Genomic DNA, 72,089 nt, shown 5'->3' on the forward strand with positions numbered 1-72,089 from the left:
TTGGCTTAAGGAACTTTATCTGTGCTCATTTCAATCTCTGGTTTTATGCAGCACCCCAACTCACCTTTACCCTTAAGCAAGCATAAGTTGGTTTTCTAAATTTGAGACCCTGTTCTGTTCTGTAATTCAGTTCCTGTGGAGCCAAGATTACATTCCGTGTATTACTGATATCTTATGATGTTTCTTTTTCTGTGTGACTTATTTCAGTTAGAATCATCATACCTGAATCCACTCATTGTGCTGCTAAGGGCCTGATGACATAGATTTCATTGCTGAGTGATATTGCTTTGTAAGTAAATACCACAACTTCTTTATCCATTTTTCACTTTCTGCGATGTTGAACTTGTACGGTAAACGAGGTTCTTGTAAACAGAGGTGTCCCAAACTTTGGGGTGGCTGTGTCTTTTTGATTTTAATTTCCCTAATCTATAGGACCATAAGTGGAAGTGCCCTAGGCTCTGTTGCTTTGTTTTTTAGATGTTTCAGGAAACACCATACACTTCTCCCGAGTGTCTGTTGGCAATTTACATCCCTCCCATCAGCATAACAAGGCTCCCAGTTCTCCATGGCCTGTCCTGCCTTTCTGGATTTTACACTTTTTTCAGATGGCCCTTTTGACCGGGGGGAAGTGAGACTTCATTGTAGTGCAGATTTCCTTTGCAAGTTTGCTTAGTTGGCCAAAAAGGACGTATGCGTTTTTTCCTGAATATATTCAGGAAAAAATGCATACGTCCTTTTTGGCCAAGTGCATCATTGTGGATGTTCTGCCTCTTTTCCTATGCTTTCAATGCAATTCCAGTCTGCCTCCTGATATCGGTTTCCTGCAATTCTGCCCCGCTTTCAAGTCCTCTTGGCAGCCTTACTTTAGTATATTTTTGGACGATAGCTGTCATTTATAACTCTGCAGGTTTGTGAATTACAGTGCCCCTGAGCTCCTTTCTTCAACTCGCTTTCTTTTGAGCTGGCCGCAACACCGCAGGATGGCTTCAGGCCCTAATCTGGTTCCGGCACGGCACGCTGAGCCTTTGGTTAATTCCTCTTCCTGGTGGGAAATGAGAGTTAAATTTGCCCATCCAGACACCTCCAGCTAGTCTCTCATTGGTTCTCGCTATTCCTGTTCATCTTCCACAGAAATTGCAAACTGGGCCAAACAGGAGGTTAAAGGGACTGACTCTCCAAGTCGGGAGAGTGTTAGTAAAGCGTCTGGAATGTTGCACCCGAGTACCAGGGTACGAAAACTGAGACATATTTGAACACGTCTCCCGATCACATGGTTGATCATACTCTAGGTTCCACATGCATGTTTTAGCTGAAGGAAGAATACCTTAAACCTGGGTAGTTGAAACCCGTGGAATGGGTACCATGCAATATGACTTCAAAGGGTCTTCATTTGTTCACCGAACCTCTCCAATCCTATCACTGCTGCGTTTATGCCCCTGTACACATGCTTGATTCTCTTTCGGAGACATAGCAATCCATAGGTTTTAAGATACTTACTAGTCAGGTACATTCTTAGGCGTTTAATATGCGGTGTTGAGTCCATTTCGTTGAGCAAGGAGTAGCTCTTGTCTATTCCATATTTGGCTTAAGGAACTTTATCTGTGCTCATTTCAATCTCTGGTTTTATGCAGCACCCCAACTCACCTTTCCCCTTAAGCAAGCATAAGATGGTTTTCTAAATTTGAGACACTGTTCTGTTCTGTAATTGAGTTCCTGTGTAGCCAAGTTTACATTCTGTGTATTACTGATATCTTATGATGTTTCTTTTTCTGTGTGACTTATTTCAGTTAGAATCATCATACCTGAATCCACTCATTGTGCTGCTAAGGGCCTGATGACATAGATTTCATTGCTGAGTGATATTGCTTTGTAAGTAAATACCACAACTTCTTTATCCATTTTTCACTTTCTGCGATGTTGAACTTGTACTGTAAACGAGGTTCTTGTAAACAGAGGCGTCCCAAACTTTGGGGTGGCTGTGTCTTTTTGATTTTAATTTCCCTAAGCTATAGGACCATAAGTGGAAGTGCCCTAGGCTCTGTTGCTTTGTTTTTTAGATGTTTCAGGAAACACCATACACTTCTCCCGAGTGTCTGTTGGCAATTTACATCCCGCCCATCAGCATAACAAGGCTCCCAGTTCTCCATGGCCTGTCCTGCCTTTCTGGATTTTACACTTTTTTCAGATGGCCCTTTTGACCGGGGGGAAGTGAGACTTCATTGTAGTGCAGATTTCCTTTGCAAGCTTGCTTGGTTGGCCAAAAAGGGCGTATGCGTTTTTTCCTGAATATATTCAGGAAAAAACGCATACGCCCTTTTCGGCCAAGTGCATCATGTTGGACGTTCTGCCTCTTTTCCTGTGCTTTAAATGCAATTCCAGTCTACCTCCTGAAATCGGTTTCCTGCAATTCTGTCCCGCTTTCAAGTCCTCTTGGCAGCCTTACTTCAGTATATTTTTGGACGATAGCTGTCATTGATAACTCTGCAGGTTTGTGAATTACAGTGCCCCTGAGCTCCTTTCTTCAACTCGCTTTCTTGTGACCTGGCCGCAACACCGCAGGATGGCTTCAGGCCCTAATCTGGTTCCGGCACGGCACGCTGAGCCTTTGGTTAATTCCTCTTCCTGGTGGGAAATGAGAGTTAAATTTGCCCGTCCAGACACCTCCAGCTAGTCTCTCATTGGTTCTCGCTATTCCTGTTCATCTTCCACAGAAATTGCAAACTGGGCCAAACAGGAGGTTAAAGGGACTGACTCTCCAAGTCGGGAGAGTGTTAGTAAAGCGTCTGGAATGTTGCACCCGAGTACCAGGGTACGAAAACTGAGACATATTTGAACACGTCTCCCGATCACATGGTTGATCATACTCTAGGTTCCACATGCATGTTTTAGCTGAAGGTAGAATACCTTAAACCTGGGTAGTTGAAACCCGTGGAATGGGTACCATGCAATATGACTTCAAAGGGTCTTCATTTGCTCACCGAACCTCTCCAATCCTATCACTGCTGCGTTTATGCCCCTGTACACATGCTTGATTCTCTTTCGGAGACATAGCAATCCATAGGTTTTAAGATACTTACTAGTCAGGTACATTCTTAGGCGTTTAATATGCGGTGTTGAGTCCATTTCGTTGAGCAAGGAGTAGCTCTTGTCTATTCCATATTTGGCTTAAGGAACTTTATCTGTGCTCATTTCAATCTCTGGTTTTATGCAGCACCCCAACTCACCTTTCCCCTTAAGCAAGCATAAGTTGGTTTTCTAAATTTGAGACCCTGTTCTGTTCTGTAATTGAGTTCCTGTGTAGCCAAGTTTACATTCTGTGTATTACTGATATCTTATGATGTTTCTTTTTCTGTGTGACTTATTTCAGTTAGAATCATCATACCTGAATCCACTCATTGTGCTGCTAAGGGCCTGATGACATAGATTTCATTGCTGAGTGATATTGCTTTGTAAGTAAATACCACAACTTCTTTATCCATTTTTCACTTTCTGCGATGTTGAACTTGTACTGTAAACGAGGTTCTTGTAAACAGAGGCGTCCCAAACTTTGGGGTGGCTGTGTCTTTTTGATTTTAATTTCCCTAAGCTATAGGACCATAAGTGGAAGTGCCCTAGGCTCTGTTGCTTTGTTTTTTAGATGTTTCAGGAAACACCATACACTTCTCCCGAGTGTCTGTTGGCAATTTACATCCCGCCCATCAGCATAACAAGGCTCCCAGTTCTCCATGGCCTGTCCTGCCTTTCTGGATTTTACACTTTTTTCAGATGGCCCTTTTGACCGGGGGGAAGTGAGACTTCATTGTAGTGCAGATTTCCTTTGCAAGCTTGCTTGGTTGGCCAAAAAGGGCGTATGCGTTTTTTCCTGAATATATTCAGGAAAAAACGCATACGCCCTTTTCGGCCAAGTGCATCATGGTGGACGTTCTGCCTCTTTTCCTGTGCTTTAAATGCAATTCCAGTCTACCTCCTGAAATCGGTTTCCTGCAATTCTGCCCCGCTTTCAAGTCCTCTTGGCAGCCTTACTTCAGTATATTTTTGGACGATAGCTGTCATTGATAACTCTGCAGGTTTGTGAATTACAGTGCCCCTGAGCTCCTTTCTTCAACTCGCTTTCTTGTGACCTGGCCGCAACACCGCAGGATGGCTTCAGGCCCTAATCTGGTTCCGGCACGGCACGCTGAGCCTTTGGTTAATTCCTCTTCCTGGTGGGAAATGAGAGTTAAATTTGCCCGTCCAGACACCTCCAGCTAGTCTCTCATTGGTTCTAGCTATTCCTGTTCATCTTCCACAGAAATTGCAAACTGGGCCAAACAGGAGGTTAAAGGGACTGACTCTCCAAGTCGGGAGGGTGTTAGTAAAGCGTCTGGAATGTTGCACCCGAGTCCCAGGGTACGAAAACTGAGACATATTTAAACACGTCTCCCGATCACATGGTTGATCATACTCTAGGTTCCACATGCATGTTTTAGCTGAAGGAAGAATACCTTAAACCTGGGTAGTTGAAACCCGTGGAATGGGTACCATGCAATATGACTTCAAAGGGTCTTCATTGGCTCACCGAACCTCTCCAATCCTATCACTGCTGTGTTTATGTCCCTGTACACATGCTTGATTCTCTTTCGGAGAAATAGCAATCCATAGGTTTTAAGATACTTACTAGTCAGGTACATTCTTAGGCGTTTAATATGGGGTGTTGAGTCCATTTCGTTGAGCAAGGAGTAGCTCTTGTCTATTCCATATTTGGCTTAAGGAACTTTATCTGTGCTCATTTCAATCTCTGGTTTTATGCAGCACCCCAACTCACCTTTACCCTTAAGCAAGCATAAGTTGGTTTTCTAAATTTGAGACCCTGTTCTGTTCTGTAATTCAGTTCCTGTGGAGCCAAGATTACATTCCGTGTATTACTGATATCTTATGATGTTTCTTTTTCTGTGTGACTTATTTCAGTTAGAATCATCATACCTGAATCCACTCATTGTGCTTCTAAGGGCCTGATGACATAGATTTCATTGCTGAGTGATATTGCTTTGTAAGTAAATACCACAACTTCTTTATCCATTTTTCACTTTCTGCGATGTTGAACTTGTACTGTAAACGAGGTTCTTGTAAACAGAGGTGTCCCAAACTTTGGGGTGGCTGTGTCTTTTTGATTTTAATTTCCCTAATCTATAGGACCATAAGTGGAAGTGCCCTAGGCTCTGTTGCTTTGTTTTTTAGATGTTTCAGGAAACACCATACACTTCTCCCGAGTGTCTGTTGGCAATTTACATCCCTCCCATCAGCATAACAAGGCTCCCAGTTCTCCATGGCCTGTCCTGCCTTTCTGGATTTTACACTTTTTTCAGATGGCCCTTTTGACCGGGGGGAAGTGAGACTTCATTGTAGTGCAGATTTCCTTTGCAAGTTTGCTTAGTTGGCCAAAAAGGACGTATGCGTTTTTTCCTGAATATATTCAGGAAAAAATGCATATGACCTTTTTGGCCAAGTGCATCATTGTGGATGTTCTGCCTCTTTTCCTATGCTTTCAATGCAATTCCAGTCTACCTCCTGAAATCGGTTTCCTGCAATTCTGCCCCGCTTTCAAGTCCTCTTGGCAGCCTTACTTTAGTATATTTTTGGACGATAGCTGTCATTTATAACTCTGCAGGTTTGTGAATTACAGTGCCCCTGAGCTCCTTTCTTCAACTCGCTTTCTTTTGAGCTGGCCGCAACACCGCAGGATGGCTTCAGGCCCTAATCTGGTTCCGTCACGGCACGATGAGCCTTTGGTTATTTCCTCTTCCTGGTGGGAAATGAGAGTTAAATTTGCCCGTCCAGACACCTCCAGCTAGTCTCTCATTGGTTCTCGCTATTCCTGTTCATCTTCCGCAGAAATTGCAAACTGGGCCAAACAGGAGGTTAAAGGCGCTGACTCTCCAAGTGGGGAGAGTGTTAGTAAAGCGTCTGGAATGTTGCACCCGAGTACCAGGGGAGGAAAACTGAGACATATTTGAACACGTCTCCCGTTCACACGGTTGATCATACTCTGGGTTCCACATGCATGTTTTAGCTGAAGGAAGAATACCTTAAACCTGGAGAGTTGAGACCCGTGTAATGGGTACCATGCAATATGACTTCAAAGGGTCTTCATTTGCTCACCGAACCTCTCCAATCCTATCACTGCTGCGTTTATGCCCCTGTACACATGCTTGATTCTCTTTCGGAGACATAAGAATCCATAGGTTTTAAGATACTTACTAGTCAGGTACATTCTTAGGCGTTTAATATGGGGTGTTGGGTCCATTTCGTTGAGCAAGGAGTAGCTCTTGTCTATTCCATATTTGGCTTAAGGAACTTTATCTGTGCTCATTTCAATCTCTGGTTTTATGCAGCACCCCAACTCACCTTTCCCCTTAAGCAAGCATAAGTTGGTTTTCTAAATTTGAGACCCTGTTCTGTTTTGGAATTCAGTTCCTGTGTAGCCAAGTTTACATTCTGTGTATTAGTGATATCTTATGATGTTTCTTTTTCTGTGTGACTTATTTCAGTTAGAATCATCGTACCTGAATCCACTCATTATGCTGCTACGGGCCCGATGACATAGATTTCATTGTTGAGTGATACTGCATTGTACGTAAGTACCACAACTTCTTTATCCATTTTTCACTTTCTGTGATATTGAACTTGTACGGTAAACGAGGTTCTTGTAAACAGAGGCGTCCCAAACTTTGGGGTGGCTGTGTCTTTTTGATTTTAATTTCCCTAAGCTATAGGACCATAAGTGGAAGTGCCCTAGGCTCTGTTGCTTTGTTTTTTAGATGTTTCAGGAAACACCATACACTTCTCCCGAGTGTCTGTTGGCAATTTACATCCCGCCCATCAGCATAACAAGGCTCCCAGTTCTCCATGGCCTGTCCTGCCTTTCTGGATTTTACACTTTTTTCAGATGGCCCTTTTGACCGGGGGGCAGTGAGACTTCATTGTAGTGCAGATTTCCTTTGCAAGCTTGCTTGGTTGGCCAAAAAGGGCGTATGCGTTTTTTCCTGAATATATTCAGGAAAAAACGCATACGCCCTTTTTGGCCAAGTGCATCATTGTGGACGTTCTGCCTCTTTTCCTATGCTTTCAATGCAATTCCAGTCTACCTCCTGAAATCGGTTTCCTGCAATTCTGCCCCGCTTTCAAGTCCTCTTGGCAGCCTTACTTCAGTATATTTTTGGACGATAGCTGTCATTTATAACTCTGCAGGTTTGTGAATTACAGTGCCCCTGAGCTCCTTTCTTCAACTCGCTTTCTTTTGAGCTGGCCGCAACACCGCAGGATGGCTTCAGGCCCTAATCTGGTTCCGGCACGGCAAGCTGAGCCTTTGGTTAATTCCTCTTCCTGGTGGGAAATGAGAGTTAAATTTGCCCGTCCAGACACCTCCAGCTAGTCTCTCATTGGTTCTCGCTATTCCTGTTCATCTTCCACAGAAATTGCAAACTGGGCCAAACAGGAGGTTAAAGGGACTGACTCTCCAAGTCGGGAGGGTGTTAGTAAAGCGTCTGGAATGTTGCACCCGAGTACCAGGGTACGAAAACTGAGACATATTTGAACACGTTTCCCGATCACATGGTTCATCGTACTCTAGTTTCCACATGCATGTTTTAGCTGAAGGTAGAATACCTTAAACCTGGGTAGTTGAAACCCGTGGAATGGGTACCATGCAATATGACTTCAAAGGGTCTTCATTTGCTCACCGAACCTCTCCAATCCTATCACTGCTGCGTTTATGTCCCTGTACACATGCTTGATTCTCTTTCGGAGACATAGCAATCCATAGGTTTTAAGATACTTACTAGTCAGGTACATTCTTAGGCGTTTAATATGCGGTGTTGAGTCCATTTCGTTGAGCAAGGAGTAGCTCTTGTCTATTCCATATTTGGCTTAAGGAACTTTATCTGTGCTCATTTCAATCTCTGGTTTTATGCAGCACCCCAACTCACCTTTACCCTTAAGCAAGCATAAGTTGGTTTTCTAAATTTGAGACCCTGTTCTGTTCTGTAATTGAGTTCCTGTGTAGCCAAGTTTACATTCCGTGTATTACTGATATCTTATGATGTTTCTTTTTCTGTGTGACTTATTTCAGTTAGAATCATCATACCTGAATCCACTCATTGTGCTGCTAAGGGCCTGATGACATAGATTTCATTGCTGAGTGATATTGCTTTGTAAGTAAATACCACAACTTCTTTATCCATTTTTCACTTTCTGCGATGTTGAACTTGTACTGTAAACGAGGTTCTTGTAAACAGAGGCGTTCCAAACTTTGGGGTGGCTGTGTCTTTTTGATTTTAATTTCCCTAATCTATAGGACCATAAGTGGAAGTGCCCTAGGCTCTGTTGCTTTGTTTTTTAGATGTTTCAGGAAACACCATACACTTCTCCCGAGTGTCTCTTGGCAATTTACATCCCTCCCATCAGCATAACAAGGCTCCCAGTTCTCCATGGCCTGTCCTGCCTTTCTGGATTTTACACTTTTTTCAGATGGCCCTTTTGACCGGGGGGAAGTGAGACTTCATTTTAGTGCAGATTTCCTTTGCAAGCTTGCTTGGTTGGCCAAAAAGGGCGTATGCGTTTTTTCCTGAATATATTCAGGAAAAAACGCATACGCCCTTTTTGGCCAAGTGCATCATTGTGGACGTTCTGCCTCTTTTCCTATGCTTTCAATGCAATTCCAGTCTACCTCCTGAAATCGGTTTCCTGCAATTCTGCCCCGCTTTCAAGTCCTCTTGGCAGCCTTACTTCAGTATATTTTTGGACGATAGCTGTCATTTATAAGTCTGCAGGTTTGTGAATTACAGTGTCCCTGAGCTCCTTTCTTCAACTCGCTTTCTTGTGAGCTGGCCGCAACACCGCAGTATTGCTTCAGGCCCTAATCTGGTTCCGGCATGGCACGCTGAGCCTTTGGTTAATTCCTCTTCCTGGTGGGAAATGAGAGTTAAATTTGCCCGTTCAGACACCTCCAGCTAGTCTCTCACTTTTTCTCCCTATTCCTGTTCATCTTCCGCAGAAATTGCAAACTGGGCCAAACAGGAGGTTAAAGGCACTGACTCTCCAAGTCGAGAGTGTGTTAGTAAAGCGTCTGGAATGTTGCACCCGAGTACCAGGGGACGAAAACTGAGACATATTTGAACACGTCTCCCGATCACACGGTGGATCATACTCTGGGTTCCACATGCATGTTTTAGCTGAAGGAAGAATCCCTTAAACCTGGAGAGTTGAGACCCGTGGAATGGGTACCATGCAATATGACTTCAAAGGGTCTTCATTTGCTCACTGAACCTCTCCAATCCTATCACTGCTGCGTTTATGTCCCTGTACACATGCTTTATTCTCTTTTGGAGACATAGCAATCCATAGGTTTTAAGATACTTACTAGTCAGGTACATTCTTAGGCGTTTAATATGGGGTGTTGAGTCCATTTTGTTGAGCAAGGAGTAGCTCTTGTCTATTCCATATTTGGCTTAAGGAACTTTATCTGTGCTCATTTCAATCTCTGGTTTTATGCAGCACCCCAACTCACCTTTACCCTTAAGCAAGCATAAGTTGGTTTTCTAAATTTGAGACCCTGTTCTGTTCTGTAATTCAGTTCCTGTGGAGCCAAGATTACATTCCGTGTATTACTGATATCTTATGATGTTTCTTTTTCTGTGTGACTTATTTCAGTTAGAATCATCATACCTGAATCCACTCATTGTGCTGCTAAGGGCCTGATGACATAGATTTCATTGCTGAGTGATATTGCTTTGTAAGTAAATACCACAACTTCTTTATCCATTTTTCACTTTCTGCGATGTTGAACTTGTACTGTAAACGAGGTTCTTGTAAACAGAGGCGTCCCAAACTTTGGGGTGGCTGTGTCTTTTTAATTTTAATTTCCCTAAGCTATAGGACCATAAGTGGAAGTGCCCTAGGCTCTGTTGCTTTGTTTTTTAGATGTTTCAGGAAACACCATACACTTCTCCCGAGTGTCTGTTGGCAATTTACATCCCTCCCATCAGCATAACAAGGCTCCCAGTTCTCCATGGCCTGTCCTGCCTTTCTGGATTTTACACTTTTTTCAGATGGCCCTTTTGACCGGGGGGAAGTGAGACTTCATTGTAGTGCAGATTTCCTTTGCAAGTTTGCTTAGTTGGCCAAAAAGGACGTATGCGTTTTTTCCTGAATATATTCAGGAAAAAATGCATACGTCCTTTTTGGCCAAGTGCATCATTGTGGATGTTCTGCCTCTTTTCCTATGCTTTCAATGCAATTCCAGTCTACCTCCTGAAATCGGTTTCCTGCAATTCTGCCCCGCTTTCAAGTCCTCTTGGCAGCCTTACTTTAGTATATTTTTGGACGATAGCTGTCATTTATAACTCTGCAGGTTTGTGAATTACAGTGCCCCTGAGCTCCTTTCTTCAACTCGCTTTCTTTTGAGCTGGCCGCAACACCGCAGGATGGCTTCAGGCCCTAATCTGGTTCCGGCACGGCACGCTGAGCCTTTGGTTAATTCCTCTTCCTGGTGGGAAATGAGAGTTAAATTTGCCCGTCCAGACACCTCCAGCTAGTCTCTCATTGGTTCTCGCTATTCCTGTTCATCTTCCACAGAAATTGCAAACTGGGCCAAACAGGAGGTTAAAGGGACTGACTCTCCAAGTCGGGAGAGTGTTAGTAAAGCGTCTGGAATGTTGCACCCGAGTACCAGGGTACGAAAACTGAGACATATTTGAACACGTCTCCCGATCACATGGTTGATCATACTCTAGGTTCCACATGCATGTTTTAGCTGAAGGAAGAATACCTTAAACCTGGGTAGTTGAAACCCGTGGAATGGGTACCATGCAATATGACTTCAAAGGGTCTTCATTTGTTCACCGAACCTCTCCAATCCTATCACTGCTGCGTTTATGCCCCTGTACACATGCTTGATTCTCTTTCGGAGACATAGCAATCCATAGGTTTTAAGATACTTACTAGTCAGGTACATTCTTAGGCGTTTAATATGCGGTGTTGAGTCCATTTCGTTGAGCAAGGAGTAGCTCTTGTCTATTCCATATTTGGCTTAAGGAACTTTATCTGTGCTCATTTCAATCTCTGGTTTTATGCAGCACCCCAACTCACCTTTCCCCTTAAGCAAGCATAAGATGGTTTTCTAAATTTGACACACTGTTCTGTTCTGTAATTGAGTTCCTGTGTAGCCAAGTTTACATTCTGTGTATTACTGATATCTTATGATGTTTCTTTTTCTGTGTGACTTATTTCAGTTAGAATCATCATACCTGAATCCACTCATTGTGCTGCTAAGGGCCTGATGACATAGATTTCATTGCTGAGTGATATTGCTTTGTAAGTAAATACCACAACTTCTTTATCCATTTTTCACTTTCTGCGATGTTGAACTTGTACTGTAAACGAGGTTCTTGTAAACAGAGGCGTCCCAAACTTTGGGGTGGCTGTGTCTTTTTGATTTTAATTTCCCTAAGCTATAGGACCATAAGTGGAAGTGCCCTAGGCTCTGTTGCTTTGTTTTTTAGATGTTTCAGGAAACACCATACACTTCTCCCGAGTGTCTGTTGGCAATTTACATCCCGCCCATCAGCATAACAAGGCTCCCAGTTCTCCATGGCCTGTCCTGCCTTTCTGGATTTTACACTTTTTTCAGATGGCCCTTTTGACCGGGGGGAAGTGAGACTTCATTGTAGTGCAGATTTCCTTTGCAAGCTTGCTTGGTTGGCCAAAAAGGGCGTATGCGTTTTTTCCTGAATATATTCAGGAAAAAACGCATACGCCCTTTTCGGCCAAGTGCATCATGTTGGACGTTCTGCCTCTTTTCCTGTGCTTTAAATGCAATTCCAGTCTACCTCCTGAAATCGGTTTCCTGCAATTCTGTCCCGCTTTCAAGTCCTCTTGGCAGCCTTACTTCAGTATATTTTTGGACGATAGCTGTCATTGATAACTCTGCAGGTTTGTGAATTACAGTGCCCCTGAGCTCCTTTCTTCAACTCGCTTTCTTGTGACCTGGCCGCAACACCGCAGGATGGCTTCAGGCCCTAATCTGGTTCCGGCACGGCACGCTGAGCCTTTGGTTAATTCCTCTTCCTGGTGGGAAATGAGAGTTAAATTTGCCCGTCCAGACACCTCCAGCTAGTCTCTCATTGGTTCTCGCTATTCCTGTTCATCTTCCACAGAAATTGCAAACTGGGCCAAACAGGAGGTTAAAGGGACTGACTCTCCAAGTCGGGAGAGTGTTAGTAAAGCATCTGGAATGTTGCACCCGAGTACCAGGGTACGAAAACTGAGACATATTTGAACACGTCTCCCGATCACATGGTTGATCATACTCTAGGTTCCACATGCATGTTTTAGCTGAAGGTAGAATACCTTAAACCTGGGTAGTTGAAACCCGTGGAATGGGTACCATGCAATATGACTTCAAAGGGTCTTCATTTGCTCACCGAACCTCTCCAATCCTATCACTGCTGCGTTTATGCCCCTGTACACATGCTTGATTCTCTTTCGGAGACATAGCAATCCATAGGTTTTAAGATACTTACTAGTCAGGTACATTCTTAGGCGTTTAATATGCGGTGTTGAGTCCATTTCGTTGAGCAAGGAGTAGCTCTTGTCTATTCCATATTTGGCTTAAGGAACTTTATCTGTGCTCATTTCAATCTCTGGTTTTATGCAGCACCCCAACTCACCTTTCCCCTTAAGCAAGCATAAGTTGGTTTTCTAAATTTGAGACCCTGTTCTGTTCTGTAATTGAGATCCTGTGTAGCCAAGTTTACATTCTGTGTATTACTGATATCTTATGATGTTTCTTTTTCTGTGTGACTTATTTCAGTTAGAATCATCATACCTGAATCCACTCATTGTGCTGCTAAGGGCCTGATGACATAGATTTCATTGCTGAGTGATATTGCTTTGTAAGTAAATACCACAACTTCTTTATCCATTTTTCACTTTCTGCGATGTTGAACTTGTACTGTAAACGAGGTTCTTGTAAACAGAGGCGTCCCAAACTTTGGGGTGGCTGTGTCTTTTTGATTTTAATTTCCCTAAGCTATAGGACCATAAGTGGAAGTGCCCTAGGCTCTGTTGCTTTGTTTTTTAGATGTTTCAGGAAACACCATACACTTCTCCCGAGTGTCTGTTGGCAATTTACATCCCGCCCATCAGCATAACAAGGCTCCCAGTTCTCCATGGCCTGTCCTGCCTTTCTGGATTTTACACTTTTTTCAGATGGCCCTTTTGACCGGGGGGAAGTGAGACTTCATTGTAGTGCAGATTTCCTTTGCAAGCTTGCTTGGTTGGCCAAAAAGGGCGTATGCGTTTTTTCCTGAATATATTCAGGAAAAAACGCATACGCCCTTTTCGGCCAAGTGCATCATGGTGGACGTTCTGCCTCTTTTCCTGTGCTTTAAATGCAATTCCAGTCTACCTCCTGAAATCGGTTTCCTGCAATTCTGCCCCGCTTTCAAGTCCTCTTGGCAGCCTTACTTCAGTATATTTTTGGACGATAGCTGTCATTGATAACTCTGCAGGTTTGTGAATTACAGTGCCCCTGAGCTCCTTTCTTCAACTCGCTTTCTTGTGACCTGGCCGCAACACCGCAGGATGGCTTCAGGCCCTAATCTGGTTCCGGCACGGCACGCTGAGCCTTTGGTTAATTCCTCTTCCTGGTGGGAAATGAGAGTTAAATTTGCCCGTCCAGACACCTCCAGCTAGTCTCTCATTGGTTCTAGCTATTCCTGTTCATCTTCCACAGAAATTGCAAACTGGGCCAAACAGGAGGTTAAAGGGACTGACTCTCCAAGTCGGGAGGGTGTTAGTAAAGCGTCTGGAATGTTGCACCCGAGTCCCAGGGTACGAAAACTGAGACATATTTAAACACGTCTCCCGATCACATGGTTGATCATACTCTAGGTTCCACATGCATGTTTTAGCTGAAGGAAGAATACCTTAAACCTGGGTAGTTGAAACCCGTGGAATGGGTACCATGCAATATGACTTCAAAGGGTCTTCATTGGCTCACCGAACCTCTCCAATCCTATCACTGCTGCGTTTATGTCCCTGTACACATGCTTGATTCTCTTTCGGAGAAATAGCAATCCATAGGTTTTAAGATACTTACTAGTCAGGTACATTCTTAGGCGTTTAATATGGGGTGTTGAGTCCATTTCGTTGAGCAAGGAGTAGCTCTTGTCTATTCCATATTTGGCTTAAGGAACTTTATCTGTGCTCATTTCAATCTCTGGTTTTATGCAGCACCCCAACTCACCTTTACCCTTAAGCAAGCATAAGTTGGTTTTCTAAATTTGAGACCCTGTTCTGTTCTGTAATTCAGTTCCTGTGGAGCCAAGATTACATTCCGTGTATTACTGATATCTTATGATGTTTCTTTTTCTGTGTGACTTATTTCAGTTAGAATCATCATACCTGAATCCACTCATTGTGCTTCTAAGGGCCTGATGACATAGATTTCATTGCTGAGTGATATTGCTTTGTAAGTAAATACCACAACTTCTTTATCCATTTTTCACTTTCTGCGATGTTGAACTTGTACTGTAAACGAGGTTCTTGTAAACAGAGGTGTCCCAAACTTTGGGGTGGCTGTGTCTTTTTGATTTTAATTTCCCTAATCTATAGGACCATAAGTGGAAGTGCCCTAGGCTCTGTTGCTTTGTTTTTTAGATGTTTCAGGAAACACCATACACTTCTCCCGAGTGTCTGTTGGCAATTTACATCCCTCCCATCAGCATAACAAGGCTCCCAGTTCTCCATGGCCTGTCCTGCCTTTCTGGATTTTACACTTTTTTCAGATGGCCCTTTTGACCGGGGGGAAGTGAGACTTCATTGTAGTGCAGATTTCCTTTGCAAGTTTGCTTAGTTGGCCAAAAAGGACGTATGCGTTTTTTCCTGAATATATTCAGGAAAAAATGCATATGACCTTTTTGGCCAAGTGCATCATTGTGGATGTTCTGCCTCTTTTCCTATGCTTTCAATGCAATTCCAGTCTACCTCCTGAAATCGGTTTCCTGCAATTCTGCCCCGCTTTCAAGTCCTCTTGGCAGCCTTACTTTAGTATATTTTTGGACGATAGCTGTCATTTATAACTCTGCAGGTTTGTGAATTACAGTGCCCCTGAGCTCCTTTCTTCAACTCGCTTTCTTTTGAGCTGGCCGCAACACCGCAGGATGGCTTCAGGCCCTAATCTGGTTCCGTCACGGCACGATGAGCCTTTGGTTATTTCCTCTTCCTGGTGGGAAATGAGAGTTAAATTTGCCCGTCCAGACACCTCCAGCTAGTCTCTCATTGGTTCTCGCTATTCCTGTTCATCTTCCGCAGAAATTGCAAACTGGGCCAAACAGGAGGTTAAAGGCGCTGACTCTCCAAGTGGGGAGAGTGTTAGTAAAGCGTCTGGAATGTTGCACCCGAGTACCAGGGGAGGAAAACTGAGACATATTTGAACACGTCTCCCGTTCACACGGTTGATCATACTCTGGGTTCCACATGCATGTTTTAGCTGAAGGAAGAATACCTTAAACCTGGAGAGTTGAGACCCGTGTAATGGGTACCATGCAATATGACTTCAAAGGGTCTTCATTTGCTCACCGAACCTCTCCAATCCTATCACTGCTGCGTTTATGCCCCTGTACACATGCTTGATTCTCTTTCGGAGACATAAGAATCCATAGGTTTTAAGATACTTACTAGTCAGGTACATTCTTAGGCGTTTAATATGGGGTGTTGGGTCCATTTCGTTGAGCAAGGAGTAGCTCTTGTCTATTCCATATTTGGCTTAAGGAACTTTATCTGTGCTCATTTCAATCTCTGGTTTTATGCAGCACCCCAACTCACCTTTCCCCTTAAGCAAGCATAAGTTGGTTTTCTAAATTTGAGACCCTGTTCTGTTTTGGAATTCAGTTCCTGTGTAGCCAAGTTTACATTCTGTGTATTAGTGATATCTTATGATGTTTCTTTTTCTGTGTGACTTATTTCAGTTAGAATCATCGTACCTGAATCCACTCATTATGCTGCTACGGGCCCGATGACATAGATTTCATTGTTGAGTGATACTGCATTGTACGTAAGTACCACAACTTCTTTATCCATTTTTCACTTTCTGTGATATTGAACTTGTACGGTAAACGAGGTTCTTGTAAACAGAGGCGTCCCAAACTTTGGGGTGGCTGTGTCTTTTTGATTTTAATTTCCCTAAGCTATAGGACCATAAGTGGAAGTGCCCTAGGCTCTGTTGCTTTGTTTTTTAGATGTTTCAGGAAACACCATACACTTCTCCCGAGTGTCTGTTGGCAATTTACATCCCGCCCATCAGCATAACAAGGCTCCCAGTTCTCCATGGCCTGTCCTGCCTTTCTGGATTTTACACTTTTTTCAGATGGCCCTTTTGACCGGGGGGCAGTGAGACTTCATTGTAGTGCAGATTTCCTTTGCAAGCTTGCTTGGTTGGCCAAAAAGGGCGTATGCGTTTTTTCCTGAATATATTCAGGAAAAAACGCATACGCCCTTTTTGGCCAAGTGCATCATTGTGGACGTTCTGCCTCTTTTCCTATGCTTTCAATGCAATTCCAGTCTACCTCCTGAAATCGGTTTCCTGCAATTCTGCCCCGCTTTCAAGTCCTCTTGGCAGCCTTACTTCAGTATATTTTTGGACGATAGCTGTCATTTATAACTCTGCAGGTTTGTGAATTACAGTGCCCCTGAGCTCCTTTCTTCAACTCGCTTTCTTTTGAGCTGGCAGCAACACCGCAGGATGGCTTCAGGCCCTAATCTGGTTCCGGCACGGCAAGCTGAGCCTTTGGTTAATTCCTCTTCCTGGTGGGAAATGAGAGTTAAATTTGCCCGTCCAGACACCTCCAGCTAGTCTCTCATTGGTTCTCGCTATTCCTGTTCATCTTCCACAGAAATTGCAAACTGGGCCAAACAGGAGGTTAAAGGGACTGACTCTCCAAGTCGGGAGGGTGTTAGTAAAGCGTCTGGAATGTTGCACCCGAGTACCAGGGTACGAAAACTGAGACATATTTGAACACGTTTCCCGATCACATGGTTCATCGTACTCTAGTTTCCACATGCATGTTTTAGCTGAAGGTAGAATACCTTAAACCTGGGTAGTTGAAACCCGTGGAATGGGTACCATGCAATATGACTTCAAAGGGTTTTCATTTGCTCACCGAACCTCTCCATTCCTATCACTGCTGCGTTTATGTCCCTGTACACATGCTTGATTCTCTTTCGGAGACATAGCAATCCATAGGTTTTAAGATACTTACTAGTCAGGTACATTCTTAGGCGTTTAATATGCGGTGTTGAGTCCATTTCGTTGAGCAAGGAGTAGCTCTTGTCTATTCCATATTTGGCTTAAGGAACTTTATCTGTGCTCATTTCAATCTCTGGTTTTATGCAGCACCCCAACTCACCTTTACCCTTAAGCAAGCATAAGTTGGTTTTCTAAATTTGAGACCCTGTTCTGTTCTGTAATTCAGTTCCTGTGTAGCCAAGTTTACATTCCGTGTATTACTGATATCTTATGATGTTTCTTTTTCTGTGTGACTTATTTCAGTTAGAATCATCATACCTGAATCCACTCATTGTGCTGCTAAGGGCCTGATGACATAGATTTCATTGCTGAGTGATATTGCTTTGTAAGTAAATACCACAACTTCTTTATCCATTTTTCACTTTCTGCGATGTTGAACTTGTACTGTAAACGAGGTTCTTGTAAACAGAGGCGTTCCAAACTTTGGGGTGGCTGTGTCTTTTTGATTTTAATTTCCCTAAGCTATAGGACCATAAGTGGAAGTGCCCTAGGCTCTGTTGCTTTGTTTTTTAGATGTTTCAGGAAACACCATACACTTCTCCCGAGTGTCTGTTGGCAATTTACATCCCGCCCATCAGCATAACAAGGCTCCCAGTTCTCCATGGCCTGTCCTGCCTTTCTGGATTTTACACTTTTTTCAGATGGCCCTTTTGACTGGGGGGAAGTGAGACTTCATTGTAGTGCAGATTTCCTTTGCAAGCTTGCTTGGTTGGCCAAAAAGGGCGTATGCGTTTTTTCCTGAATATATTCAGGAAAAAACGCATACGCCCTTTTTGGCCAAGTGCATCCTTGTGGACATTCTGCGTCTTTTCCTATGCTTTCAATGCAATTCCAGTCTACCTCCTGAAATCGGTTTCCTGCAATTCTGCCCCGCTTTCAAGTCCTCTTGGCAGCCTTACTTCAGTATATTTTTGGACGATAGCTGTCATTTATAACTCTGCAGGTTTGTGAATTACAGTGCCCCTGAGCTCCTTTCTTCAACTCGCTTTCTTTTGAGCTGGCCGCAACACCGCAGGATGGCTTCAGGCCCTAATCTGGTTCCGGCACGGCAAGCTGAGCATTTGGTTAATTCCTCTTCCTGGTGGGAAATGAGAGTTAAATTTGCCCGTCCAGACACCTCCAGCTAGTCTCTCATTGGTTCTCGCTATTCCTGTTCATCTTCCACAGAAATTGCAAACTGGGCCAAACAGGAGGTTAAAGGGACTGACTCTCCAAGTCGGGAGGGTGTTAGTAAAGCGTCTGGAATGTTGCACCCGAGTCCCAGGGTACGAAAACTGAGACATATTTGAACACGTCTCCCGATCACATGGTTGATCATACTCTAGGTTCCACATGCATGTTTTAGCTGAAGGAAGAATACCTTAAACCTGGGTAGTTGAAACCCGTGGAATGGGTACCATGCAATATGACTTCAAAGGGTCTTCATTGGCTCACCGAACCTCTCCAATCCTATCACTGCTGCGTTTATGTCCCTGTACACATGCTTGATTCTCTTTCGGAGAAATAGCAATCCATAGGTTTTAAGATACTTACTAGTCAGGTACATTCTTAGGCGTTTAATATGGGGTGTTGAGTCCATTTCGTTGAGCAAGGAGTAGCTCTTGTCTATTCCATATTTGGCTTAAGGAACTTTATCTGTGCTCATTTCAATCTCTGGTTTTATGCAGCACCCCAACTCACCTTTACCCTTAAGCAAGCATAAGTTGGTTTTCTAAATTTGAGACCCTGTTCTGTTCTGTAATTCAGTTCCTGTGGAGCCAAGTTTACATTCCGTGTATTACTGATATCTTATGATGTTTCTTTTTCTGTGTGACTTATTTCAGTTAGAATCATCATACCTGAATCCACTCATTGTGCTGCTAAGGGCCTGATGACATAGATTTCATTGCTGAGTGATATTGCTTTGTAAGTAAATACCACAACTTCTTTATCCATTTTTCACTTTCTGCGATGTTGAACTTGTACTGTAAACGAGGTTCTTGTAAACAGAGGCGTCCCAAACTTTGGGGTGGCTGTGTCTTTTTGATTTTAATTTCCCTAAGCTATAGGACCATAAGTGGAAGTGCCCTAGGCTCTGTTGCTTTGTTTTTTAGATGTTTCAGGAAACACCATACACTTCTCCCGAGTGTCTGTTGGCAATTTACATCCCTCCCATCAGCATAACAAGGCTCCCAGTTCTCCATGGCCTGTCCTGCCTTTCTGGATTTTACACTTTTTTCAGATGGCCCTTTTGACCGGGGGGAAGTGAGACTTCATTGTAGTGCAGATTTCCTTTGCAAGTTTGCTTAGTTGGCCAAAAAGGACGTATGCGTTTTTTCCTGAATATATTCAGGAAAAAATGCATACGTCCTTTTTGGCCAAGTGCATCATTGTGGATGTTCTGCCTCTTTTCCTATGCTTTCAATGCAATTCCAGTCTACCTCCTGAAATCGGTTTCCTGCAATTCTGCCCCGCTTTCAAGTCCTCTTGGCAGCCTTACTTTAGTATATTTTTGGACGATAGCTGTCATTTATAACTCTGCAGGTTTGTGAATTACAGTGCCCCTGAGCTCCTTTCTTCAACTCGCTTTCTTTTGAGCTGGCCGCAACACCGCAGGATGGCTTCAGGCCCTAATCTGGTTCCGGCACGGCACGCTGAACCTTTGGTTAATTACTCTTCCTGGTGGGAAATGAGAGTTAAATTTGCCCGTCCAGACACCTCCAGCTAGTCTCTCATTGGTTCTCGCTATTCCTGTTCATCTTCCACAGAAATTGCAAACTGGGCCAAACAGGAGGTTAAAGGGACTGACTCTCCAAGTCGGGAGAGTGTTAGTAAAGCGTCTGGAATGTTGCACCCGAGTACCAGGGTACGAAAACTGAGACATATTTGAACACGTCTCCCGATCACATGGTTGATCATACTCTAGGTTCCACATGCATGTTTTAGCTGAAGGAAGAATACCTTAAACCTGGGTAGTTGAAACCCGTGGAATGGGTACCATGCAATATGACTTCAAAGGGTCTTCATTTGCTCACCGAACCTCTCCAATCCTATCACTGCTGCGTTTATGCCCCTGTACACATGCTTGATTCTCTTTCGGAGACATAGCAATCCATAGGTTTTAAGATACTTACTAGTCAGGTACATTCTTAGGCGTTTAATATGCGGTGTTGAGTCCATTTCGTTGAGCAAGGAGTAGCTCTTGTCTATTCCATATTTGGCTTAAGGAACTTTATCTGTGCTCATTTCAATCTCTGGTTTTATGCAGCACCCCAACTCACCTTTCCCCTTAAGCAAGCATAAGTTGGTTTTCTAAATTTGAGACCCTGTTCTGTTCTGTAATTGAGTTCCTGTGTAGCTAAGTTTACATTCTGTGTATTACTGATATCTTATGATGTTTCTTTTTCTGTGTGACTTATTTCAGTTAGAATCATCATACCTGAATCCACTCATTGTGCTGCTAAGGGCCTGATGACATAGATTTCATTGCTGAGTGATATTGCTTTGTAAGTAAATACCACAACTTCTTTATCCATTTTTCACTTTCTGCGATGTTGAACTTGTACTGTAAACGAGGTTCTTGTAAACAGAGGCGTCCCAAACTTTGGGGTGGCTGTGTCTTTTTGATTTTAATTTCCCTAAGCTATAGGACCATAAGTGGAAGTGCCCTAGGCTCTGTTGCTTTGTTTTTTAGATGTTTCAGGAAACACCATACACTTCTCCCGAGTGACTGTTGGCAATTTACATCCCGCCCATCAGCATAACAAGGCTCCCAGTTCTCCATGGCCTGTCCTGCCTTTCTGGATTTTACACTTTTTTCAGATGGCCCTTTTGACCGGGGGGAAGTGAGACTTCATTGTAGTGCAGATTTCCTTTGCAAGCTTGCTTGGTTGGCCAAAAAGGGCGTATGCGTTTTTTCCTGAATATATTCAGGAAAAAATGCATACGCCCTTTTCGGCCAAGTGCATCATGGTGGACGTTCTGCCTCTTTTCCTGTGCTTTAAATGCAATTCCAGTCTACCTCCTGAAATCGGTTTCCTGCAATTCTGCCCCGCTTTCAAGTCCTCTTGGCAGCCTTACTTCAGTATATTTTTGGACGATAGCTGTCATTTATAACTCTGCAGGTTTGTGAATTACAGTGCCCCTGAGCTCCTTTCTTCAACTCGCTTTCTTGTGACCTGGCCGCAACACCGCAGGATGGCTTCAGGCCCTAATCTGGTTCCGGCACGGCACGCTGAACCTTTGGTTAATTACTCTTCCTGGTGGGAAATGAGAGTTAAATTTGCCCGTCCAGACACCTCCAGCTAGTCTCTCATTGGTTCTAGCTATTCCTGTTCATCTTCCACAGAAATTGCAAACTGGGCCAAACAGGAGGTTAAAGGGACTGACTCTCCAAGTCGGGAGGGTGTTAGTAAAGCGTCTGGAATGTTGCACCCGAGTCCCAGGGTACGAAAACTGAGACATATTTAAACACGTCTCCCGATCTCATGGTTGATCATACTCTAGGTTCCACATGCATGTTTTAGCTGAAGGAAGAATACCTTAAACCTGGGTAGTTGAAACCCGTGGAATGGGTACCATGCAATATGACTTCAAAGGGTCTTCATTGGCTCACCGAACCTCTCCAATCCTATCACTGCTGCGTTTATGTCCCTGTACACATGCTTGATTCTCTTTCGGAGAAATAGCAATCCATAGGTTTTAAGATACTTACTAGTCAGGTACATTCTTAGGCGTTTAATATGGGGTGTTGAGTCCATTTCGTTGAGCAAGGAGTAGCTCTTGTCTATTCCATATTTGGCTTAAGGAACTTTATCTGTGCTCATTTCAATCTCTGGTTTTATGCAGCACCCCAACTCACCTTTACCCTTAAGCAAGCATAAGTTGGTTTTCTAAATTTGAGACCCTGTTCTGTTCTGTAATTCAGTTCCTGTGGAGCCAAGATTACATTCCGTGTATTACTGATATCTTATGATGTTTCTTTTTCTGTGTGACTTATTTCAGTTAGAATCATCATACCTGAATCCACTCATTGTGCTGCTAAGGGCCTGATGACATAGATTTCATTGCTGAGTGATATTGCTTTGTAAGTAAATACCACAACTTCTTTATCCATTTTTCACTTTCTGCGGTGTTGAACTTGTACTGTAAACGAGGTTCTTGTAAACAGAGGTGTCCCAAACTTTGGGGTGGCTGTGTCTTTTTGATTTTAATTTCCCTAATCTATAGGACCATAAGTGGAAGTGCCCTAGGCTCTGTTGCTTTGTTTTTTAGATGTTTCAGGAAACACCATACACTTCTCCCGAGTGTCTGTTGGCAATTTACATCCCTCCCATCAGCATAACAAGGCTCCCAGTTCTCCATGGCCTGTCCTGCCTTTCTGGATTTTACACTTTTTTCAGATGGCCCTTTTGACCGGGGGGAAGTGAGACTTCATTGTAGTGCAGATTTCCTTTGCAAGTTTGCTTAGTTGGCCAAAAAGGACGTATGTGTTTTTTCCTGAATATATTCAGGAAAAAATGCATACGTCCTTTTTGGCCAAGTCCATCATTGTGGATGTTCTGCCTCTTTTCCTATGCTTTCAATGCAATTCCAGTCTACCTCCTGAAATCGGTTTCCTGCAATTCTGCCCCGCTTTCAAGTCCTCTTGGCAGCCTTACTTTAGTATATTTTTGGACGATAGCTGTCATTTATAACTCTGCAGGTTTGTGAATTACAGTGCCCCTGAGCTCCTTTCTTCAACTCGCTTTCTTTTGAGCTGGCCGCAACACCGCAGGATGGCTTCAGGCCCTAATCTGGTTCCGTCACGGCACGATGAGCCTTTGGTTATTTCCTCTTCATGGTGGGAAATGAGAGTTAAATTTGCCCGTCCAGACACCTCCAGCTAGTCTCTCATTGGTTCTCGCTATTCCTGTTCATCTTCCGCAGAAATTGCAAACTGGGCCAAACAGGAGGTTAAAGGCGCTGACTCTCCAAGTGGGGAGAGTGTTAGTAAAGCGTCTGGAATGTTGCACCCGAGTACCAGGGGAGGAAAACTGAGACATATTTGAACACGTCTCCCGTTCACACGGTTGATCATACTCTGGGTTCCACATGCATGTTTTAGCTGAAGGAAGAATACCTTAAACCTGGAGAGTTGAGACCCGTGGAATGGGTACCATGCAATATGACTTCAAAGGGTCTTCATTTGCTCACCGAACCTCTCCAATCCTATCACTGTTGCGTTTATGCCCCTGTACACATGCTTGATTCTCTTTCGGAGACATAAGAATCCATAGGTTTTAAGATACTTACTAGTCAGGTACATTCTTAGGCGTTTAATATGGGGTGTTGGGTCCATTTCGTTGAGCAAGGAGTAGCTCTTGTCTATTCCATATTTGGCTTAAGGAACTTTATCTGTGCTCATTTCAATCTCTGGTTTTATGCAGCACCCCAACTCACCTTTCCCCTTAAGCAAGCATAAGTTGGTTTTCTAAATTTGAGACCCTGTTCTGTTTTGGAATTCAGTTCCTGTGTAGCCAAGTTTACATTCTGTGTATTAGTGATATCTTATGATGTTTCTTTTTCTGTGTGACTTATTTCAGTTAGAATCATCGTACCTGAATCCACTCATTATGCTGCTACGGGCCTGATGACATAGATTTCATTGTTGAGTGATACTGCATTGTATGTAAGTACCACAACTTCTTTATCCATTTTTCACTTTCTGTGATATTGAACTTGTACGGTAAATGAGGTTCTTGTAAACAGAGGCGTCCCAAACTTTGGGGTGGCTGTGTCTTTTTGATTTTAATTTCCCTAAGCTATAGGACCATAAGTGGAAGTGCCCTAGGCTCTGTTGCTTTGTTTTTTAGATGTTTCAGGAAACACCATACACTTCTCCCGAGTGTCTGTTGGCAATTTACATCCCGCCCATCAGCATAACAAGGCTCCCAGTTCTCCATGGCCTGTCCTGCCTTTCTGGATTTTACACTTTTTTCAGATGGCCCTTTTGACCGGGGGGAAGTGAGACTTCATTGTAGTGCAGATTTCCTTTGCAAGCTTGCTTGGTTGGCCAAAAAGGGCGTATGCGTTTTTTCCTGAATATATTCAGGAAAAAACGCATACGCCCTTTTTGGCCAAGTGCATCATTGTGGACGTTCTGCCTCTTTTCCTATGCTTTCAATGCAATTCCAGTCTACCTCCTGAAATCGGTTTCCTGCAATTCTGCCCCGCTTTCAAGTCCTCTTGGCAGCCTTACTTCAGTATATTTTTGGACGATAGCTGTCATTTATAACTCTGCAGGTTTGTGAATTACAGTGCCCCTGAGCTCCTTTCTTCAACTCGCTTTCTTTTGAGCTGGCCGCAACACCGCAGGATGGCTTCAGGCCCTAATCTGGTTCCGGCACGGCAAGCTGAGCCTTTGGTTAATTCCTCTTCCTGGTGGGAAATGAGAGTTAAATTTGCCCGTCCAGACACCTCCAGCTAGTCTCTCATTGGTTCTCGCTATTCCTGTTCATCTTCCACAGAAATTGCAAACTGGGCCAAACAGGAGGTTAAAGGGACTGACTCTCCAAGTCGGGAGGGTGTTAGTAAAGCGTCTGGAATGTTGCACCCGAGTACCAGGGTACGAAAACTGAGACATATTTGAACACGTCTCCCGATCACATTGTTGATCATACTCTAGTTTCCACATGCATGTTTTAGCTGAAGGTAGAATACCTTAAACCTGGGTAGTTGAAACCCGTGGAATGGGTACCATGCAATATGACTTCAAAGGGTCTTCATTTGCTCACCGAACCTCTCCAATCCTATCACTGCTGCATTTATGCCCCTGTACACATGCTTGATTCTCTTTCGGAGACATAGCAATCCATAGGTTTTAAGATACTTACTAGTCAGGTACATTCTTAGTCGTTTAATATGCGGTGTTGAGTCCATTTCGTTGAGCAAGGAGTAGCTCTTGTCTATTCCATATTTGGCTTAAGGAACTTTATCTGTGCTCATTTCAATCTCTGGTTTTATGCAGCACCCCAACTCACCTTTCCCCTTAAGCAAGCATAAGTTGGTTTTCTAAATTTGAGACCCTGTTCTGTTTTGGAATTCAGTTCCTGTGTAGCCAAGTTTACATTCTGTGTATTAGTGATATCTTATGATGTTTCTTTTTCTGTGTGACTTATTTCAGTTAGAATCATCGTACCTGAATCCACTCATTATGCTGCTACGGGCCTGATGACATAGATTTCATTGTTGAGTGATACTGCATTGTATGTAAGTACCACAACTTCTTTATCCATTTTTCACTTTCTGTGATATTGAACTTGTACGGTAAATGAGGTTCTTGTAAACAGAGGCGTCCCAAACTTTGGGGTGGCTGTGTCTTTTTGATTTTAATTTCCCTAATCTATAGGACCATAAGTGGAAGTGCCCTAGGCTCTGTTGCTTTGTTTTTTAGATGTTTCAGGAAACACCATACACTTCTCCCGAGTGTCTGTTGGCAATTTACATCCCGCCCATCAGCATAACAAGGCTCCCAGTTCTCCATGGCCTGTCCTGCCTTTCTGGATTTTACACTTTTTTCAGATGGCCCTTTTGACCGGGGGGAAGTGAGACTTCATTGTAGTGCAGATTTCCTTTGCAAGCTTGCTTGGTTGGCCAAAAAGGGCTTATGCGTTTTTTCCTGAATATATTCAGGAAAAAACGCATAAGCCCTTTTTGGCCAAGTGCATCATTGTGGACGTTCTGCCTCTTTTCCTATGCTTTCAATGCAATTCCAGTCTACCTCCTGAAATCGGTCTCCTGCAATTCTGCCCCGCTTTCAAGTCCTCTTGGCAGCCTTACTTCAGTATATTTTTGGACGATAGCTGTCATTTATAACTCTGCAGGTTTGTGAATTACAGTGCCCCTGAGCTCCTTTCTTCAACTCGCTTTCTTGTGACCTGGCCGCAACACCGCAGGATGGCTTCAGGCCCTAATCTGGTTCCGGCACGGCACGTTGAGCCTTTGGTTAATTCCTCTTCCTGGTGGGAAATGAGAGTTAAATTTGCCCGTCCAGACACCTCCAGCTAGTCTCTCATTGGTTCTCGCTATTCCTGTTCATCTTCCACAGAAATTGCAAACTGGGCCAAACAGGAGGTTAAAGGGACTGACTCTCCAAGTCGGGAGGGTGTTAGTAAAGCGTCTGGAATGTTGCACCCGAGTACCAGGGGACGAAAACTGAGACATATTTGAACACGTCTCCCGTTCACACGGTTGATCATACTCTGGGTTCCACATGCATGTTTTAGCTGAAGGAAGAATACCTTAAACCTGGAGAGTTGAGACCCGTGTAACGGGTACCATGCAATATGACTTCAAAGGGTCTTCATTTGCTCACCGAACTTCTCCAATCCTATCACTGCTGCGTTTATCCCCCTGTACACATGCTTGATTCTCTTTCGGAGACATAGCAATCCATAGGTTTTAAGATACTTACTAGTCAGGTACATTCTTAGGCGTTTAATATGCGGTGTTGAGTCCATTTCGTTGAGCAAGGAGTAGCTCTTGTCTATTCCATATTTGGCTTAAGGAACTTTATCTGTGCTCATTTCAATCTCTGGTTTTATGCAGCACCCCAACTCACCTTTACCCTTAAGCAAGCATAAGTTGGTTTTCTAAATTTGAGACCCTGTTCTGTTCTGTAATTCAGTTCCTGTGTAGCCAAGTTTACATTCCGTGTATTACTGATATCTTATGATGTTTCTTTTTCTGTGTGACTTATATCAGTTAGAATCATCATACCTGAATCCACTCATTGTGCTGCTAAGGGCCTGATGACATAGATTTCATTGCTGAGTGATATTGCTTTGTAAGTAAATACCACAACTTCTTTATCCATTTTTCACTTTCTGCGATGTTGAACTTGTACTGTAAACGAGGTTCTTGTAAACAGAGGTGTCCCAAACTTTGGGGTGGCTGTGTCTTTTTGATTTTAATTTCCCTAATCTATAGGACCATAAGTGGAAGTGCCCTAGGCTCTGTTGCTTTGTTTTTTAGATGTTTCAGGAAACACCATACACTTCTCCCGAGTGTCTGTTGGCAATTTACATCCCTCCCATCAGCATAACAAGGCTCCCAGTTCTCCATGGCCTGTCCTGCCTTTCTGGATTTTACACTTTTTTCAGATGGCCCTTTTGACCGGGGGGAAGTGAGACTTCATTGTAGTGCAGATTTCCTTTGCAAGTTTGCTTAGTTGGCCAAAAAGGACGTATGCGTTTTTTCCTGAATATATTCAGGAAAAAATGCATACGTCCTTTTTGACCAAGTGCATCATTGTGGATGTTCTGCCTCTTTTCCTATGCTTTCAATGCAATTCCAGTCTACCTCCTGAAATCGGTTTCCTGCAATTCTGCCCCGCTTTCAAGTCCTCTTGGCAGCCTTACTTTAGTATATTTTTGGACGATAGCTGTCATTTATAACTCTGCAGGTTTGTGAATTACAGTGCCCCTGAGCTCCTTTCTTCAACTCGCTTTCTTTTGAGCTGGTCGCAACACCGCAGGATGGCTTCAGGCCCTAATCTGGTTCCGTCACGGCACGATGAGCCTTTGGTTATTTCCTCTTCCTGGTGGGAAATGAGAGTTAAATTTGCCCGTCCAGACACCTCCAGCTAGTCTCTCATTGGTTCTCGCTATTCCTGTTCATCTTCCGCAGAAATTGCAAACTGGGCCAAACAGGAGGTTAAAGGCGCTGACTCTCCAAGTGGGGAGAGTGTTAGTAAAGCGTCTGGAATGTTGCACCCGAGTACCAGGGGAGGAAAACTGAGACATATTTGAACACGTCTCCCGTTCACACGGTTGATCATACTCTGGGTTCCACATGCATGTTTTAGCTGAAGGAAGAATACCTTAAACCTGGAGAGTTGAGACCCGTGGAATGGGTACCATGCAATATGACTTCAAAGGGTCTTCATTTGCTCACCGAACCTCTCCAATCCTATCACTGCTGCGTTTATGCCCCTGTACACATGCTTGATTCTCTTTCGGAGACATAGCAATCCATAGGTTTTAAGATACTTACTAGTCAGGTACATTCTTAGGCGTTTAATATGGGGTGTTGGGTCCATTTCGCTGAGCAAGGAGTAGCTCTTGTCTATTCCATATTTGGCTTAAGGAACTTTATCTGTGCTCATTTCAATCTCTGGTTTTATGCAGCACCCCAACTCACCTTTCCCCTTAAGCAAGCATAAGTTGGTTTTCTAAATTTGAGACCCTGTTCTGTTTTGGAATTCAGTTCCTGTGTAGCCAAGTTTACATTCTGTGTATTAGTGATATCTTATGATGTTTCTTTTTCTGTGTGACTTATTTCAGTTAGAATCATCGTACCTGAATCCACTCATTATGCTGCTACGGGCCTGATGACATAGATTTCATTGTTGAGTGATACTGCATTGTATGTAAGTACCACAACTTCTTTATCCATTTTTCACTTTCTGTGATATTGAAATTGTACGGTAAATGAGGTTCTTGTAAACAGAGGCGTCCCAAACTTTGGGGTGGCTGTGTCTTTTTGATTTTAATTTCCCTAAGCTATAGGACCATAAGTGGAAGTGCCCTAGGCTCTGTTGCTTTGTTTTTTAGATGTTTCAGGAAACACCATACACTTCTCCCGAGTGGCTGTTGGCAATTTACATCCCGCCCATCAGCATAACAAGGCTCCCAGTTCTCCATGGCCTGTCCTGCCTTTCTGGATTTTACACTTTTTTCAGATGGCCCTTTTGACCGGGGGGAAGTGAGACTTCATTGTAGTGCAGATTTCCTTTGCAAGCTTGCTTGGTTGGCCAAAAAGGGCGTATGCGTTTTTTCCTGAATATATTCAGGAAAAAACGCATACGCCCTTTTTGGCCAAGTGCATCATTGTGGACGTTCTGCCTCTTTTCCTATGCTTTCAATGCAATTCCAGTCTACCTCCTGAAATCGGTTTCCTGCAATTCTGCCCCGCTTTCAAGTCCTCTTGGCAGCCTTACTTCAGTATATTTTTGGACGATAGCTGTCATTTATAACTCTGCAGGTTTGTGAATTACAGTGCCCCTGAGCTCCTTTCTTCAACTCGCTTTCTTTTGAGCTGGCCGCAACACCGCAGGATGGCTTCAGGCCCTAATCTGGTTCCGGCACGACAAGCTGAGCCTTTGATTAATTCCTCTTCCTGGTGGGAAATGAGAGTTAAATTTGCCCGTCCAGACACCTCCAGCTAGTCTCTCATTGGTTCTCGCTATTCCTGTTCATCTTCCACAGAAATTGCAAACTGGGCCAAACAGGAGGTTAAAGGGACTGACTCTCCAAGTCGGGAGGGTGTTAGTAAAGCGTCTGGAATGTTGCACCCGAGTACCAGGGGACGAAAACTGAGACATATTTGAACACGTCTCCCGATCACATTGTTGATCATACTCTAGTTTCCACATGCATGTTTTAGCTGAAGGTAGAATACCTTAAACCTGGGTAGTTGAAACCCGTGGAATGGGTACCATGCAATATGACTTCAAAGGGTCTTCATTTGCTCACCGAACCTCTCCAATCCTATCACTGCTGCGTTTATGCCCCTGTACACATGCTTGATTCTCTTTCGGAGACATAGCAATCCATAGGTTTTAAGATACTTACTAGTCAGGTACATTCTTAGTCGTTTAATATGCGGTGTTGAGTCCATTTCGTTGAGCAAGGAGTAGCTCTTGTCTATTCCATATTTGGCTTAAGGAACTTTATCTGTGCTCATTTCAATCTCTGGTTTTATGCAGCACCCCAACTCACCTTTCCCCTTAAGCAAGCATAAGTTGGTTTTCTAAATTTGAGACCCTGTTCTGTTTTGGAATTCAGTTCCTGTGTAGCCAAGTTTACATTCTGTGTATTAGTGATATCTTATGATGTTTCTTTTTCTGTGTGACTTATTTCAGTTAGAATCATCGTACCTGAATCCACTCATTATGCTGCTACGGGCCTGATGACATAGATTTCATTGTTGAGTGATACTGCATTGTACGTAAGTACCACAACTTCTTTATCCATTTTTCACTTTCTGTGATATTGAACTTGTACGGTAAACGAGGTTCTTGTAAACAGAGGCGTCCCAAACTTTGGGGTGGCTGTGTCTTTTTGATTTTAATTTCCCTAAGCTATAGGACCATAAGTGGAAGTGCCCTAGGCTCTGTTGCTTTGTTTTTTAGATGTTTCAGGAAACACCATACACTTCTCCCGAGTGTCTGTTGGCAATTTACATCCCGCCCATCAGCATAACAAGGCTCCCAGTTCTCCATGGCCTGTCCTGCCTTTCTGGATTTTACACTTTTTTCAGATGGCCCTTTTGACCGGGGGGAAGTGAGACTTCATTGTAGTGCAGATTTCCTTTGCAAGCTTGCTTGGTTGGCCAAAAAGGGCGTATGCGTTTTTTCCTGAATATATTCAGGAAAAAACGCATACGCCCTTTTTGGCCAAGTGCATCATTGTGGACGTTCTGCCTCTTTTCCTATGCTTTCAATGCAATTCCAGTCTACCTCCTGAAATCGGTTTCCTGCAATTCTGCCCCGCTTTCAAGTCCTCTTGGCAGCCTTACTTCAGTATATTTTTGGACGATAGCTGTCATTTATAACTCTGCAGGTTTGTGAATTACAGTGCCCCTGAGCTCCTTTCTTCAACTCGCTTTCTTTTGGGCTGGCCGCAACACCGCAGGATGGCTTCAGGCCCTAATCTGGTTCCGGCACGGCAAGCTGAGCCTTTGGTTAATTCCTCTTCCTGGTGGGAAATGAGAGTTAAATTTGCCCGTCCAGACACCTCCAGCTAGTCTCTCATTGGTTCTCCCTATTCCTGTTCATCTTCCGCAGAAATTGCAAACTGGGCCAAACAGGAGGTTAAAGTGACTGACTCTCCAAGTGGGGAGAGTGTTAGTAAAGCGTCTGGAATGTTGCACCCGAGTACCAGGGGAGGAAAACTGAGACATATTTGAACATGTCTCCCGTTCACACGGTTGATCATACTCTGGGTTCCACATGCATGTTTTAGCTGAAGGTAGAATACCTTAAACCTGGGTAGTTGAAACCCGTGGAATGGGTACCATGCAATATGACTTCAAAGGGTCTTCATTTGCTCACCGAACCTCTCCAATCTTATCACTGCTGCGTTTATGCCCCTGTACACATGCTTGGTTCTCTGTCGGAGACATAGCAATCCATAGGTTTTAAGATACTTACTAGTCAGGTACATTCTTAGGCGTTTAATATGCGGTGTTGAGTCCATTTCATTGAGCAAGGAGCAGCTCTTGTCTATTCCATATTTGGCTTAAGGAACTTTATCTGTGCTCATTTCAATCTCTGGTTTTATGCAGCACCCCAACTCACCTTTACCCTTAAGCAAGCATAAGTTGGTTTTCTAAATTTGAGACCCTGTTCTGTTCTGTAATTCAGTTCCTGTGTAGCCAAGTTTACATTCCGTGTATTACTGATATCTTATGATGTTTCTTTTTCTGTGTGACTTATTTCAGTTAGAATCATCGTACCTGAATCCACTCATTATGCTGCTACGGGCCTGATGACATAGATTTCATTGCTGAGTGATATTGCATTGTACGTAAGTACCACAACTTCTTTATCCATTTTTCACTTTCTGCGATATTGAACTTGTACCGTAAACGAGGTTCTTGTAAACAGAGCCTTCCCAAACTTTGGGGTGGCTGTGTCTTTTTGATTTTAATTTCCCTAAGCTATAGGACCATAAGTGGAAGTGCCCTAGGCTCTGTTGCTTTGTTTTTTAGATGTTTCAGGAAACCCCATACACTTCTCCCGAGTGGCTGTTGGCAATTTACATCCCGTCCATCAGCATAACAAGGCTCCCAGTTCTCCATGGCCTGTCCTGCCTTTCTGGATTTTACACTTTTTTCAGATGGCCCTTTTGACCAGGGGGAAGTGAGACTTCATTGTAGTGCAGATTTCCTTTGCAAGCTTGCTTGGTTGGCCAAAAAGGGCGTATGCCTTTTTTCCTGAATAAATTCAGGAAAAAAGGCATACGCCCTTTTTGGCCAAGTGAATCATTGTGGACGTTCTGCCTCTTTTCCTATGCTTTAAATGCAATTCCAGTCTACCTCCTGAAATCGTTTTCCTGCAATTCTGCCTTGCTTTCAATGCCTCTTCATAGCCTTTCCTCAATATATTTTTTGAAAATAGTTGGCCTTTATAACTCTGCAGGTTTTTGAATTGCAGTGGCCCTTAGCTCCATTTTTCAGCTCTTATTTTTGTGATCTTGCCTCATAACCACAGGATTCCTTCAGGCCCTATTCTTCTTCTGGGGCACCTTGCTGTGTCTTTGGTTTATTCTTCTTACTGATGTGAATTTAGAGTGACATGTGCCCATTGAAACCGCTACAGCTAGTTTCTCACTGGTTCCCCCTATTCCCATTCATCCTCCGCACTAACTGCAGACTGTGCGATACCAGAACTTAAAGACATTGACTCTCCATGTGGGGATATTTTTGGTAAAGCGGCTGGAATGTCGATCCGGAGCCCCAGGAGAGGAAAAATGAGGTGCGTTTTAGAAACCTTTCCCGATCATATGGTATACCAGTCGCTGGGTTTCCCAAGCATGGTTTAGCTGTAGGAAGATTCCCTTCAACCTGGAGTGTTGGGACCCTTGGAATGAGTAGCATGAAGTATTGCATTAAACTTTTGGCAGTTGCTCACCAAAGCTCATCAATCCTCTCAGCCCCAAGTGTCCAGCCTTATGTCTTATCCAGCTGTGGGTTTATATGTGGTCAATCCAGGTTGCATCACAGCCCCTGAGCGAATTTTGTAAGAATTTTTCTCTCTTTCATTGTTTCTGCATTTTGTTTTTAAAATTTATTTCTATAATGGGGTTTAGCTCATTTTCACTGCTGTGTTTGTCCCACTCTGCACACACTTGATTCCCTTATGGAGATATATCAATACATGGGTTTTAAGATTCTTATTACTCAGATATATTTCTCTGCGGTGTATAGGGTGTGTTGAGGCCAGTTCATTGAGCAAGGTGTAGATCTTGTCTAATATCTATTTGGTTTATTGAACGGTATCTGTGCTAATTTCAAACTCTGGTTTTATGCATCACCCCACCTCTCCTTTCCCCTTAAGCTGAAATAAGTGTGTTTTCTAAATGTGAGACACTGTTCTGTTCTGTAATTCATTTCTTGTGCAGCCATATTTACCCTCCCTCTATAAGTGATATCTTATGATATGTTTCTTTTCTGTTTGACTTATTTCAAGTAGTATTATCGGACCTAAATCCACTCTTTATCCTTCTACTAGCCTTATTACATTGATTTCATGGTGAAGAAATATTCCATTGTACATAAGTACCACATCTTCTTTATCCATTGCTCTCTTTCCTGGGATATTTAAGGTATACTGAAGTTGAGGTTCTTGTAAACAGAGTAGCCCTAAACTGTGGTGTGCTTGTGTCTTGTTGATTTTTAGACTTCCCTAGATATACTCCCATGATTGGAAGTGTCCTATGCTCTGTAGCTCTGTTTTTTAGATGATTTAGGAACCACCATACACTTCTCCAGAGTGGCTCTCGGCAGTTCACACACTGCCCATCAGCGTATAAAGGCTCCCTGTTCTCCATGGCCTGTCCTGCATTTCTGGTTTTTACAATTTTTTAGGATGGCCCTTTTGACCAGTGGGAAATGAGACTTCTTTGTTGTGCACATTTGCATTGCTTGCTTGCTTCGTTGCCCATAAAGTGCGTATGCGTTTTTTCCTGGATATAATCAGGAAAAAACGCATACGCCCTTTTGGGCCAACTGCATCATTGTCGAAATTCTGCCGCTTTTCATGTGCTTTAAAGACGAGTCCAATCTATCTCTTGAAATCTGTTTCTTGCAATTCTGTCTTGCATTCAGATCCTCTTCTTTGCCTTACCTCAACATATTTTTGGACGTTAGTTTTCATTTATAACTCTGCAGGTTTGTGAATTGCAGTGACCCTGAGCTCCATTTTTTAAGTTGCTCTTTTGTGAGCTGGCCTCAAACCCGCAGGATTGCTTCAGGCCCTATTTTGGCTCGGGCGAGGCGGGCTGAGCCTTTTTTCAATTCTTATTCTTAATGGGAAATTAGAGTGATATGTGCCCGTCCAAACCCCTACAACTATTCTCTCATTGGTTCCCCGTTCATCCTCCTCACAATTTGCAAAATGTGTGAAACAGAAGTTGAAATGTGCTGATTCTCCAAGTGGGGAGATTCTAAGTAACGTGGCTGGAATGGTGAACAGGAGCACCAGGAGAGGATAAATGAGCTGTATTTTAGACACATCTCCCGATCACATGGTGTACAGTCCTCTGGGTTTTCCATGCATGTTTTAGCTGTAGGAAGATCCCTTGAACCTGCATATTTGGGACCCATTGAATGGGTACCAGGTAGTATTACTTTAAAGGGTGTGCATTTCCTCACCCAACCTCACATTTCTCTTAGCACAAACAGTTTCCAGCCTTATGTCTCATCCTGCTGTGGGTCTAGATGTGTTCAATCCATGTTGCATCACCGGCCCTGAGGAAAAGTTGTAAGAGGTTTTCTCTGTCTCTCTGTCGTTTATTTTTTTCAATTTATTACTATATTGGTTACAGCTGATTTTCAAAGCTCTGTTTCTTGCTGCTGTACATCCACTTGATTCACGTACAGAGAGACATCAGTAAATTCTTTTTCAGATTCTTACCAGTCGTATATATTCTTTTCCGGTGACTTGAGTGTGCTGAGTGCAGTTCTTTTAGCTACCGTGTAGGCCTTGTTGATTATCAGTTTGGTATTTGGAATGGTATCTTTGCTAATTTCAACCTCCTGGGTGATGCCTCACCCCTCCCCACCTTTCCCGTTTAGCAGCCTTATGCGTGTTTTCTACATATTTGACTATGTTTTTGTTTTGTAATTTATTTCATGTGTAGCCATTTTGGATTCCACCTTTAAGTGATATCTTATGATATGTGTCTTTTTCTTTTTGAATTATGTCACTTAGAAAGATCATACGTAACTCCTCCAGAGTTGTTACAACTGGCCATATTTCATTGATTTCCAGGCTGAATAATATTCCACTCTACCTAAGTACCACATCTCTACCCATTTTTTCCCTCCAGAGACATTTAAGTTATATCCTAGTTGAGGATCTTTTAAACAGAGAGGGGGTAAACATTGGGGTGCCTGTGTCCTCTCGATTTTTGTTTTTCTCAAGATATACGCCCATGAGTGCAAGTGCCCTATGCTCTGTAGCTCATTTTTTAGATGTTTTAGTAAACACAATACACTTCTCCAGAATGGCCGTTGGCAATATACATTTCCACTATAAGTCTCACAGGGCTCCCTCTTCTCCTTGCCCTGTCCTGCATTTCTGTTGTTTACGCTTTATGAGGATGGCTCTTCTGACTGATGCGAAGTGATATCTTTTGTAGTATTGACTTCCAGTGCCCACCTGTTTGGTTGGCTAAAAAAGTGTATGCCCTTTTCTTGAATATATACAGAAAAAAACGCATACACCCTTTTTGGCCAACTGCAATGTTGGCAATGTTCAGCTCCTTTTCTTGTGCTTAATGGCGAGTCCTTTCTACCTCCTCAAATCCCTTTCCTGCCATTCTCCCTTGCTTACAAGTCCTTTTCTCTGACTTTCCTCAAGACATTTTTCAGTGATGGATATTTTCAACTCTGCAGTTTTGTGAATTTTACTGCCCCTGAGTTCCATTGTTCAACTTGTGTTTATGGGAACTGGCCACAAAGCAGCGGGATTTCCTCAAGCCCTATACTGTTTCCATGGGCAACCCTAGCCTTTGGTCAATTCGTCTTCCTGATTGGAAATTAGAGTGACATGTCCCTGTCTGAACACCTAGGACTTGTCTCTCATTGTTCCTCATCCTTCCGCTTCATCCTCTGGACAAATTCCAAACTGTACGCAACAGGATGTTGACAGTGCTGACATCTCCAAGTGGGGAGACTGTTAATAAAGACTCTGGAGGGGTGAACCCGAGCACCAGGAGATGAGGAGATGAGATGCCTTTTCCAAACTCTTCCCGATCAGACGGTATACCATCCTCTGGGTGTGACAGACATGTTTTAGCAGTAGGAAGAGTCCCATTCATGTAAGGAGAACACCAGGGCTTTTTCAAAATCAGTGTCTCCCTGAAACCCAAACTGGGGAATTTTTTAAGCTACGGCTACACATATGTTCATTAAGGGCCTTGGGAAGTAGGCAGAGTCCAAACTTTAGATGATTGAAGTCTTCAGGGTCAGAAGCACTCACCACCAGCTTCCCTTAGATTACACTTTAACTGTCATTGATAGATGATGTCAATAAAAATATCTATTCTTTTTCAGATTATTTCCCCTTATAGGTTATTGCAAAATGTTGAGTGTAGTTCCCTGTGCTATACAGTAGTTCCTTGTTGATGATCTATTTTATACATAGCAGTGTGTATGTGTTAATCCCAAACTGTTAATTTATCCCTCCTCCCACCTTTCCCCTTTGGTAATAATAAATTATAAGATTTTATACTTCTCAGAAATGGGGGAGCTGAAAGAGAGGTATCATTTTCAATGGAAAAGCATTTAAAACAAGATTGAAGCTTTAACCAAGATTATTAGATGTACATCCTTGGAAAGAAATCACTTCGTTTCTCTAATATTGACCTGACAAATAAGACAAACCTTTTCACTGAACTTGCTTATAATAAAGTGATGGAAATATCAAATGGAAGTGTTAGAAACATCTTATTTTACCCGAGCCTTATACACTGTTCTATGTTAACTACAGTTTGGCTCACACATCTGTTCATTGAGGTTACAATAGTCTCAATTTCTGTTACTGATCCTCCAGAGTGGACCCCAACAAGTGTCCCCCTGCCCAGTGTCATTGGGGCCAACAGATCGAGACTGAGTTTGGTTCACAAGCAAAGGAAACTTTATATTTTGATCAGAGAATGGAGAGGTGAGAGCATGCACTACCCCGTGGGCTGTGGGCTGGGCTGCTGTGTAGAGATCCTGTCAGAGTCAGTGGGAGGGAGGGGGCGGAGCTCTCGAGGGCCAGGTTGGCTGCAGCTCAGGCTCTATATCGCGGAGTCTGCACTGGGCCCCAGGAGCTGAGGTGTCGACCCAGCCATTCTGCACTAGGAAATCTGGTCTGAAGTGCCAGGTGTGGAACCTCTGCATGCGGGACCCTAGGAGCACGTGAAATTAGACAAAGCACAAAGGATAAAAAAGGTTAGACTTGACTTTATTGCCCAGATTCTATTTTTATCTCCCAGGGATTTTTAATGGGCTTTGCTGGGGACAAACCCCTCCTCTGCCTTTTGTCCCGTTCCTCATTCTTGGAGTGCTGAGGGTGCAGACACTTCTTCTGTAACTGCTGAGTGCTGAGTTGGGAGCCCTAATACCCGGGGGCGAGGGTCAGAGCTTCTCTCCAGCAGCCTCCAGGTGACGTTGATTGTCCCCAGGTCCCCTGCCTCCCTGCTCGTCCACCTGAGCACCAGCATTGGAAGTGTTATAGATTCTAATGACCTTTAAGGGTCCAGGAAAGAGATGTGCAGAGACGCTGTGGGGGCCGGTTTCACCCCGCCCCACATTTGTTCGGCCACCTTAGGCTGACTGTTTCTGCCAGCCTAGATGCTCTGACCAGTAGTCTGCGCTTTCTTCAATTAGGCCCCTGAATTAACGTACAAACAGCACCAGGTGTCAGAGCCCTGCCCGCTCAACTCCCAGACAGTCCAGGGTCAGTGGTGATCAAGGACCATGATGACCACTGAGTCAACAGCCTTTTGAAGTAAACAGGAGTCCAGCCGGTCTTATTGGCCACCATCATCACGGTGTCTGTAGGCTTTTCTATGGTGACAGTGTGATATACGGTTCCCCCGCCAAGATTATTAGCTCCCCTCTGGGTACAGTAAGTCCTGCAAGCAGTAGTCTGCTCTTTTGGGACACACTCTTGTTGTTTTATGAGAGAAACTCCAGGTCAAGTGATGTTCACACGAATCGTCATGGTGCCCTGTTGCCCCCGGTTATCTCTCTGGATGTTGGAGTTGGAGGGCCTCCTCACTCGAGGTCGGTGTGCCCACGGAGCGAACCCTGCAACTTCAGGGCATGGTTGGTGGTTAGGATCACCACGTGGGGTCCTTTTCCCTTAGGAGGGAGGTGGCCTTTTGGGCTGCTGATTTCCAGGTTTTTAGATACCGCCAGTATCTTGGCCAGATGCGGCAGTGGGCCAAGCCCCTTGGTGACCGTAGTTTATCCTACCTGGATGGCATTCTTGCATTGTTCCATTTCAAGTGGTCCCAGTTTTTGCACTAATTCTCCAATGGCGATTCACCTTTCACCGGGAATGTAAAGGTCAAAGGGTTTAGCTAAATTAGGGAGTTCCAGGGCAAGGGTCTGAATTGACTGCTCTTTCCATTCTTGAAAGGCCACTTCTGGATTCTATTCAAAAGGATCATCATCTTTTCCTTTCAGTGTTTCATATAGAGGCCCAGCTAGTAGACTGTAGTTAGGGATCCAGAAGCAGCAAACCCTGGCCTCCCCAGGAACCCCTAAGCTGTCTTCTAGTTTTAGAAAGGGGTAAGGCTGCAAATGGTTTCTTCCCTTTCCTGGGATGGGCTTCTCCGACCTTCTGTGAGAATGAAGCCCAGGCAGGTCACTGCAGTCTGTGATATTTGAGCTTTTTCTTGGACAACTTCTATCCTTTATTGGCTTGGTAGTTCAGAGGCCTCCTTAGTAGGGCTGGCAATCAGAATGTCGTCTGCGTACTGAAGGAGGGTTTCCTTTTCCAGAGGTAGAACTTTTAGGTCTTTAGCTAAGCTTTCCCCAAAGATGGTGTGGGAATTTTTGCACCCTTGGGGCAAGACGGCCCGGAAGTATTGTTTTAGTTGTATGTTGAGTCCTGCCACTCACAAGCCAAAATTTCTTGTGACTCTGGGACTAATGGAATACAAAAGAAGGCATCATTGAAGACTAATACAGAATACCATGTCCTGGTGGTTGGTAGAATGACCAGCAGGGTGTAGGAATTAGGAGCAACTGGAGGTATATCCTCGGTGGCTTCACTGACTGTCCTGACATCCTTTACCAGGTCCCCAGCAGCCCATGGGGCTCTCGTGGTCAGACCAATCCCAGAATATGGAGCTCACCTGGGCAGGTACCCCACCCCCACCCCAGCCCACGGGGCTCTCGTGGTCAGGCCCTTCCCAGGATACAGAGCTACCCTTGCAGGTACCGTGGCAGGGCTGGGCACACAGGAACCGTGCACATAGCCCTCATTGCAGAGCACCCCCAGCTCACCTGTCGCTCAGAGCTGACACAGAGCACCTCAGAGCAGGACTTGAACTAACAAACAGCAGCTGCGACAGGTCTGTGACCCTGGGCATCACTCTGTGCGGGCTCCCTCCACCTGGTCTTCCAGAGACTTCCACTGCACCCGGGGCACCAGGCCTCTGTCTCCAACCACCACCCACCCCTCCTCTCCCTGACTCCTGGGTTCCTCTCATAAGGAGAGGGTTTTCTTGAAGTTGTCTCCCACTCATGGGCCAGATAAAATGATTAGAAAACAAGCCAAAGCTGCAGCCCCTTGTCTATCCTGACTCTCAGGAGCCCACACCTGTTCCTTGGACCTGGCCGGTTCAGCAAGTTCCATTTTCTGCAACTGTGAGCCCCTGAGGGGTGATGATTGGCTGACCTGGGCAGCCTTACCGTGCGGGCCAGCCCTCCCCAGGTGTGCCTGGGTTGAGATCAATATAAATACCACTCCAGGCAGCAAGAGCCCCTGCAGCCGTGCCTGACGCCATTTTCTCTGCCCTGTCAGCAGTCTCGGGGCTGGGCTGGTGGGAGGGAGTGAGAGGCCACGGCTTTGTGGGTGGCCCAGTGTGAGTGGGGCTCTGCTGGACTTTCTGCAGCAGTTGCCAGGCTGCCACCTGCTAAAGAAGAGGATGTGTCACCCATACCTGCTGCTGGAATTTCTCCCTGGGCAGAGGTGAGGAAGGAAAAAAGCAGTGGGGGCAGGGACAGGACGGGTATCTCAGTCAGGGAAATGGAAATCTTCCAGAAGAGCACCCAGGGCCAGGACCATCCTGGCTGGCCTGCAGGCACCAAGTCGGCCGGCATGCTGTCACTCGTGTGGCTCTATGGCCCTTCCTCTAGGCTTTCAAGTCCTTGTATATATTCAGGTGTTTTACCTGGGACGGGTGGGAATAGTTCAGCAGCAACTGGCCTGGGGCTCAGCTCACGTTTACTCACAGATGCCTCGGCACGGTGCCCCAGCTTTGCAATGAGGACGCTTGTTGCGTGGGGGCTGCTGGCTGAATGGGAGACGATTCCCCACCACTGGCCAACTTCAGAATTGTTTACAACTGGAGCAAGTGCCCTGATACGGTTTTCTTCTGTGGAACTGGTGGGTTCTGTGTTTTTTTTCTCTTTTTCGTTTTTGCTTCAAGGTAGATTTTATTCCTCTTTTTTGTATTTACAGATATAAGCATGGAAATAATTTATTCATATAAATACATGTATGTGAAGGGAATAATTGTTTTTTCTGTTTTATTTTTTAAATTTTATTTCTTTTTAATTTTGAATTTTATTTTATATTTTTATACAGCAGGTTCTTATTGGTTATCTATTTTATACATATAAATGTATACATGCCAATCCCAGTCTCTCAACTCCTCCCACCACCACCCCCCCAACAGCTTTCCCCCCTTGTTGTCCATACATTTGTTGTCTACATCTGTTGCTCTATTTATGCCTTGCAAAATGGTTAATCTGTACAGTTTTTCTAGGTTCCACATATATGCATGAATATACAAGATTTGTTTTTCTCTTTCTGACTTTCTTCACTCTGTATGACAGTCTCTAGATCCATCGACGTCTCTACAAATGACCCAATTTCATTCCTTTTCATGGCTTAGTAATATTCCATTTTATATATGTACCACAGCTTTATGCATTCGTCTGTCTGTGGGCATTTAGGTTGCTTCCATTACCTCGATATTGTAAATAGTGATGCAATGAACATTGCGGTGAATGTCTCGTTTTGATTTATGGTTTTGTCTGGGTATATGTCCAGTACTGGGATTGCTGTATCATATGGTAATTCTACTGTTAGTTTCTTAAGAAACTCCATATTGTTCTCCGTAGTGACTGTATCAATTTATATTCCCAACAATAGTGGAAGAGGGTTCCTTTTCTCCACACCCTTTCCAGCATTTTTGTTTGTAGATTTTCTCATGATGCCCATTCTATCAGGTGTGAGGTGATACCTCATTGTTGAGTCCATTTTGTTGAGCAAGGGGTAGGTCTTGTCTATTACATATTTGGCTTATTGAATGGTATCTGTGCTAATTTCAAACTCTGGTTTTATGCAGCACCCCAACTCACTTTCCCCCTTAAGCAAGCATAAGTTGGTTTTCTAAACTTGAGACCCTGTTCTGTTTTGTAATTCAGTTCATGTGTAGCCAAGTTCACATTCCGTGTATTAGTGATATCTTATGATGTTTCTTTTTCTGTGTGACTTATTTCAGTTAGAATCATCATACCTGAATCCACACATTATGCTGCTACGGGCCTGATGACATAGATTTCATGGCTGAGTGATTTTGCATTGTACATAAGTACCACAACTTCTTTATCCATTTTTCACTTTCTGCGATATTGAACTTGTACCGTAAACGAGGTTCTTGTAAACAGAGCCGTCCCAAACATTGGGGTGGCTGTGTTTTTTTGATTTTAATTTCCCTAAGCTATAGGACCATAAGTGGAAGTGCCCTAGGCTCTGTTGCTTTGTTTTTTAGATGTTTCAGGAAACACCATACACTTCTCCCGAGTGTCTGTTGGCAATTTACATCCCGCCCATCAGCATAACAAGGCTCCCAGTTCTCCATGGCCTGTCCTGCCTTTCTGGATTTTACACTTTTTTCAGATGGCCCTTTTGACCGGGGGGAAGTGAGACTTCATTGTAGTGCAGATTTCCTTTGCAAGCTTGCTTGGTTGGCCAAAAAGGGCGTATGCGTTTTTTCCTGAATATATTCAGGAAAAAACGCATACGCCCTTTTTGGCCAAGTGCATCATTGTGGACGTTCTGCCTCTTTTCCTATGCTTTCAATGCAATTCCAGTCTACCTCCTGAAATCGGTTTCCTGCAATTCTGCCCCGCTTTCAAGTCCTCTTGGCAGCCTTACTTCAGTATATTTTTGGACGATAGCTGTCATTTATAACTCTGCAGGTTTGTGAATTACAGTGCCCCTGAGCTCCTTTCTTCAACTCGCTTTCTTTTGAGCTGGCCGCAACACCGCAGGATGGCTTCAGGCCCTAATCTGGTTCCGGCACGGCAAGCTGAGCCTTTGGTTAATTCCTCTTCCTGGTGGGAAATGAGAGTTAAATTTGCCCGTCCAGACACCTCCAGCTAGTCTCTCATTGGTTCTCGCTATTCCTGTTCATCTTCCACAGAAATTGCAAACTGGGCCAAACAGGAGGTTAAAGGGACTGACTCTCCAAGTCGGGAGGGTGTTAGTAAAGCGTCTGGAATGTTGCACCCGAGTACCAGGGTACGAAAACTGAGACATATTTGAACACGTTTCCCGATCACATGGTTGATCATACTCTAGTTTCCACATGCATGTTTTAGCTGAAGGTAGAATACCTTAAACCTGGGTAGTTGAAACCCGTGGAATGGGTACCATGCAATATGACTTCAAAGGGTCTTCATTTGCTCACTGAACCTCTCCAATCCTATCACTGCTGCGTTTATGCCCCTGTACACATGCTTGATTCTCTTTCGGAGACATAGCAATCCATAGGTTTTAAGATACTTACTAGTCAGGTACATTCTTAGGCGTTTAATATGCGGTGTTGAGTCCATTTCGTTGAGCAAGGAGTAGCTCTTGTCTATTCCATATTTGGCTTAAGGAACTTTATCTGTGCTCATTTCAATCTCTGGTTTTATGCAGCACCCCAACTCACCTTTCCCCTTAAGCAAGCATAAGTTGGTTTTCTAAATTTGAGACCCTGTTCTGTTCTGTAATTCAGTTCCTGTGTAGCCAAGTTTACATTCCGTGTATTACTGATATCTTATGATGTTTCTTTTTCTGTGTGACTTATTTCAGTTAGAATCATCATACCTGAATCCACTCATTGTGCTGCTAAGGGCCTGATGACATAGATTTCATTGCTGAGTGATATTGCTTTGTAAGTAAATACCACAACTTCTTTATCCATTTTTCACTTTCTGCGATGTTGAACTTGTACTGTAAACGAGGTTCTTGTAAACAGAGGCGTCCCAAACTTTGGGGTGGCTGTGTGTTTTAGATTTAAATTTCCCTAAGCTATAGGACCATAAGTGGAAGTGCCCTAGGCTCTGTTGCTTTGTTTTTTAGATGTTTCAGGAAACACCATACACTTCTCCCGAGTGTCTGTTGGCAATTTACATCCCGCCCATCAGCATAACAAGGCTCCCAGTTCTCCATGGCCTGTCCTGCCTTTCTGGATTTTACACTTTTTTCAGATGGCCCTTTTGACCGGGGGGAAGTGAGACTTCATTGTAGTGCAGATTTCCTTTGCAAGCTTGCTTGGTTGGCCAAAAAGGGCGTATGCGTTTTTTCCTGAATATATTCAGGAAAAAACGCATACGCCCTTTTTGGCCAAGTGCATCATTGTGGACGTTCTGCCTCTTTTCCTATGCTTTCAATGCAATTCCAGTCTACCTCCTGAAATCGGTTTCCTGCAATTCTGCCCCGCTTTCAAGTCCTCTTGGCAGCCTTACTTCAGTATATTTTTGGACGATAGCTGTCATTTATAACTCTGCAGGTTTGTGAATTACAGTGCCCCTGAGCTCCTTTCTTCAACTTGCTTTCTTGTGACCTGGCCGCAACACCGCAGGATGGCTTCAGGCCCTAATCTGGTTCCGGCACGGCAAGCTGAACCTTTGGTTAATTCCTCTTAATGGTGGGAAATGAGAGTTAAATTTGCCCGTCCAGACACCTCCAGCTAGTCTCTCATTGGTTCTCGCTATTCCTGTTCATCTTCCACAGAAATTGCAAACTGGGCCAAACAGGAGGTTAAAGGGACTGACTCTCCAAGTCGGGAGGGTGTTAGTAAAGCGTCTGGAATGTTGCACCCGAGTACCAGGGTACGAAAACTGAGACATATTTGAACACGTTTCCCGATCACATGGTTGATCATACTTTGGGTTCCACATGCATGTTTTAGCTGAAGGAAGAATACCTTAAACCTGGGTAGTTGAAACCCGTGGAATGGGTACTATGCAATATGACTTCAAAGGGTCTTCATTTGCTCACCGAACCTCTCCAATCCTATCACTGCTGCGTTTATGCCCCTGTACACATGCTTGATTCTCTTTCGGAGACATAGCAATCCATAGGTTTTAAGATACTTACTAGTCAGGTACATTCTTAGGCGTTTAATATGCGGTGTTGAGTCCATTTCGTTGAGCAAGGAGTAGCTCTTGTCTATTCCATATTTGGCTTAAGGAACTTTATGTGTGCTCATTTCAATCTCTGGTTTTATGCAGCACCCCAACTCACCTTTACCCTTAAGCAAGCATAAGTTGGTTTTCTAAATTTGAGACCCTGTTCTGTTCTGTAATTCAGTTCCTGTGTAGCCAAGTTTACATTCCGTGTATTACTGATATCTTATGATGTTTCTTTTTCTGTGTGACTTATTTCAGTTAGAATCATCATACCTGAATCCACTCATTGTGCTGCTAAGGGCCTGATGACATAGATTTCATTGCTGAGTGATATTGCTTTGTAAGTAAATACCACAACTTCTTTATCCATTTTTCACTTTCTGCGATGTTGAACTTGTACTGTAAACGAGGTTCTTGTAAACAGAGGCGTCCCAAATTTTGGGGTGGCTGTGTGTTTTAGATTTAAACTTCCCTAAGCTATAGGACCATAAGTGGAAGTGCCCTAGGCTCTGTTGCTTTGTTTTTTAGATGTTTCAGGAAACACCATACACTTCTCCCGAGTGTCTGTTGGCAATTTACATCCCGCCCATCAGCATAACAAGGCTCCCAGTTCTCCATGGCCTGTCCTGCCTTTCTGGATTTTACACTTTTTTCAGATGGCCCTTTTGACCGGGGGGAAGTGAGACTTCATTGTAGTGCAGATTTCCTTTGCAAGCTTGCTTGGTTGGCCAGAAAGGGCGTATTCGTTTTTTCCTGAATATATTCAGGAAAAAACGCATACGCCCTTTTTGGCCAAGTGCATCATTGTGGACGTTCTGCCTCTTTTCCTATGCTTTCAATGCAATTCCAGTCTACCTCCTGAAATCGGTTTCCTGCAATTCTGCCCCGCTTTCAAGTCCTCTTGGCAGCCTTACTTCAGTATATTTTTGGACGATAGCTGTCATTTATAACTCTGCAGGTTTGTGAATTACAGTGCCCCTGAGCTCCTTTCTTCAACTCGCTTTCTTTTGAGCTGGCCGCAACACCGCAGGATGGCTTCAGGCCCTAATCTGGTTCCGGCACGGCAAGCTGAGCCTTTGGTTAATTCCTCTTCCTGGTGGGAAATGAGAGTTAAATTTGCCCGTCCAGACACCTCCAGCTAGTCTGTCATTGGTTCTCCCTATTCCTGTTCATCTTCCGCAGAAATTGCAAACTGGGCCAAACAGGAGGTTAAAGTGACTGACTCTCCAAGTGGGGAGAGTGTTAGTAAAGCGTCTGGAATGTTGCACCCGAGTACCAGGGGAGGAAAACTGAGACATATTTGAACATGTCTCCCGTTCACACGGTTGATCATACTCTGGGTTCCACATGCATGTTTTAGCTGAAGGAAGAATACCTTAAACCTGGGTAGTTGAAACCCGTGGAATGGGTACCATGCAATATGACTTCAAAGGGTCTTCATTTGCTCACCGAACCTCTCCAATCCTATCACTGCTGCGTTTATGCCCCTGTACACATGCTTGGTTCTCTGTCGGAGACATAGCAATCCATAGGTTTTAAGATACTTACTAGTCAGGTACATTCTTAGGCGTTTAATATGCGGTGTTGAGTCCATTTCGTTGAGCAAGGAGTAGCTCTTGTCTATTCCATATTTGGCTTAAGGAACTTTATCTGTGCTCATTTCAATCTCTGGTTTTATGCAGCACCCCAACTCACCTTTACCCTTAAGCAAGCATAAGTTGGTTTTCTAAATTTGAGACCCTGTTCTGTTCTGTAATTCAGTTCCTGTGTAGCCAAGTTTACATTCCGTGTATTACTGATATCTTATGATGTTTCTTTTTCTGTGTGACTTATTTCAGTTAGAATCATCGTACCTGAATCCACTCATTATGCTGCTACGGGCCTGATGACATAGATTTCATTGCTGATTGATATTGCATTGTACGTAAGTACCACAACTTCTTTATCCATTTTTCACTTTCTGCGATATTGAACTTGTACCGTAAACGAGGTTCTTGTAAACAGAGCCATCCCAAACTTTGGGGTGGCTGTGTCTTTTTGATTTTAATTTCCCTAAGCTATAGGACCATAAGTGGAAGTGCCCTAGGCTCTGTTGCTTTGTTTTTTAGATGTTTCAGGAAACCCCATACACTTCTCCCGAGTGGCTGTTGGCAATTTACATCCCGTCCATCAGCATAACAAGGCTCCCAGTTCTCCATGGCCTGTCCTGCCTTTCTGGATTTTACACTTTTTTCAGATGGCCCTTTTGACCAGGGGGAAGTGAGACTTCATTGTAGTGCAGATTTCCTTTGCAAGCTTGCTTGGTTGGCCAAAAAGGGCGTATGCCTTTTTTCCTGAATAAATTCAGGAAAAAAGGCATACGCCCTTTTTGGCCAAGTGAATCATTGTGGACGTTCTGCCTCTTTTCCTATGCTTTAAATGCAATTCCAGTCTACCTCCTGAAATCGTTTTCCTGCAATTCTGCCTTGCTTTCAATGCCTCTTCATAGCCTTACCTCAATATATTTTTTGAAAATAGTTGGCCTTTATAACTCTGCAGGTTTTTGAATTGCAGTGGCCCTTAGCTCCATTTTTCAGCTCTTATTTTTGTGATCTTGCCTCATAACCACAGGATTCCTTCAGGCCCTATTCTTCTTCTGGGGCACCTTGCTGTGTCTTTGGTTTATTCTTCTTACTGATGTGAATTTAGAGTGACATGTGCCCATTGAAACCGCTACAGCTAGTTTCTCACTGGTTCCCCCTATTCCCATTCATCCTCCGCACTAACTGCAGACTGTGCGATACCAGAACTTAAAGACATTGACTCTCCATGTGGGGATATTTTTGGTAAAGCGGCTGGAATGTCGATCCGGAGCCCCAGGAGAGGAAAAATGAGGTGCGTTTTAGAAACCTTTCCCGATCATATGGTATACCAGTCGCTGGGTTTCCCAAGCATGGTTTAGCTGTAGGAAGATTCCCTTCAACCTGGAGTGTTGGGACCCTTGGAATGAGTAGCATGAAGTATTGCATTAAACTTTTGGCAGTTGCTCACCAAAGCTCATCAATCCTCTCAGCCCCAAGTGTCCAGCCTTATGTCTTATCCAGCTGTGGGTTTATATGTGGTCAATCCAGGTTGCATCACAGCCCCTGAGCGAATTTTGTAAGAATTTTTCTCTCTTTCATTGTTTCTGCATTTTGTTTTTAAAATTTATTTCTATAATGGGGTTTAGCTCATTTTCACTGCTGTGTTTGTCCCACTCTGCACACACTTGATTCCCTTATGGAGATATATCAATACATGGGTTTTAAGATTCTTATTACTCAGATATATTTCTCTGCGGTGTATAGGGTGTGTTGAGGCCAGTTCATTGAGCAAGGTGTAGATCTTGTCTAATATCTATTTGGTTTATTGAACGGTATCTGTGCTAATTTCAAACTCTGGTTTTATGCATCACCCCACCTCTCCTTTCCCCTTAAGCTGAAATAAGTGTGTTTTCTAAATGTGAGACACTGTTCTGTTCTGTAATTCATTTCTTGTGCAGCCATATTTACCCTCCCTCTATAAGTGATATCTTATGATATGTTTCTTTTCTGTTTGACTTATTTCAAGTAGTATTATCGGACCTAAATCCACTCTTTATCCTTCTACTAGCCTTACTACATTGATTTCATGGTGAAGAAATATTCCATTGTACATAAGTACCACATCTTCTTTATCCATTGTTCTCTTTCCTGGGATATTTAAGGTATACTGAAGTTGAGGTTCTTGTAAACAGAGTAGCCCTAAACTGTGGTGTGCTTGTGTCTTGTTAATTTTTAGATTTCCCTAGATATACTCCCATGATTGGAAGTGTCCTATGCTCTGTAGCTCTGTTTTTTAGATGATTTAGGAACCACCATACACTTCTCCAGAGTGGCTCTCGGCAGTTCACACACTGCCCATCAGCGTATAAAGGCTCCCTGTTCTCCATGGCCTGTCCTGCATTTCTGGTTTTTACAATTTTTTAGGATGGCCCTTTTGACCAGTGGGAAATGAGACTTCTTTGTTGTGCACATTTGCATTGCTTGCTTGCTTCGTTGCCCATAAAGTGCGTATGCGTTTTTTCCTGGATATAATCAGGAAAAAACGCATACGCCCTTTTGGGCCAACTGCATCATTGTCGAAATTCTGCCGCTTTTCATGTGCTTTAAAGACGAGTCCAATCTATCTCTTGAAATCTGTTTCTTGCAATTCTGTCTTGCATTCAGATCCTCTTCTTTGCCTTACCTCAACATATTTTTGGACGTTAGTTTTCATTTATAACTCTGCAGGTTTGTGAATTGCAGTGACCCTGAGCTCCATTTTTTAAGTTGCTCTTTTGTGAGCTGGCCTCAAACCCGCAGGATTGCTTCAGGCCCTATTTTGGCTCGGGCGAGGCGGGCTGAGCCTTTTTTCAATTCTTATTCTTAATGGGAAATTAGAGTGATATGTGCCCGTCCAAACCCCTACAACTATTCTCTCATTGGTTCCCCGTTCATCCTCCTCACAATTTGCAAAATGTGTGAAACAGAAGTTGAAATGTGCTGATTCTCCAAGTGGGGAGATTCTAAGTAACGTGGCTGGAATGGTGAACAGGAGCACCAGGAGAGGATAAATGAGCTGCATTTTAGACACATCTCCCGATCACATGGTGTACAGTCCTCTGGGTTTTCCATGCATGTTTTAGCTGTAGGAAGATCCCTTGAACCTGCATATTTGGGACCCATTGAATGGGTACCAGGTAGTATTACTTTAAAGGGTGTGCATTTCCTCACCCAACCTCACATTTCTCTTAGCACAAACAGTTTCCAGCCTTATGTCTCATCCTGCTGTGGGTCTAGATGTGTTCAATCCATGTTGCATCACCGGCCCTGAGGAAAAGTTGTAAGAGGTTTTCTCTGTCTCTCTGTCGTTTATTTTTTTCAATTTATTACTATATTGGTTACAGCTGATTTTCAAAGCTCTGTTTCTTGCTGCTGTACATCCACTTGATTCACGTACAGAGAGACATCAGTAAATTCTTTTTCAGATTCTTACCAGTCGTATATATTCTTTTCCGGTGACTTGAGTGTGCTGAGTGCAGTTCTTTTAGCTACCGTGTAGGCCTTGTTGATTATCAGTTTGGTATTTGGAATGGTATCTTTGCTAATTTCAACCTCCTGGGTGATGCCTCACCCCTCCCCACCTTTCCCGTTTAGCAGCCTTATGCGTGTTTTCTACATATTTGACTATGTTTTTGTTTTGTAATTTATTTCATGTGTAGCCATTTTGGATTCCACCTTTAAGTGATATCTTATGATATGTGTCTTTTTCTTTTTGAATTATGTCACTTAGAAAGATCATACGTAACTCCTCCAGAGTTGTTACAACTGGCCATATTTCATTGATTTCCAGGCTGAATAATATTCCACTCTACCTAAGTACCACATCTCTACCCATTTTTTCCCTCCAGAGACATTTAAGTTATATCCTAGTTGAGGATCTTTTAAACAGAGAGGGGGTAAACATTGGGGTGCCTGTGTCCTCTCGATTTTTGTTTTTCTCAAGATATACGCCCATGAGTGCAAGTGCCCTATGCTCTGTAGCTCATTTTTTAGATGTTTTAGTAAACACAATACACTTCTCCAGAATGGCCGTTGGCAATATACATTTCCACTATAAGTCTCACAGGGCTCCCTCTTCTCCTTGCCCTGTCCTGCATTTCTGTTGTTTACGCTTTATGAGGATGGCTCTTCTGACTGATGCGAAGTGATATCTTTTGTAGTATTGACTTCCAGTGCCCACCTGTTTGGTTGGCTAAAAAAGTGTATGCCCTTTTCTTGAATATATACAGAAAAAAACGCATACACCCTTTTTGGCCAACTGCAATGTTGGCAATGTTCAGCTCCTTTTCTTGTGCTTAATGGCGAGTCCTTTCTACCTCCTCAAATCCCTTTCCTGCCATTCTCCCTTGCTTACAAGTCCTTTTCTCTGACTTTCCTCAAGACATTTTTCAGTGATGGATATTTTCAACTCTGCAGTTTTGTGAATTTTACTGCCCCTGAGTTCCATTGTTCAACTTGTGTTTATGGGAACTGGCCACAAAGCAGCGGGATTTCCTCAAGCCCTATACTGTTTCCATGGGCAACCCTAGCCTTTGGTCAATTCGTCTTCCTGATTGGAAATTAGAGTGACATGTCCCTGTCTGAACACCTAGGACTTGTCTCTCATTGTTCCTCATCCTTCCGCTTCATCCTCTGGACAAATTCCAAACTGTACGCAACAGGATGTTGACAGTGCTGACATCTCCAAGTGGGGAGACTGTTAATAAAGACTCTGGAGGGGTGAACCCGAGCACCAGGAGATGAGGAGATGAGATGCCTTTTCCAAACTCTTCCCGATCAGACGGTATACCATCCTCTGGGTGTGACAGACATGTTTTAGCAGTAGGAAGAGTCCCATTCATGTAAGGAGAACACCAGGGCTTTTTCAAAATCAGTGTCTCCCTGAAACCCAAACTGGGGAATTTTTTAAGCTACGGCTACACATATGTTCATTAAGGGCCTTGGGAAGTAGGCAGAGTCCAAACTTTAGATGATTGAAGTCTTCAGGGTCAGAAGCACTCACCACCAGCTTCCCTTAGATTACACTTTAACTGTCATTGATAGATGATGTCAATAAAAATATCTATTCTTTTTCAGATTATTTCCCCTTATAGGTTATTGCAAAATGTTGAGTGTAGTTCCCTGTGCTATACAGTAGTTCCTTGTTGATGATCTATTTTATACATAGCAGTGTGTATGTGTTAATCCCAAACTGTTAATTTATCCCTCCTCCCACCTTTCCCCTTTGGTAATAATAAATTATAAGATTTTATACTTCTCAGAAATGGGGGAGCTGAAAGAGAGGTATCATTTTCAATGGAAAAGCATTTAAAACAAGATTGAAGCTTTAACCAAGATTATTAGATGTACATCCTTGGAAAGAAATCACTTCGTTTCTCTAATATTGACCTGACAAATAAGACAAACCTTTTCACTGAACTTGCTTATAATAAAGTGATGGAAATATCAAATGGAAGTGTTAGAAACATCTTATTTTACCCGAGCCTTATACACTGTTCTATGTTAACTACAGTTTGGCTCACACATCTGTTCATTGAGGTTACAATAGTCTCAATTTCTGTTACTGATCCTCCAGAGTGGACCCCAACAAGTGTCCCCCTGCCCAGTGTCATTGGGGCCAACAGATCGAGACTGAGTTTGGTTCACAAGCAAAGGAAACTTTATATTTTGATCAGAGAATGGAGAGGTGAGAGCATGCACTACCCCGTGGGCTGTGGGCTGGGCTGCTGTGTAGAGATCCTGTCAGAGTCAGTGGGAGGGAGGGGGCGGAGCTCTCGAGGGCCAGGTTGGCTGCAGCTCAGGCTCTATATCGCGGAGTCTGCACTGGGCCCCAGGAGCTGAGGTGTCGACCCAGCCATTCTGCACTAGGAAATCTGGTCTGAAGTGCCAGGTGTGGAACCTCTGCATGCGGGACCCTAGGAGCACGTGAAATTAGACAAAGCACAAAGGATAAAAAAGGTTAGACTTGACTTTATTGCCCAGATTCTATTTTTATCTCCCAGGGATTTTTAATGGGCTTTGCTGGGGACAAACCCCTCCTCTGCCTTTTGTCCCGTTCCTCATTCTTGGAGTGCTGAGGGTGCAGACACTTCTTCTGTAACTGCTGAGTGCTGAGTTGGGAGCCCTAATACCCGGGGGCGAGGGTCAGAGCTTCTCTCCAGCAGCCTCCAGGTGACGTTGATTGTCCCCAGGTCCCCTGCCTCCCTGCTCGTCCACCTGAGCACCAGCATTGGAAGTGTTATAGATTCTAATGACCTTTAAGGGTCCAGGAAAGAGATGTGCAGAGACGCTGTGGGGGCCGGTTTCACCCCGCCCCACATTTGTTCGGCCACCTTAGGCTGACTGTTTCTGCCAGCCTAGATGCTCTGACCAGTAGTCTGCGCTTTCTTCAATTAGGCCCCTGAATTAACGTACAAACAGCACCAGGTGTCAGAGCCCTGCCCGCTCAACTCCCAGACAGTCCAGGGTCAGTGGTGATCAAGGACCATGATGACCACTGAGTCAACAGCCTTTTGAAGTAAACAGGAGTCCAGCCGGTCTTATTGGCCACCATCATCACGGTGTCTGTAGGGTTTTCTATGGTGACAGTGTGATATACGGTTCCCCCGCCAAGATTATTAGCTCCCCTCTGGGTACAGTAAGTCCTGCAAGCAGTAGTCTGCTCTTTTGGGACACACTCTTGTTGTTTTATGAGAGAAACTCCAGGTCAAGTGATGTTCACACGAATCGTCATGGTGCCCTGTTGCCCCCGGTTATCTCTCTGGATGTTGGAGTTGGAGGGCCTCCTCACTCGAGGTCGGTGTGCCCACGGAGCGAACCCTGCAACTTCAGGGCATGGTTGGTGGTTAGGATCACCACGTGGGGTCCTTTTCCCTTAGGAGGGAGGTGGCCTTTTGGGCTGCTGATTTCCAGGTTTTTAGATACCGCCAGTATCTTGGCCAGATGCGGCAGTGGGCCAAGCCCCTTGGTGACCGTAGTTTATCCTACCTGGATGGCATTCTTGCATTGTTCCATTTCAAGTGGTCCCAGTTTTTGCACTAATTCTCCAATGGCGATTCACCTTTCACCGGGAATGTAAAGGTCAAAGGGTTTAGCTAAATTAGGGAGTTCCAGGGCAAGGGTCTGAATTGACTGCTCTTTCCATTCTTGAAAGGCCACTTCTGGATTCTATTCAAAAGGATCATCATCTTTTCCTTTCAGTGTTTCATATAGAGGCCCAGCTAGTAGACTGTAGTTAGGGATCCAGAAGCAGCAAACCCTGGCCTCCCCAGGAACCCCTAAGCTGTCTTCTAGTTTTAGAAAGGGGTAAGGCTGCAAATGGTTTCTTCCCTTTCCTGGGATGGGCTTCTCCGACCTTCTGTGAGAATGAAGCCCAGGCAGGTCACTGCAGTCTGTGATATTTGAGCTTTTTCTTGGACAACTTCTATCCTTTATTGGCTTGGTAGTTCAGAGGCCTCCTTAGTAGGGCTGGCGATCAGAATGTCGTCTGCGTACTGAAGGAGGGTTTCCTTTTCCAGAGGTAGAACTTTTAGGTCTTTAGCTAAGCTTTCCCCAAAGATGGTGTGGGAATTTTTGCACCCTTGGGGCAAGACGGCCCGGAAGTATTGTTTTAGTTGTATGTTGAGTCCTGCCACTCACAAGCCAAAATTTCTTGTGACTCTGGGACTAATGGAATACAAAAGAAGGCATCATTGAAGACTAATACAGAATACCATGTCCTGGTGGTTGGTAGAATGACCAGCAGGGTGTAGGAATTAGGAGCAACTGGAGGTATATCCTCGGTGGCTTCACTGACTGTCCTGACATCCTTTACCAGGTCCCCAGCAGCCCATGGGGCTCTCGTGGTCAGACCAATCCCAGAATATGGAGCTCACCTGGGCAGGTACCCCACCCCCACCCCAGCCCACGGGGCTCTCGTGGTCAGGCCCTTCCCAGGATACAGAGCTACCCTTGCAGGTACCGTGGCAGGGCTGGGCACACAGGAACCGTGCACATAGCCCTCATTGCAGAGCACCCCCAGCTCACCTGTCGCTCAGAGCTGACACAGAGCACCTCAGAGCAGGACTTGAACTAACAAACAGCAGCTGCGACAGGTCTGTGACCCTGGGCATCACTCTGTGCGGGCTCCCTCCACCTGGTCTTCCAGAGACTTCCACTGCACCCGGGGCACCAGGCCTCTGTCTCCAACCACCACCCACCCCTCCTCTCCCTGACTCCTGGGTTCCTCTCATAAGGAGAGGGTTTTCTTGAAGTTGTCTCCCACTCATGGGCCAGATAAAATGATTAGAAAACAAGCCAAAGCTGCAGCCCCTTGTCTATCCTGACTCTCAGGAGCCCACACCTGTTCCTTGGACCTGGCCGGTTCAGCAAGTTCCATTTTCTGCAACTGTGAGCCCCTGAGGGGTGATGATTGGCTGACCTGGGCAGCCTTACCGTGCGGGCCAGCCCTCCCCAGGTGTGCCTGGGTTGAGATCAATATAAATACCACTCCAGGCAGCAAGAGCCCCTGCAGCCGTGCCTGACGCCATTTTCTCTGCCCTGTCAGCAGTCTCGGGGCTGGGCTGGTGGGAGGGAGTGAGAGGCCACGGCTTTGTGGGTGGCCCAGTGTGAGTGGGGCTCTGCTGGACTTTCTGCAGCAGTTGCCAGGCTGCCACCTGCTAAAGAAGAGGATGTGTCACCCATACCTGCTGCTGGAATTTCTCCCTGGGCAGAGGTGAGGAAGGAAAAAAGCAGTGGGGGCAGGGACAGGACGGGTATCTCAGTCAGGGAAATGGAAATCTTCCAGAAGAGCACCCAGGGCCAGGACCATCCTGGCTGGCCTGCAGGCACCAAGTCGGCCGGCATGCTGTCACTCGTGTGGCTCTATGGCCCTTCCTCTAGGCTTTCAAGTCCTTGTATATATTCAGGTGTTTTACCTGGGACGGGTGGGAATAGTTCAGCAGCAACTGGCCTGGGGCTCAGCTCACGTTTACTCACAGATGCCTCGGCACGGTGCCCCAGCTTTGCAATGAGGACGCTTGTTGCGTGGGGGCTGCTGGCTGAATGGGAGACGATTCCCCACCACTGGCCAACTTCAGAATTGTTTACAACTGGAGCAAGTGCCCTGATACGGTTTTCTTCTGTGGAACTGGTGGGTTCTGTGTTTTTTTTCTCTTTTTCGTTTTTGCTTCAAGGTAGATTTTATTCCTCTTTTTTGTATTTACAGATATAAGCATGGAAATAATTTATTCATATAAATACATGTATGTGAAGGGAATAATTGTTTTTTCTGTTTTATTTTTTAAATTTTATTTCTTTTTAATTTTGAATTTTATTTTATATTTTTATACAGCAGGTTCTTATTGGTTATCTATTTTATACATATAAATGTATACATGCCAATCCCAGTCTCTCAACTCCTCCCACCACCACCCCCCCAACAGCTTTCCCCCCTTGTTGTCCATACATTTGTTGTCTACATCTGTTGCTCTATTTATGCCTTGCAAAATGGTTAATCTGTACAGTTTTTCTAGGTTCCACATATATGCATGAATATACAAGATTTGTTTTTCTCTTTCTGACTTTCTTCACTCTGTATGACAGTCTCTAGATCCATCGACGTCTCTACAAATGACCCAATTTCATTCCTTTTCATGGCTTAGTAATATTCCATTTTATATATGTACCACAGCTTTATGCATTCGTCTGTCTGTGGGCATTTAGGTTGCTTCCATTACCTCGATATTGTAAATAGTGATGCAATGAACATTGCGGTGAATGTCTCGTTTTGATTTATGGTTTTGTCTGGGTATATGTCCAGTACTGGGATTGCTGTATCATATGGTAATTCTACTGTTAGTTTCTTAAGAAACTCCATATTGTTCTCCGTAGTGACTGTATCAATTTATATTCCCAACAATAGTGGAAGAGGGTTCCTTTTCTCCACACCCTTTCCAGCATTTTTGTTTGTAGATTTTCTCATGATGCCCATTCTATCAGGTGTGAGGTGATACCTCATTGTTGAGTCCATTTTGTTGAGCAAGGGGTAGGTCTTGTCTATTACATATTTGGCTTATTGAATGGTATCTGTGCTAATTTCAAACTCTGGTTTTATGCAGTACCCCAACTCACTTTCCCCCTTAAGCAAGCATAAGTTGGTTTTCTAAACTTGAGACCCTGTTCTGTTTTGTAATTCAGTTCATGTGTAGCCAAGTTCACATTCCGTGTATTAGTGATATCTTATGATGTTTCTTTTTCTGTGTGACTTATTTCAGTTAGAATCATCATACCTGAATCCACACATTATGCTGCTACGGGCCTGATGACATAGATTTCATGGTTGAGTGATTTTGCATTGTACATAAGTACCACAACTTCTTTATCCATTTTTCACTTTCTGCGATATTGAACTTGTACCGCAAACGAGGTTCTTGTAAACAGAGCCGTCCCAAACATTGGGGTGGCTGTGTCTTTTTTATTTTAATTTCCCTAAGCTATAGGACCATAAGTGGAAGTGCCCTAGGCTCTGTTGCTTTGTTTTTTAGATGTTTCAGGAAACACCATACACTTCTCCCGAGTGTCTGTTGGCAATTTACATCCCGCCCATCAGCATAACAAGGCTCCCAGTTCTCCATGGCCTGTCCTGCCTTTCTGGATTTTACACTTTTTTCAGATGGCCCTTTTGACCGGGGGGAAGTGAGACTTCATTGTAGTGCAGATTTCCTTTGCAAGCTTGCTTGGTTGGCCAAAAAGGGCGTATGCGTTTTTTCCTGAATATATTCAGGAAAAAACGCATACGCCCTTTTTGGCCAAGTGCATCATTGTGGACGTTCTGCCTCTTTTCCTATGCTTTCAATGCAATTCCAGTCTACCTCCTGAAATCGGTTTCCTGCAATTCTGCCCCGCTTTCAAGTCCTCTTGGCAGCCTTACTTCAGTATATTTTTGGACGATAGCTGTCATTTATAACTCTGCAGTTTTGTGAATTACAGTGCCCCTGAGCTCCTTTCTTCAACTCGCTTTCTGTTGAGCTGGCCGCAACACCGCAGGATGGCTTCAGGCCCTAATCTGGTTCCGGCACGGCACGCTGAGCCTTTGGTTAATTCCTCTTCCTGGTGGGAAATGAGAGTTAAATTTGCCCGTCCAGACACCTCCAGCTAGTCTCTCATTGGTTCTCGCTATTCCTGTTCATCTTCCACAGAAATTGCAAACTGGGCCAAACAGGAGGTTAAAGGGACTGACTCTCCAAGTCGGGAGGGTGTTAGTAAAGCGTCTGGAATGTTGCACCCGAGTACCAGGGAAGGAAAACTGAGACATATTTGAACACGTCTCCCGTTCACACGGTTGATCATACTCTGGGTTCCACATGCATGTTTTAGCTGAAGGAAGAATACCTTAAACCTGGAGAGTTGAGACCCGTGTAATGGGTACCATGCAATATGACTTCAAAGGGTCTTCATGTGCTCACCGAACTTCTCCAATCCTATCACTGCTGCGTTTATTCCCCTGTACAGACGCTTGATAATCTTTTGGAGACATAGCAATCCATAGGTTTTAAGATACTTACTAGTCAGGTACATTCTTAGGCATTTAATATGGGGTGTTGAGTCCATTTCGTTGAGCAAGGAGTAGCTCTTATCTATTCCATATTTGGCTTAAGGAACTTTATCTGTGCTCATTTCAATCTCTGGTTTTATGCAGCACCCCAACTCACCTTTACCCTTAAGCAAGCATAAGTTGGTTTTCTAAATTTGAGACCCTGTTCTGTTTTGGAATTCAGTTCCTGTGTAGCCAAGTTTACATTCTGTGTATTAGTGATATCTTATGATGTTTCTTTTTCTGTGTGACTTATTTCAGTTAGAATCATCGTACCTGAATCCACTCATTATGCTGCTACGGGCCTGATGACATAGATTTCATTGTTGAGTGATACTGCATTGTACATAAGTACCACAACTTCTTTATCCATTTTTCACTTTCTGTGATATTGAACTTGTACGGTAAATGAGGTTCTTGTAAACAGAGGCGTCCCAAACTTTGGGGTGGCTGTGTCTTTTTGATTTTAATTTCCCTAAGCTATAGGACCATAAGTGGAAGTGCCCTAGGCTCTGTTGCTTTGTTTTTTAGATGTTTCAGGAAACACCATACGCTTCTCCCGAGTGTCTGTTGGCAATTTACATCCCGCCCATCAGCATAACAAGGCTCCCAGTTCTCCATGGCCTGTCCTGCCTTTCTGGATTTTACACTTTTTTCAGATGGCCCTTTTGACCGGGGGGAAGTGAGACTTCATTGTAGTGCAGATTTCCTTTGCAAGCTTGCTTGGTTGGCCAAAAAGGGCGTATGCGTTGTTTCCTGAATATATTCAGGAAAAAACGCATACGCCCTTTTTGGCCAAGTGCATCATTGTGGACGTTTTGCCTCTTTCCCTATGCTTTCAATGCAATTCCAGTCTACCTCCTGAAATCGGTTTCCTGCAATTCTGCCCCGCTTTCAAGTCCTCTTGGCAGCCTTACTTCAGTATATTTTTGGACGATAGCTGTCATTTATAACTCTGCAGGTTTGTGAATTACAGTGCCCCTGAGCTCCTTTCTTCAACTCGCTTTCTTTTGAGCTGGCCGCAACACCGCAGGATGGCTTCAGGCCCTAATCTGGTTCCGGCACGGCACGCTGAGCCTTTGGTTAATTCCTCTTCCTGGTGGGAAATGAGAGTTAAATTTGCCCGTCCAGACACCTCCAGCTAGTCTCTCATTGGTTCTCGCTATTCCTGTTCATCTTCCACAGAAATTGCAAACTGGGCCACACAGGAGGTTAAAGGGACTGACTCTCCAAGTTGGGAGGGTGTTAGTAAAGCGTCTGGAATGTTGCACCCGAGTACCAGGGGACGAAAACTGAGACATATTTGAACACGTTTCCCGATCACATGGTTCATCATACTCTAGTTTCCACATGCATGTTTTAGCTGAAGGAAGAATACCTTAAACCTGGGTAGTTGAAACCCGTGGAATGGGTACCATGCAATATGACTTCAAAGGGTCTTCATTTGCTCACCGAACCTCTCCAATCCTATCACTGCTGCGTTTATGCCCCTGTACACACGCTTGATTCTCTTTCGGAGACATAGCAATCCATAGGTTTTAAGATACTTACTAGTCAGGTACATTCTTAGGCGTTTAATATGCAGTGTTGAGTCCATTTCGTTGAGCAAGGAGTAGCTCTTGTCTATTCCATATTTGGCTTAAGGAACTTTATCTGTGCTCATTTCAATCTCTGGTTTTATGCAGCACCCCATCTCTCCTTTACCCTTAAGCAAGCATAAGTTGGTTTTCTAAATTTGAGACCCTGTTCTGTTCTGTAATTCAGTTCCTGTGTAGCCAAGTTTACATTCCGTGTATTACTGATATCTTATGATGTTTCTTTTTCTGTGTGACTTATTTCAGTTAGAATCATCATACCTGAATCCACTCATTGTGCTGCTAAGGGCCTGATGACATAGATTTCATTGCTGAGTGATATTGCTTTGTAAGTAAATACCACAACTTCTTTATCCATTTTTCACTTTCTGCAATGTTGAACTTGTACTGTAAACGAGGTTCTTGTAAACAGAGGCGTCCCAAACTTTGGGGTGGCTGTGTCTTTTTGATTTTAATTTCCCTAAGCTATAGGACCATAAGTGGAAGTGCCCTAGGCTCTGTTGCTTTGTTTTTTAGATGTTTCAGGAAACACCATATACTTCTCCCGAGTGTCTGTTGGCAATTTACATCCCGCCCATCAGCATAAAAAGGCTCCCAGTTCTCCATGGCCTGTCCTGCCTTTCTGGATTTTACACTTTTTTCAGATGGCCCTTTTGACCGGGGGGAAGTGAGACTTCATTGTAGTGCAGATTTCCTTTGCAAGCTTGCTTGGTTGGCCAAAAAGGGCGTATGCGTTTTTTCCTGAATATATTCAGGAAAAAACGCATACGCCCTTTTTGGCCAAGTGCATCATTGTGGACGTTCTGCCTCTTTTCCTATGCTTTCAATGCAATTCCAGTCTACCTCCTGAAATCGGTTTCCTGCAATTCTGCCCCGCTTTCAAGTCCTCTTGGCAGCCTTACTTCAGTATATCTTTGGACGATAGCTGTCATTTATAACTCTGCAGGTTTGTGAGTTACAGTGCCCCTGAGCTCCTTTCTTCAACTCGCTTTCTGTTGAGCTGGCCGCAACACCGCAGGATGGCTTCAGGCCCTAATCTGGTTCCGGCACGGCACGCTGAGCCTTTGGTTAATTCCTCTTCCTGGTGGGAAATGAGAGTTAAATTTGCCCGTCCAGACACCTCCAGCTAGTCTCTCATTGGTTCTCGCTATTCCTGTTCATCTTCCGCAGAAATTGCAAACTGGGCCACACAGGAGGTTAAAGGGACTGACTCTCCAAGTTGGGAGGGTGTTAGTAAAGCGTCTGGAATGTTGCACCCGAGTACCAGGGGACGAAAACTGAGACATATTTGAACACGTTTCCCGATCACATGGTTCATCATACTCTAGTTTCCACATGCATGTTTTAGCTGAAGGAAGAATACCTTAAACCTGGGTAGTTGAAACCCGTGGAATGGGTACCATGCAATATGACTTCAAAGGGTCTTCATTTGCTCACCGAACCTCTCCAATCCTATCACTGCTGTGTTTATGCCCCTGTACACATGCTTGATTCTCTTTCGGAGACATAGCAATCCATAGGTTTTAAGATACTTACTAGTCAGGTACATTCTTAGGCGTTTAATATGCGGTGTTGAGTCCATTTCGTTGAGCAAGGAGTAGCTCTTGTCTATTCCATATTTGGCTTAAGGAACTTTATCTGTGCTCATTTCAATCTCTGGTTTTATGCAGCACCCCAACTCTCCTTTACCCTTAAGCAAGCATAAGTTGGTTTTCTAAATTTGAGACCCTGTTCTGTTCTGTAATTCAGTTCCTGTGTAGCCAAGTTTACATTCCGTGTATTACTGATATCTTATGATGTTTCTTTTTCTGTGTGACTTATTTCAGTTAGAATCATCATACCTGAATCCACTCATTGTGCTGCTAAGGGCCTGATGACATAGATTTCATTGCTGAGTGATATTGCTTTGTAAGTAAATACCACAACTTCTTTATCCATTTTTCACTTTCTGCGATGTTGAACTTGTACTGTAAACGAGGTTCTTGTAAACAGAGGTGTCCCAAACTTTGGGGTGGCTGTGTCTTTTTGATTTTAATTTCCCTAATCTATAGGACCATAAGTGGAAGTGCCCTAGGCTCTGTTGCTTTGTTTTTTAGATGTTTCAGGAAACACCATACACTTCTCCGGAGTGTCTGTTGGCAATTTACATCCCGCCCATCAGCATAAAAAGGCTCCCAGTTCTCCATGGCCTGTCCTGCCTTTCTGGATTTTACACTTTTTTCAGATGGCCCTTTTGACCGGGGGGAAGTGAGACTTCATTGTAGTGCAGATTTCCTTTGCAAGCTTGCTTGGTTGGCCAAAAAGGGCGTATGCGTTTTTTCCTGAATATATTCAGGAAAAAACGCATACGCCCTTTTTGGCCAAGTGCATCATTGTGGACGTTCTGCCTCTTTTCCTATGCTTTCAATGCAATTCCAGTCTACCTCCTGAAATCGGTTTCCTGCAATTCTGCCCCGCTTTCAAGTCCTCTTGGCAGCCTTACTTCAGTATATCTTTGGACGATAGCTGTCATTTATAACTCTGCAGGTTTGTGAGTTACAGTGCCCCTGAGCTCCTTTCTTCAACTCGCTTTCTGTTGAGCTGGCCGCAACACCGCAGGATGGCTTCAGGCCCTAATCTGGTTCCGGCACGGCACGCTGAGCCTTTGGTTAATTCCTCTTCCTGGTGGGAAATGAGAGTTAAATTTGCCCGTCCAGACACCTCCAGCTAGTCTCTCATTGGTTCTCGCTATTCCTGTTCATCTTCCGCAGAAATTGCAAACTGGGCCACACAGGAGGTTAAAGGGACTGACTCTCCAAGTTGGGAGGGTGTTAGTAAAGCGTCTGGAATGTTGCACCCGAGTACCAGGGGACGAAAACTGAGACATATTTGAACACGTTTCCCGATCACATGGTTCATCATACTCTAGTTTCCACATGCATGTTTTAGCTGAAGGAAGAATACCTTAAACCTGGGTAGTTGAAACCCGTGGAATGGGTACCATGCAATATGACTTCAAAGGGTCTTCATTTGCTCACCGAACCTCTCCAATCCTATCACTGCTGCGTTTATGCCCCTGTACACATGCTTGATTCTCTTTCGGAGACATAGCAATCCATAGGTTTTAAGATACTTACTAGTCAGGTACATTCTTAGGCGTTTAATATGCGGTGTTGAGTCCATTTCGTTGAGCAAGGAGTAGCTCTTGTCTATTCCATATTTGGCTTAAGGAACTTTATCTGTGCTCATTTCAATCTCTGGTTTTATGCAGCACCCCAACTCTCCTTTACCCTTAAGCAAGCATAAGTTGGTTTTCTAAATTTGAGACCCTGTTCTGTTCTGTAATTCAGTTCCTGTGTAGCCAAGTTTACATTCCGTGTATTACTGATATCTTATGATGTTTCTTTTTCTGTGTGACTTATTTCAGTTAGAATCATCATACCTGAATCCACTCATTGTGCTGCTAAGGGCCTGATGACATAGATTTCATTGCTGAGTGATATTGCTTTGTAAGTAAATACCACAACTTCTTTATCCATTTTTCACTTTCTGCGATGTTGAACTTGTACTGTAAACGAGGTTCTTGTAAACAGAGGTGTCCCAAACTTTGGGGTGGCTGTGTCTTTTTGATTTTAATTTCCCTAATCTATAGGACCATAAGTGGAAGTGCCCTAGGCTCTGTTGCTTTGTTTTTTAGATGTTTCAGGAAACACCATACACTTCTCCCGAGTGTCTGTTGGCAATTTACATCCCGCCCATCAGCATAAAAAGGCTCCCAGTTCTCCATGGCCTGTCCTGCCTTTCTGGATTTTACACTTTTTTCAGATGGCCCTTTTGACCGCGGGGAAGTGAGACTTCATTGTAGTGCAGATTTCCTTTGCAAGCTTGCTTGGTTGGCCAAAAAGGGCGTATGCGTTTTTTCCTGAATATATTCAGGAAAAAACGCATACGCCCTTTTTGGCCAAGTGCATCATTGTGGACGTTCTGCCTCTTTTCCTATGCTTTCAATGCAATTCCAGTCTACCTCCTGAAATCGGTTTCCTGCAATTCTGCCCCGCTTTCAAGTCCTCTTGGCAGCCTTACTTCAGTATATCTTTGGACGATAGCTGTCATTTATAACTCTGCAGGTTTGTGAGTTACAGTGCCCCTGAGCTCCTTTCTTCAACTCGCTTTCTGTTGAGCTGGCCGCAACACCGCAGGATGGCTTCAGGCCCTAATCTGGTTCCGGCACGGCACGCTGAGCCTTTGGTTAATTCCTCTTCCTGGTGGGAAATGAGAGTTAAATTTGCCCGTCCAGACACCTCCAGCTAGTCTCTCATTGGTTCTCGCTATTCCTGTTCATCTTCCGCAGAAATTGCAAACTGGGCCAAACAGGAGGTTAAAGGGACTGACTCTCCAAGTCGGGAGGGTGTTAGTAAAGCGTCTGGAATGTTGCACCCGAGTACCAGGGGAGGAAAACTGAGACATATTTGAACACGTCTCCCGTTCACACGGTTGATCATACTCTGGGTTCCACATGCATGTTTTAGCTGAAGGAAGAATACCTTAAACCTGGAGAGTTGAGACCCGTGTAATGGGTACCATGCAATATGACTTCAAAGGGTCTTCATTTGCTCACCGAACTTCTCCAATCCTATCACTGCTGCGTTTATCCCCCTGTACAGACGCTTGATTCTCTTTTGGAGACATAGCAATCCATAGGTTTTAAGATACTTACTAGTCAGGTACATTCTTAGGCGTTTAATATGCGGTGTTGAGTCCATTTCGTTGAGCAAGGAGTAGCTCTTGTCTATTCCATATTTGGCTTAAGGAACTTTATCTGTGCTCATTTCAATCTCTGGTTTTATGCAGCACCCCAACTCACCTTTCCCCTTAAGCAAGCATAAGTTGGTTTTCTAAATTTGAGACCCTGTTCTGTTTTGGAATTCAGTTCCTGTGTAGCCAAGTTTACATTCTGTGTATTAGTGATATCTTATGATGTTTCTTTTTCTGTGTGACTTATTTCAGTTAGAATCATCGTACCTGAATCCACTCATTATGCTGCTACGGGCCTGATGACATAGATTTCATTGCTGAGTGATACTGCATTGTACGTAAGTACCACAAGTTCTTTATCCATTTTTCACTTTCTGTGATATTGAACTTGTACTGTAAACGAGGTTCTTGTAAACAGAGGCGTCCCAAATTTTGGGGTGGCTGTGTCTTTTTGATTTTAATTTCCCTAAGCTATAGGACCATAAGTGGAAGTGCCCTAGGCTCTGTTGCTTTGTTTTTTAGATGTTTCAGGAAACACCATACACTTCTCCCGAGTGTCTGTTGGCAATTTACATCCCGCCCATCAGCATAACAAGGCTCCCAGTTCTCCATGGCCTGTCCTGCCTTTCTGGATTTTACACTTTTTTCAGATGGCCCTTTTGACCGGGGGGAAGTGAGACTTCATTGTAGTGCAGATTTCCTTTGCAAGTTTGCTTAGTTGGCCAAAAAGGACGTATGCGTTTTTTCCTGAATATATTCAGGAAAAAACGCATACGTCCTTTTTGGCCAAGTGCATCATTGTGGACGTTCTGCCTCTTTTCCTATGCTTTCAATGCAATTCCAGTCTACCTCCTGAAATCGGTTTCCTGCAATTCTGCCCCGCTTTCAAGTCCTCTTGGCAGCCTTACTTTAGTATATTGTTGGACGATAGCTGTCATTTATAACTCTGCAGGTTTGTGAATTACAGTGCCCCTGATCTCCTTTCTTCAACTCGCTTTCTTTTGAGCTGGCCGCAACACCGCAGGATGGCTTCAGGCCCTAATCTGGTTCCGTCACGGCACGATGAGCCTTTGGTTATTTCCTCTTCCTGGTGGGAAATGAGAGTTAAATTTGCCCGTCCAGACACCTCCAGCTAGTCTCTCATTGGTTCTCGCTATTCCTGTTCATCTTCCGCAGAAATTGCAAACTGGGCCAAACAGGAGGTTAAAGGCGCTGACTCTCCATGTGGGGAGAGTGTTAGTAAAGCGTCTGGAATGTTGCACCCGAGTACCAGGGGAGGAAAACTGAGACATATTTGAACACGTCTCCCGTTCACACGGTTGATCATACTCTGGGTTCCACATGCATGTTTTAGCTGAAGGAAGAATACCTTAAACCTGGAGAGTTGAGACCCGTGGAATGGGTACCATGCAATATGACTTCAAAGGGTCTTCATTTGCTCACCGAACCTCTCCAATCCTATTACTGCTGCGTTTATGCCCCTGTACACACGCTTGATTCTCTTTCGGAGACATAGCAATCCATAGGTTTTAAGATACTTACTAGTCAGGTACATTCTTAGGCGTTTAATATGGGGTGTTGAGTCCATTTCGCTGAGCAAGGAGTAGCTCTTGTCTATTCCATATTTGGCTTAAGGAACTTTATCTGTGCTCATTTCGATCTCTGGTTTTATGCAGCACCCCAACTCACCTTTACCCTTAAGAAAGCATAAGTTGGTTTTCTAAATTTGAGACCCTGTTCTGTTCCTGTGTAGCCAAGTTTACATTCCGTGTATTACTGATATCTTATGATGTTTCTTTTTCTGTGTGACTTATTTCAGTTAGAATCATCATACCTGAATCCACTCATTGTGCTGCTAAGGGCCTGATGACATAGATTTCATTGCTGAGTGATATTGCTTTGTAAGTAAATACCACAACTTCTTTATCCATTTTTCACTTTCTGCGATGTTGAACTTGTACGGTACATGAGGTTCTTGTAAACAGAGGCGTCCCAAACTTTGGGGTGGCTGTGTCTTTTTGATTTTAATTTCCCTAAGCTATAGGACCATAAGTGGGAGTGCCCTAGGCTCTGTTGCTTTGTGTTTTAGATGTTTCAGGAAACACCATACACTTCTCCCGAGTGTCTGTTGGCAATTTACATCCCGCCCATCAGCATAACAAGGCTCCCAGTTCTCCATGGCCTGTCCTGCCTTTCTGGATTTTACACTTTTTTCAGATGGCCCTTTTGACCGGGGGGAAGTGAGACTTCATTGTAGTGCAGATTTCCTTTGCAAGCTTGCTTGGTTGGCCAAAAAGGGCGTATGCGTTTTTTCCTGAATATATTCAGGAAAAAACGCATACGCCCTTTTTGGCCAAGTGCATCATTGTGGACGTTCTGCCTCTTTTCCTATGCTTTCAATGCAATTCCAGTCTACCTCCTGAAATCGGTTTCCTGCAATTCTGCCCCGGTTTCAAGTCCTCTTGGCAGCCTTACTTCAGTATATTTTTGGACGATAGCTGTCATTTATAACTCTGCAGGTTTGTGAATTACAGTGCCCCTGAGCTCCTTTCTTCAACTCGCTTTCTTGTGACCTGGCCGCAACACCGCAGGATGGCTTCAGGCCCTAATCTGGTTTCGGCAGGGCACGATGAGCCTTTGGTTAATTCCTCTTCCTGGTGGGAAATGAGAGTTAAATTTGCCCGTCCAGACACCTCCAGCTAGTCTCTCATTGGTTCTCGCTATTCCTGTTCATCTTCCACAGAAATTGCAAACTGGGCCAAACAGGAGGTTAAAGGGACTGACTCTCCAAGTTGGGAGAGTGTTAGTAAAGCATCTGGAATGTTGCACCCGAGTACCAGGGTACGAAAACTGAGACATATTTGAACACGTTTCCCGATCACATGGTTGATCATACTCTAGGTTCCACATGCATGTTTTAGCTGAAGGAAGAATACCTTAAACCTGGGAAATTGAAACCCGTGGAATGGGTACGATGCAATATGACTTCAAAGGGTCTTCATTTGCTCACCGAACCTCTCCAATCCTATCACTGCTGCGTTTATGCCCCTGTACACATGCTTGATTCTCTTTTGGAGACATAGCAATCCATAGGTTTTAAGATACTTACTAGTAAGGTACATTCTTAGGCGTTTAATATGGGGTGTTGAGTCCATTTCGTTGAGCAAGGAGTAGCTCTTTTCTATTCCATATTTGGCTTAAGGAAATTTATCTGTGCTCATTTCAATCTCTGGTTTTATGCAGCACCCCAACTCACCTTTACCCTTAAGCAAGCATAAGTTGGTTTTCTAAATTTGAGACCCTGTTCTGTTCTGTAATTCAGTTCCTGTGTAGCCAAGTTTACATTCCGTGTATTACTGATATCTTATGATGATTCTTTTTCTGTGTGACTTATTTCAGTTAGAATCATCATACCTGAATCCACTCATTGTGCTGCTAAGGGCCTGATGACATAGATTTCATTGCTGAGTGATATTGCTTTGTAAGTAAATACCACAACTTCTTTATCCATTTTTCACTTTCTGCGGTGTTGAACTTGTACTGTAAACGAGGTTCTTGTAAACAGAGGCGTCCCAAACTTTGGGGTGGCTGTGTCTTTTTGATTTTAATTTCCCTAATCTATAGAACCATAAGTGGAAATGCCCTAGGCTCTGTTGCTTTGTTTTTTAGATGTTTCAGGAAACACAATACACTTCTCCCAAGTGGCTGTTGGCAATTTACATCCCGCCCATCAGCATAACAAGGCTCCCAGTTCTCCATGGCCTGTCCTGCCTTTCTGGATTTTACACTTTTTTCAGATGGCCCTTTTGACCGGGGGGAAGTGAGACTTCATTGTAGTGCAGATTTCCCTTGCAAGTTTGCTTGGTTGGCCAAAAAGTGCGTATGTGTTTTTTCCTGAATATATTCAGGAAAAAACGCATACGCCCGTTTTGGCCAAGTGCATCATTGTGGACGTTCTGCCTCTTTTCCTATGCTTTCAATGCAATTCCAGTCTACCTCCTGAAATCGGTTTCCTGCAATTCTGCCCCGCTTTCAAGTCCTCTTGGCAGCCTTACTTCAGTATATTTTTGGACGATAGCTGTCATTTATAAGTCTGCAGGTTTGTGAATTACAGTGCCCCTGAGTTCCTTTCTTCAACTCGCTTTCTTTTGAGCTGGCCGCAGCACCGCAGGATGGCTTCAGGCCCTAATCTGGTTCCGGCACGGCACGCTGAGCCTTTGGTTATTTCCTCTTCCTGGTGGGAAATGAGAGTTAAATTTGCCCATCAAGACACCTCCAGCTAGTCTCTCATTGGTTCTCCCTATTCCTGTTCACCTTCCGCAGAAATTGCAAACTGGGCCAAACAGGAGGTTAAAGGCGCTGACTCTCCAAGTGGGGAGAGTGTTAGTAAAGCGTCTGGAATGTTGCACCCGAGTACCAGGGGAGGAAAACTGAGACATATTTGAACACGTCTCCCGTTCACACGGTTGATCATACTCTGGGTTCCACATGCATGTTTTAGCTGAAGGAAGAATACCTTAAACCTGGGTAGTTGAAACCCGTGGAATGGGTACCATGCAATATGACTTCAAAGGGTCTTCATTTGCTCACCGAACCTCTCCAATCCTATCACTGCTGCGTTTATGCCCCTGTACACATGCTTGATTCTCTTTCGGAGACATAGCAATCCATAGGTTTTAAGATACTTACTAGTCAGGTACATTCTTAGGCGTTTAATATGGGGTGTTGAGTCCATTTCGTTGAGCAAGGAGTAGCTCTTGTCTATTCCATATTTGGCTTAAGGAACTTTATCTGTGCTCATTTCAATCTCTGGTTTTATGCAGCACCCCAACTCACCTTTCCCCTTAAGCAAGCATAAGTTGGTTTTCTAAATTTGAGACCCTGTTCTGTTTTGGAATTCAGTTCCTGTGTAGCCAAGTTTACATTCTGTGTATTAGTGATATCTTATGATGTTTCTTTTTCTGTGTGACTTATTTCAGTTAGAATCATCATACCTGAATCCACTCATTATGCTGCTACGGGCCTGATGACATAGATTTCATTGTTGAGTGATACTATATTGTGCGTAAGTACCACAAATTCTTTATCCATTTTTCACTTTCTGTGATATTGAACTTGTACGGTAAACGAGGTTCTTGTAAACAGAGGCGTCCCAAACTTTGGGGTGGCTGTGTCTTTTTGATTTTAATTTCTCTAAGCTATAGGACCATAAGTGGAAGTGCCCTAGGCTCTGTTGCTTTGTTTTTTAGATGTTTCAGGAAACACCATACACTTCTCCCGAGTGTCTGTTGGCAATTTACATCCCGCCCATCAGCATAACAAGGCTCCCAGTTCTCCATGGCCTGTCCTGCCTTTCTGGATTTTACACTTTTTTCAGATGGCCCTTTTGACCGGGGGGAAGTGAGACTTCATTGTAGTGCAGATTTCCTTTGCAAGCTTGCTTGGTTGGCCAAAAAGGGCGTATGCGTTTTTTCCTGAATATATTCAGGAAAAAACGCATACGCCCTTTTTGGCCAAGTGCATCATTGTGGACGTTCTGCCTCTTTTCCTATGCTTTCAATGCAATTCCAGTCTACCTCCTGAAATCGGTTTCCTGCAATTCTGCCCCGCTTTCAAGTCCTCTTGGCAGCCTTACTTCAGTATATTTTTGGACGATAGCTGTCATTTATAACTCTGCAGGTTTGTGAATTACAGTGCCCCTGAGCTCCTTTCTTCAACTCGCTTTTTTTGAGCTGGCCGCAACACCGCAGGATGGCTTCAGGCCCTAATCTGGTTCCGGCACGGCACACTGAGCCTTTGGTTAATTCCTCTTCCTGGTGGGAAATGAGAGTTAAATTTGAACGTCCAGACACCTCCAGCTAGTCTCTCATTGGTTCTAGCTATTCCTGTTCATCTTCCACAGAAATTGCAAACTGGGCCAAACAGGAGGTTAAAGGGACTGACTCTCCAAGTCGGGAGGGTGTTAGTAAAGCGTCTGGAATGTTGCACTCGAGTACCAGGGTACGAAAACTGAGACATATTTGAACACGTCTCCCGATCACATGGTTGATCATACTCTAGGTTCCACATGCATGTTTTAGCTGAAGGAAGAATACCTTAAACCTGGGTACTTGAAACCCATGGAATGGGTACCACGCAATATGACTTCAAAGGGTCTTCATTTGCTCACCAAACCTCTCCAATCCTATCACTGCTGAGTTTATGCCCCTGTACACATGCTTGATTCTCTTTCGGAGACATAGCAATCCATAGGTTTTAAGATACTTAGTAGTCAGGTACATTCTTAGGCGTTTAATATGCGGTGTTGAGTCCATTTCGTTGAGCAAGGAGTAGCTCTTGTCTATTCCGTATTTGGCTTAAGGAACTTTATCTGTGCTCATTTCAATCTCTGGTTTTATGCAGCACCCCAACTCACCTTTCCCCTTAAGCAAGCATAAGTTGGTTTTCTAAATTTGAGACCCTGTTCTGTTCTGTAATTCAGTTCCTGTGTAGCCAAGTTTACATTCCGTGTATTAGTGATATCTTATGATGTTTCTTTTTCTGTGTGACTTATTTCAGTTAGAATCATCATACCTGAATCCACTCATTGTGCTGCTAAGGGCCTGATGACATAGATTTCATTGCTGAGTGATATTGCTTTGTAAGTAAATACCACAACTTCTTTATCCATTTTTCACTTTCTGCGATGTTGTACTTGTACTGTAAACGAGGTTCTTGTAAACAGAGGCGTCCCAAACTTTGGGGTGGCTGTGTCTTTTTGATTTTAATTTCCCTAAGCTATAGGACCATAAGTGGAAGTGCCCTAGGCTCTGTTGCTTTGTGTTTTAGATGTTTCAGGAAACACCATACACTTCTCCCGAGTGTCTGTTGACAATTTACATCCCGCCCATCAGCATAACAAGGCTCCCAGTTCTCCATGGCCTGTCCTGCCTTTCTGGATTTTACACTTTTTTCAGATGGCCCTTTTGACCGCGGGGAAGTGAGACTTCATTGTAGTGCAGATTTCCTTTGCAAGCTTGCTTGGTTGGCCAAAAAGGGCGTATGCGTTTTTTCCTGAATATATTCAGGAAAAAACGCATACGCCCTTTTTGGCCAAGTGTATCATTGTGGACGTTCTGCCTCTTTTCCTATGCTTTCAATGCAATTCCAGTCTACCTCCTGAAATCGGTTTCCTGCAATTCTGCCCCGCTTTCAAGTCCTCTTGGCAGCCTTACTTCAGTATATTTTTGGACGATAGCTGTCATTTATAAGTCTGCAGGTTTGTGAATTACAGTGCCCCTGAGCTCCTTTCTTCATCTCGCTTTCTTTTGAGCTGGCCGCAACACCGCAGGATGGCTTCAGGCCCTAATCTGGTTCCGGCACGGCACGCTGAGCCTTTGGTTATTTCCTCTTCCTGGTGGGAAATGAGAGTTAAATTTGCCCGTCCAGACACCTCCAGCTAGTCTCTCATTGGTTCTTGCTATTCCTGTTCATCTTCCTCAGAAATTGCAAACTGGGCCAAACAGGAGGTTAAAGGGACTGACTCTCCAAGTCGGGAGAGTGTTAGTAAAGCGTCTGGAATGTTGCACCCGAGTACCAGGGTACGAAAACTGAGACATATTTGAACACGTCTCCCGTTCACACGGTTGATCCTACTCTGGGTTCCACATGCATGTTTTAGCTGAAGGAAGAATACCTTAAACCTGGAGAGTTGAGACCCGTGTAATGGGTAGGATGCAATATGACTTCAAAGGGTCTTCATTTGCTCACTAAACCTCTCCAATCCTATCACTGCTGCGTTTATGCCCCTGTACACACGCTTGATTCTCTTTTGGAGACATAGCAATCCATAGGTTTTAAGATACTTACTAGTCAGGTACATT

The sequence above is a fragment of the Pseudorca crassidens genome, unplaced genomic scaffold (genome assembly GCF_039906515.1).
Source record: "Pseudorca crassidens isolate mPseCra1 unplaced genomic scaffold, mPseCra1.hap1 Scaffold_46, whole genome shotgun sequence".
NCBI classification, from domain to species: domain Eukaryota; kingdom Metazoa; phylum Chordata; class Mammalia; order Artiodactyla; family Delphinidae; genus Pseudorca; species Pseudorca crassidens.